The following is a 72,089-nucleotide window of genomic DNA, read 5'->3' on the forward strand; positions in this document are numbered from 1 at the left end:
GGTTAGAATCACAGATCCCTCTTTATTTCTAAAATAGGTGCACATCATTTTTTTTCCAGTGAGCATAAGGCACCCTGGAATCTAAAAAGCTTGCATCAGAATTTTAGTGCACCATCCAACTATAAGATCTTCTGCATGAGCACAGCTGTTAGAATGGCTACTCTCAAAAAGTGGAAGAGTAACTAGTACTCCAATTATATGAATATGGAAGAAAGAAACACTGTGCTAGACTATAAAATTAGTGAAGACATTTTAAAAAATGGAAGTTGAGAGTTCTCTCAGTTATTTCTTTGAGAAACTAAGCTCTATACATCTATATTGCTCTTGAAGAGAAAAAGCCCCAAGAACTGGTCTGGATTTATGAGAGACATTAGATGTGCCAGCTGTGGGATCCTCATATTACATAGTTCTCAAACACAGTTCCAGAAGAATACCAGAGTAGGGAATGAGAATGCTCTCATATACATTCTACAAAAGGAAATCTGAGCAAAAGACACTCTGACAGGTTGTCTGCCTTTGGAGACACAAAAGAAGAATAGAAACACATGATTTTGTCAAGATCAATGATTCTTCTTTACTTTTCAATTATGTAAAATGCTCATAAACAACAACAAAAAAATTGCTTTTGATATTTTTCTATGGTAGTGGGGATTTGAAACAGCAGCATGTTAATTCTGGGCTACATACCCAGCCATGTTTTAAAATTTTGAGACAGGTTTTTCTAATTGTCTAGTTCGTCTATGGAAGTTCCTGATATTTACCTTGAAATTGTGATCTTACTGAATTAACCACTTGAGTCTCTGTAATTAATATGCATGTGTCATTGCACCCAGAGAGGAAAAAAATACTTTAAACTCTCATCCAGTTTTTGGTATAACAATTGAAAATACCATGTTCATTTGAAATATAATATGGGTAAAATAACTGATAAAATTGCAAAAATGTAATGATAATACTGGGAAAGGGGAAGTTGTCCTTGAACAGGAAGCTAAATTTTTATGTATAAATACAACTCAAAATACTGGAGCATAAATTTAAAATCACACTCAGCAACTATTTGAAGATAATGAAGAAGAATGAATTCAGGAATAAAGAAAAACTGAGATATCTATCGAGTATCTCACCCCACTCCTGGAGGAAAAAATACATGGAGTTGTGATTGGGATGATCTCCTCACTCCAGAATCCACAACACAATCTGAGAAGATTTGGAAATATTGTCACAAATGTTCTCACATAAAATTTAAGGTAGGGGCTGAAGATATTCTATAGGATACTGTAGGACTTCCAGTGTCTACTGTTAATATATGGTCAAGTTGACTGGCCAGTGGAAATTCATGGCTGACCTTTCTCAAGAGAAGACCCAGGACTGCAGAAACCAAAGATTACACCAGGGATTCTAGCCTACCATAGCCAGTTCCCACCATAGTCAGTGCAGCCAGTTTCAACCAGACTCACCATCCAGTCTCAGGATTTTACTGCACACTCATAATTTACTGTATTTTTAGGAACCACATGTCCTCTCTATAAATCACAAAGTACCTATACAGGAGGAAAAAATCAGATTCACTGAACATAATGAGGAAGCCTAGAAATGGATACCCACTCTGGCAGACTTTACACCAAATGGTCACAACTTGCTTCTCGTTACTGAATATGTGTAGACTGGACAATGTCCTGATTAGACACAACTTATGTCTTCATTTGCTCAATCTGAGCCTAGTAAGTTTTTGAGAGTCAGGAGATAACCTCAAATCCCAAAATAAATGATGTCCAATGGTAGGGTCTTGTCTGTACATTTATTTATTTTTCTTTTGAGGCTCTGGGAATTGAAATCCAGATCCTCAGGCTACAGTGAATTTAAGGCAAGGTATTCTTGTAGAAGTAAAATCCAGCCAACCCAGAAAAGCATTTGCATATAAACTTGCACATGAGGCCTTTTGAATTTGAAGATAATATATGTAAATATATTATTTATTGATGGAAATAAAAGAGTGAAAATCTTGTAAAATTTCAGTTAACTTCTCTTGTATGGAAACAGATTGAACATTAAAATTATATGAGGTGGAAAGATAATCGTTTTTTAGAATTCACATAAAATAGTAAAAATTAATTTTATAGTATAACCCATAATTTCCACTATGTGAAAATTAACATTATGTATTTAAAATATTACTAATAAAGTATATGTATTTTTTGGAACAGCACCCTCAGAACTATGTCAGAACTCCAGAAAATCTCAGTTCACAGAACCACATTTGAGAGTTATACTTGTCCTGAGTTCAGTAAGATGAAGGACATGATCACTTCTTTTATGCTACAGGTGAAAGATACATTTTTTTTTACCAATATTTCTCCTGAGATATAAAAACTAGAGAGAAACTTCCCTGAGTGAGGGAAGGAGATTTAACCAGAAAGTGTATGGTGTGTGTGTGTATGTTTTTTTCCAGATCCAAAGATTTGAGTATATTATTTAAATTAATTTATGGTATATTCCTAATTTTATGCCATGGCCTTAGGCCCAGTGGCCTCTCTATAACATTTTCTTTTTTTTCCTAGGATGAAATCCCCTTAAGAAAGTGAGCTTAAAATAAAGATGAATTGTGTTGATATTATAATGTCATACACCTGTAATCCCAAGTAGGGGATTTGAAATTTTGCTTCCTTAAGAATAGTACTAAAGCACAAGAAATAGAAAAAAGAGTCACTAGATGGGATGAATTCAAACTGAAAAGATTCTTCTCAGCAAAGGAAACACTCAGTGAGGCAAAAAGTGATACCAGAGAATAGGAGCAAATTTTTACCACATGCACATCAAATAGAAACCTAATTTCTGGGATATATAAAGAAGTTAAAAAAAATTAATAACAAAAAACAAATTTCCCAATCATTAAATAAAATGGGCTAAGGAACTGAAGAGAGACACTTCTTAGAAGATAAACAATCAATCAATCAATAAAAAAATGTTCAACATCTCTAGCAATTAAAGAATTGCAAATCAAAACTACTCCAAAATGTAATCTTACTCTAATCAGAATTGCAATTATTAAAAATACAAGCAAAAATATATGTTGCTGAGAATATGAGGAGAAAGGTCCACTGTTACACTGTTGGTAGGACTCTAAATTGGTGACACCAATCTGGAAAAGAATAAGGAGATTCCTTAGAAAACTTGGAAAGAAACCAAAATTTACCCAGCTATTCCACTCCTCAGTGTAGACCAACAAGAGCTAAAAACGGCATAATACAGAGGCATATCCACATCAATGTTCATAGTAAAACAATTCACAATTGGTAAACTGTAGAACCAATCTATATGCTCTTCCCTAGATGAATGGATAAAAAATTATGGTCTATTTACACAGTGGAATATTACAGAGCATTAAAAGAGTATAAAATTATGGAATTGGGAAGTAAATGGATGGAGTTGGAGAATATCATGTTAAGGCAAGTAATCCAATCCTCCTAAACCAAAGACAATAATGTTTTCTCTGCTAAGTGGATGCTGATCCACAATGAGGAAAGTGGGAGGTAGCATGTAAGAAATGAAGAAACTTTGATAAAACAAAGGGGAGGGAGGTGTTGGTAGATGGTATAGAGGTAGGTAAGATGGTGGAATGAGATGAAAATCTTGTTGTACACAAAGTAGAGTTACATGAGTTTTGTAACTAGTTTCTGAACAACAAGAGAAATAAAATCTTGTGCTCCATTTGTCTGCTACAAAGTGAAATGCATTCTGCTCTATTAGCAAGTTAGAACAAATTAATAAATTAATTGATTTTTAAAATTCAGGAAAAAGACTTGCATTTACCTAGATCTATATATAAACATATATGCATATATGTTTATATTATTAAATGGGTTTTAGTTAATGGGGTAGTCATCTTCATTTTTTTCTCAGAAGATTTTTCACTGATATACAGAAATGCCTTTGATTTATGGGTGTTGATTTTCTATCCTGCTACTTTGCTAAATTTATTTAGTGGATCTAGAAGTTTTCTGGTGGAGTTTTTTGAGTCTTCTAGGTATATAATCATATCTGGCATTTGAAGGTAAATGGATAGCATTGGAGAAGATAATGCTAAGTGATGTTATCCAATTCCAAAAAAAAAAAAGCCAAATATAAGGAGGCTGACTCATAATGGGGTAGGGAGTGGGAGCATGAGAGAATTAGATGGATTCTCAAGAAAGAAGAGGGGTGGGAGGATAACAAAGGGCGCAGGTGATTAGCAAGAATGGTGGAATGTGATATAGACCATCATCAAAAGTACATGCATGAAGAAACAAATTTGTATCACCATACTTTATATACAACGAGAGATATGAAAAATTTTGTTCTATACATGAAATAAGAATTGTAATGCTTCTGTTGTCATTGTTTAAAAAAATAGATAGAAATATGAAAAAAATTGTTCATAAATTATATACATTAAATATGTTATATATATATATATGTGTGTGTGTGTGTATATATATATATATATACACACACATATATATATATATGATTGGTTATGGTTCCTTTTCAGGACCAAGAACAGTTCTGGTTCAGTTTCTAAGGAAGGGAAACAAGAGCAAGAATTATTCTCAACTGTCCTTTATAAATTATCAAATAAATTATCTGTGTCATTTTCTAAACATAGCTGGGCATGGGAAATATAGGTTTGGAGGAGAGAACATTTTTATTAGAGAAACACAGTGTAAAAGAAAGAAAAAAACCCCAGTTATTTGTACCACATTGAACCAAAAGAGAAACGGAACCTGGAATTCAGAAAAGATTCAAATTTTTATACTTGGGAATGTGGATGACATGGATGCCTAAAGTGAAAAGGTTATTACAAGCTTTTGAAAGAAAATTCATGTGAGTGGCAGATAATGGTTAACCAAATAGAATCTGCACAGTGTATTCCAGGGGCTTTGTCAGCTGTGCACTACAGAACATACAGGTATTCATAGCCTCATGAAGAGCATTATTCATCTGTGCCCTCTAAAATTATTCCCATTGTACAGATGAAAAAACATGGGTATCTGGATACTAAATGGCAATTCAGCAGCCCACAGAAAACTACCCAGAGACAGAACTGTATAAAATTTCTTCAAAGACCATCAATGTATTGCTAGCTCCTGACACAGGGATGTCAGTCTGGGAAAATATTATTTTCTCTCCATTTTGGAGAGAGTGCATTGAGAATACATTTCAGGGGAAACATAAAGACTTTTTTTTCATGTTAAGAAACTCTTCAGAAATAGAGCTTACAAGACAGATTTCTTAGAAGGGTAAATGCCTGGAGATTAAAAAAAAAAAATAGTGGCCCTGAGTGACTCAGGAAGGAAATAAATCTAAAAGGCTTATTCTAAGATTGCCCAAATTTTATTCCATATTATTTTATATTAAATCCCAAAATCCAGACAATAGAATTCATAATTCACTGCCAAAAATATTACAGAAAAAAATTTTTTAAGGAGTGGATGTTTAGTAAGTATGCCATTTAACAATTTTAATACCGTATGATTTTAAAGAAATTTATTCATTTTCCTGCAGCCATAGTGTAGAGAAATTTCTTATTTATTTTTCCTGTAGTAATTAACAAAGATAAGCCCTAGAATCCACTTTAAATAACCTACCCTTACAATCATACAAGAGACCTAAAATAAATGATGAGTAAAGAAAAAAGTCAATTTTAAAAAATAATTTAAATCTTTTTCTTTCTTTTTTTTTTTTTGAAATCAATCTCTAGATGCATTTTTGGATCCTTTACTCATCTTTAAAGCCAAAAATATATAAAAGACAGAAGTCTGAACTTCAAATTTATACATGTGATATGATTATTAACTATAAAAATTCAAAATATTTAGAAATTTAAGACATACAAAATAAAAACCCATTGTGGGAAAAATTAAGTAATATTGATGAACATTTAAAACAAATTAATAATCATTAACTCAAAAGGAGTTTAAATTAGTATCTATTTGTGGAAACTATTTTGCTATTGAATATACATGATACTCTCCATCACACAGACTTACTGAAATTAGAGCATATGTGATCATGATAACATGTAAGTATGCAATGGTACTCATCCTAACACTTGAAGCCCAAGGGCATGGCTCAATACAAATACATCTTGGAAGAGATAAATAATAATCTGTAGGAAAAATGGTCACTGGGGCCAGTCACATTTCATAATATATCCAGTTTAAAAAAGAGGATAAAACATTATGTATAAATTTTACATAGGTGCCTTATGCAAGTGGTATTTCATATGTGTTCATTTTTAGAAACGAAATATGTAAAATTTATGAGAAAATAAAAGTCACAAAAAGCACATAAAAGACTGAATTATACATCCCATGTAAATAATAAAACTCATCATTACAAAGGTGATCATTTTCCCCAAAATTAACTGACAATATATCTCACCAAAACTGCTATGTACAAATATGAATATATCACAGTGAAGTCTACTTTTATGTGTATTCTATAAAGCAATAATTTTAAAAAGTATAAATAAATATATGAGAGAAGAAACTTGAAGAATAGGGAAACGGGAACTACTGGATACTAAAGGGGAGCAAATTGTATTTCATGTTTTATGGTTATGTCAAAATAAACCTGACTATTAAATACAACAATAATGTAATAATAAAAAAATCATCAAGCTTTACTTTAAATGAAGTAGGAAACCAAAGAATAAATTTTTCAAATTCATCTACAAAGTTATATGTAACTTTAGCCAAAAACCTTTTCAATTATAAGAGCAAAAAAAGAACTTATCATGGCCTACTATTCATATATATTGTGAAAATATAATATTATAATAATAAAGAATCACAACGTAAATAAGATTTTGATATGAATACATATGTATGTAAAAACACTATGCTTTATTGCAATAGCAAATTATAGATAAATCAAACCATAACAAAAATAATCTCAGCACCTTAGCTAGGACCTTTCTCAAAATAAATTTAAACTTGTTAGGGATGTTTACTGGTGAAGAGTCCTTGCTTCCCCAATGCTGAAGTATAACACCAGAGAAGTGCGCCAAGGAAAGTTTAGAGTGGAAAATAGAAGCTTTATTAAAAGACAGTAGAAAAGACTTCTCCCCAGAAGAAAAAGGGGACCAAAGAGGTAGAATCCATGAAATGGATTTTTTTTAAACTAAGGTCTTTTTAGCTTTTTTATAGCAAAGTTCTTCTTTCAGCTATCCTGCATTCCTGTCACATTGCTGTCCTTTGTTCTGATTTCTTGCAGTGTTGGAATATAGGTGGAAAGCCCCAAAGTGTGGAGGACAGGTGGGCTGAAGGAGTAATCTGGGCAGGAATGGCTTTTGGATTAGCATCTCAATGTTTGCTGTGAGCTGCTTCATTAAAATTTCTTTGGGATAGGCTCAGGGCCTTGGGGACATTTTCAATTCCCCTTATCCTGGACTCCATCCTCAATATGGTGTTTATTAGACCCAATTTTCCTAAGTACACTAACTATCTGTAAATCTGGCTCCACTACCAAGTACTACTAAGTAGTACAGTATCCCTGAGTTCACCTAACTTTAACAAAATAATAATAACGAAGAAAGTAAAAATAAAAGAATGTCAAAATGAAAATTAGCTAGGTAAAAAGCAATTTAGGTACCCAAAAATGACAGCTCCTTTCCTGCAGGAAAATGGACCTTGGAGATTTGATTTTGATAATTATTCCACCTGTCAATCTCCAGCATCTGGTAAGACTATGGGCTGTAGGAACACACCTGCCACATAGTATTTTATGCAGATGCTGAGGATGCCCTTTGAGCATAAGGAAGACAGCAAAGAGTCTCTGCCACTGACATTTTCACCACCTGGTTGGCCAGTAGGACTGAGGACATAGTGGCCAAGTAGAGGAGTTAAGCCTGCAGATTCCAGAGACTGCCCAGAGTGCCAATGTGCTAGCTCCTGTTTTCAACACAGCCAGTCTTGTGGTTCCAATAGTCTTCCTCCCCCAGCCTGCTGGGCCAGTGCACACTGACCATTTTCTGGTTCTCAGGAGTAGGGCTACTTGGGATCCTCAGTTCCTGCACAGCAGAACAACCTGTGACTCTGAAGTGTAAGACTACAGATGGCAAAAATGAAGGACTCAGGAGATAAGAAGTGAAAGCCCACCCTCCTCCTCCCTGATGACACATGATTGGACAGTTCCCACAAAATGCTTTTGATTGGAAGGGGCTTCAGATCATGAACATTGAATCTGAGAGAAGTGAGCCCTTTTTTTGAGTGACAGGGAATATTATCCAATCCAGGCATGAATAAGGGCTAGAATCTCAGGTCGTTGAGTGCTGTTTTTTGTTTGGTTTTGTTTTGTTTAAAACTGAGAAATGTACCCCAGAGTCTCAGGCTGCTATTGTTTTAAAGCAAGGTTGTTTTCCCATTAGTGGGAACTAACCCAACCAACAGAACATTTTCATTTAAACTTACATATAAAGTCATTTCAGTTTATGGATTATATATGCATGTATATTATTCAGGAATTAATATAAAATAATGACAATAATTATCGAATTTTATTTATTTATTTTTTATCTCTGTTCTTTTTAGGTTACAGATTGAACTTTGAACTGGGAAGAAAACCCCTAAAATAAAAACACCCAACAAAAACAACACATAAGGGGCTGGGATTGTGGCTCAGCAGTAAAGTGCTCACCTTCCATGTGCAAGATTCTGGTATCAATCCTCAGTACCACATCAAAATAAATAAGTGAAATAAAGGTATTGTGTTCAGCTACATCTAAAAAAAATACATAAAAAACATAAAGTACAAGGTGAGAAACCTGCCTCTACCTCAGAGCAAAGACTGTCCAAGGAAGGGGGCATGACTCTAGTCCTTGGAAAGACACATAGAGCACTCCTAGGCTCATACCCAACCTGCTGAGTTGTTTATCTACAAATAACAGGAGAGATCTGCTGTGCCTGGTGTCCCTGACTCAGTCAGGCTAGGTGGGGATCCATAGCAAACCCCTAGCAGCCTCCAATCAGCATGAGACAGGAAAAATTCCTGGGATTACAAATGAAACTTCCAGTAGTTTATGGTGGTTGATAAAATTTTGGGAAACCATATAGTTCAGCGTATAATCTCCTCATGGCCTAAGCCAATCTGTTCAAATGAATCCCCATCTTGTACTAACCAATCATGCTTACCCAATTTGTTTCCACCAGTGAATGTGCTAATCATGTTTTAGAGTTGTTTATGATTTTCCCAAGTTGTGTGATGATTTGCTAAGAGATGCTATGATGTATAAGGGGTTCCTGCCTTCCCCAAAGAGTTATTAAACTGCTGCAAACCCCGGCTCAGGGCTTCTAAGCCACCAGTTTCTGTGTGTGTGGAGGACTGAGCTAGCTTGCAATAAACAACTCTTTGGTGCTTACATCGATATTGGTCTCTAGTGGTCTTTTGGGGCTCCCGCATTTGAGCATAACAGTCTCGCCAGAAACCCATGGAAAAAGAATTCAGCATTCCAGTTCTCTAGGACTGTAGTTTTATAGCACAAAAAGTTACAAAAGGGGGGTGACTTGAGAACTTACACGAATAACAGGATTTTCACAAGCATAATACAAAGACAAGTAGTAGGTTAATGGTCTAAATGGTTTAGCACTTAGGGAGTAAATTTAGATCACATCATCAGAATTTATGATGCACCACTAAAGTTTCAGAGTGTGTTTTTATTTGGTCAGGGAAACCCAGAATTTATGAGTCATCACTAAAGTTTCAGGGAGGGTTGTTGTCTCATCAGGGAAAACCAGACATGGGTGAGTTCAAGGCACTGGTAGGCATTTCAAGCAAGTTTAAAAATCACAGTAATTTATAATGAAGCAGAAATTAACTTTCCATGCCTTTGTGATGAGATGGCTCCCAATCTTAAAAGGAAATTAGGCTGGATTTTTCACTTACTATAGCAAAATCTTTTAAAGTATATGTTTCACACTTTAACAGGTATAAGAATTAAATTATTAACATTAATTACTACTAATTTTTAAAAGACTGAGTAAAATAGGAAATTAGATATTTCTTATTAAATGCATAAAAATTTTGATTAATATATTCATTATATAAAAATGGAAAATTTTGACAATGATAAAAAGACATTTAATATAAGGGATTCAATATTATAAATCCCTCATGTTCAGTGGGTCAGTCCTTCAATGATTTTTTTTTCATTTTTTTAGGTCATTTTGAATTACATTTCTGCAAATGTTTGTTAAGTATACAAATTTAAGATTTTGGATTTTGTAAAGTAGAAAAATGGCAGATTTGAGCTCCTTTCAAGATTTTAAAACTTATAAGCAATGTGGGGCATTTTAGCACTTTTTTTATATTTGCACACAGTCCAATTCTAGAGAAGAATGAGTTGGAGATATAGTCTACTTTCCTGAGCAAAAGAGAAATTGCCTTAAAATATTTCTAAAGCTTTTAACTTTTCTAACTTTTCAGGATTTTTGGTGATTTAAAAAAATATATTTATTTTAAAAAATGAATTTTTTTTAAATTAATTATTATTTAATTATATTTATCTTTCCTGCATTGTTTTTCACTTTCATTGATTTTTTAGAAGAACTAACAGAACAGAATTCCAAAAGTGTTCCATGTTAATTTAAAGGTATGTTTCTAATAATCAAAATAGAAAGCAGAAGCAAAACATCATCTAATTTGGTGGTTCTGCCTCAAACTAAAGTGTTATTTATGTATTTCTGCTATTATTCACCAGGCTCCTGAGGTTGCAGAAATCACCAACCTACACAGATAAAAGTCTTGTTAGTTTTATTCTCACAACCAATTCAAGCTAAAATACACTAGTATCACGGTAGTTTCAGACCAAAGTGTGTTTTTAAATAATAAAAATATGTATACATAAATATATAAATAAATATAAAATAAAATATAATATTAGATAGGTTTTTTTCCCTGGATAATCATTTTGTACATATTTCGCTTTAGACACAGTTCTGGGAACAAAGTATCACAAATAAGACATAAATCCTACATTGCTACACACAGTAATTAAGGCACATACTAAGAGTTTGGTATAAAACTTGGCATAGAGACATAAATAACTAGAGAACATCATAGAGAATTATACCTAAGTTCTAAGTAGCAAATTCATAGTGTTTAAGTACATGAAGAGACAAGTGATCATAGCAAATTTTATAACTCAGTTGCTTCTAATATACAGAGATAGAGATATTTATTAAGAGATGGTTTATGCAGATTTTTGGTTTAAAAAGGGAAAGATCAAATAATGGAGGTGATTTAAACATGAGCAATAATATTTTTCTGCATTCAATATCTTTTTTTGCAGATATATGAATTATAATTAATTCCAACCAGTAAAATGCTGAAATAATGTAAAGATTATTCACTAGGAGTAAAACTACTTAAAAAGAGAACCAAAACTTCCATTCCTGTTTAAATATTTATTCCTGATAAAAAGACTTCTTCTTTTGAACCATTTCTGTAGATATGAGTTTTTTGTAATAAATATTTTGGTGATTTTTTGCATATTACTTAATTTATTTACTCTTCACATTTTCTCTTTTGTCTTATTTTACTACCTATATTTTGAAAGAAAAAAATTTCTAACTCCTAAACTCACTTGATATTTGAGATATCTTTTAATTTTTAAGCTTATATCATTTCTATAATGAATACTGTGCTTTCAGTAAAGAATGACTATTTTTATGCACCTGGCTCATTTACAGGAGTTTTGTTTTGTTCTTTGGTTTTATTTACAGGGACGTTAAAAAAAAAAAAGTTAATGTTAAACCAAAACACAGAAGACCACCAACTCAAATTTTAAATCAAATTAAATCAAGATTGTATTGTGTACACAAAAGCTGACCAGGACTGTCTCTTACAAGATTCCATGCTAGAGATCATCCCCCTGATCTTCAGAAAAACGTTTTTACAGCAAAAAGTTACAATGGAGGTGGGTGTCTAAGGTACTTACAGCTAACAAGATTTTGACAATCATAATACAAAGGCAAATAGCAGGTTAAGGATCTTTGTGGCTAACATTTCAAGGTGAAAAATAAATTCAGCTCCAGACATTAAAATTTATAAGTTGCCACTGAGATTTAGAGAGAATTGTTATTTGGTCAGCAGGAGCCAAAATTTATGAGGCACCAGTAAGGATTTAGAGAGGGTTGTTATCTGGTAGGGGATAGCCAAGCATAGGTGAATTCAAAACACAGGTAGAAATTACAAGCAAGTTTAAAACATCAAAATATTGTCAGGCCAAAGAGAAATTTTAGTTTTCTTACACAAAACAGAAATAACTTTTTCACCTCTAAAATCTCTAAGAGAAGATTTTATTTATTTTTGTATTTTCTCATATCTAATGGCTTCTGGCATTCCTTTGTTTGTGACCATAAATGCTTCTCTTCTGTGTTTATGGGGCTTCCAAAACAAAAATATATATATATATATAGAGAGAGAGAGAGAGAGAGAGACAAGTCCTTCTCATAGGGAAGATTTTTCACACATAGCAAGTAACTACCCTTTAACCCACAGTGACTGACAACCATATTATAGGATATGAAAGATGGTCCAATATGCTTGTTCATCCAACCATTGTTTGCAAAGATTGACAAAAGTCAATTTATTGCACAGAATGAGTGAGGTGAGTCTCTGCTCTGCAGCCCAGAACAGAATGTAAAAGAGCCCCCAAAGTGACAGGGCTTTACATGACATAGCTGTCAAAATCCTAAAAACAAAAGAAAACATAAAAGAAACATAAAAGAAAACATAAATTCAGAAAGAACCATACCCACATAATCTCATTTGATAGGATCAAATTCATAAGAGTAACAGAGGACAGAGGTAAATCTAAAGGGATTTAAATATATTTTCTTTTTCTAAGTTCCTATTAATGTCTCTCAGGGTTATAGAATTCTGGATCTCCTCAGTTACTACTTTATCATTACCTTCAACCTACAATGCATGAGGCACACTGAATTTACCCTCATACTCATGTACTTATCACTTATTTTTTTCTATAGAAATGCATATGTATATTAATATATTTTTCCCACATTTCCAAGATTCTACCTTGAAAATTTCTGTGATATCACTTCCCTGAAATGCATTTTTATTATTTCATGTCAGTTCATCTAAGTATTCTATATCATGTGTTGGAAAAGTTGAGACAACTCCAAGGCCCTTCTTATTTGACTATTTATAAACTATAATTAAACATCAACCTCAGTACCTCCAAAGAACTTAAGTCTCATTCACCTTTCTCATTCATAGTGCTTTATTTTTTAAGTGGGTAGCAGAAATTTTATTTTGAAGAAGAGTAAGTCATTTAAAGCCAAGTGTTCTTTAAGTGTACTTTAGAGGATCCCAAAAACCTAAGGTTGTGGTTCTTAAACAACCTTACCACTGAAAGATCTAGATTACACTCCAGGTTGGACACTGATACTATGCTTCCATGGGAAATAGTTTCTTGGTTGTGAATATTGTCTTTCCCTTTCCCCTATAATCTTGCAAATGTGTGGATTGTGTAAAGTTTTAGAATCACCTTTTTCAACACAGTTAGCATGGACCCATTTGATAATAGAAGAAATCTATATTCTGAAAAAAAAAGACCCTTCACCAAGGCCTAAAGAAGTGATAAAATAATCTCTGGCAAAAATAACAGTCATCCATTAGATTATTTTTTTAAAAAATACTAAGAATAAGTTTAGTTAGTAATACATTACCATACTAAGAAAAGTGATATAAATGCGATTTTAATTTTTAAAGTTGTTTCTGATTACTACAAAGAGTATAAAAAGCTGGGTACATGGGCTGGAGTTGTGTCTCACTTGTAGACTAATTTGCTAGAATGTGCAAAGCACTGAGTTTGATTCTCAGTAATACATATAAAGATTTTTTGTTGTTTTTGTTTTTAAATACATGACAGTGGAATGCATCGCAATTCTTATTACACATATAGAACAATCTTTCATACCTCTGTTTGTATATTAATTATGTTCACATCAATTCCTGTCTTCATATATGTGCTTTATTTTTTGAGAGAGTGAGAGAGAGTAAGAGAGAGAGAGAGAGAGAGAGAGAGAGAGAGAGAGAGAGAAATTTATTATTTTTATTTTTTAGTGTTCTGCGGACACAACATTTTTGTTTGTATGTGGTGCTGAGGATAGATCGGCCGCACGCATGCCAGGCAAGTGCACTACTACTTGAGCCACATCCCCAGCCCCATATATGTACTTTAGATAATAATGTCTATCACATTCCACAATCCTTGCTAATCTTTACACAACACTCCTACACTGGCTACTTGACATAAACTTGCCTCAGGGATTTAAAGCATTAATCAAATAGATTTTATTCAGCCTATGTAGTGCTGTTGGAATGGCTATTATGAAAATCTAGGGGGAGGGGGGATAGTAGAGTATAGGAAAGGCAGCAGAATACAACAGACACTAGTATGGCAATATGTAAATCAATGGATGTGCAACTGATGTGATTCTGCAATCTGTATATGGGGTAAAAATGGGAGTTCATATCCCACTTGAATCAAAGTGTGAAATATGATATATCAAGAACTATGTAATGTTTTGAACAACCAACAATAAAAATTAATTAAAAAAAAGAAAACAAAAAGTAAAAAAAAAAAAAAAAGAAAATCTAAAATTGTCATGTGTGGTGGCGGTGGCATGTGCCTGAAATTCTAGAAGCTATGGAAAATGACACAGAAGAATTGTTAGTACAAAGACAGCCTCAGTAACATAACAAAGCTACAATCAACTTAATGAGAGCCTGTCTCAAAATATAACATAAAAAAGAATGTGGATGTATCTCAGTGGTATGCAACTCTGGGTTCAATACCCAGCATCAAACCATACAAAACCAAGCAAATATCTCATAATTAATAGGGATTTAGGGGTACACAAATATGTAAAAATATTGGTGACAATATAAATTTAATAAATATATTTTTATAAAAGTGTTAAGGTTCTTTAAAAGCCCAAAATAAAAATGCCACATAATCCACTAGTAATAATTTGGAGTAGCAGTGCAAAATCATACATGCCTGTACCCCTAGTGGCTTAGGAGAATAAGAGGTAGAAAACTAGAGATTTATTCTCAAGTTAAAGACCAGCCTCAATAACTTGGCAAGGTCCTAAGAAACTCAGTAAAACACTCCCTCAAAAATAAATAAATAAATAAAAGTGTTGGAGACTGGGTATGTAGCAAACTGGTAAAGTGCCCTGGGGTTAATCTCCAGTATTTAAATAAATAAATGAATGAATGAATGACTGACTGAATGAATAAATAAATAAATAAATAATTGTCGGTAAAAAAAATGCCATACAATCCAGTAATAATAACTTTGGGTATATATGTAAAAAATTTGGAAGCCTTTGCTAAATATATTGCCACACATCTATTTTTTATTGTACATTTATTCATGGTATCTAATAAAAGGAAACAAATAAAGTACCTTTTAGATAGAAATTATATCAGAAAATGCCTTCCAGCTGCAAAGCATCCAATTAGTCCTTTCAGAAGCTACACACTTAAAATTCAAACTGTTCCCTACAAGACAAGACTCAGAGAGTGGTGTTTTCTAAATACTCCAAAAATTTGGAATCTCTTGGAACCTTGTTTTAGATATTCTAAAACTCAGAACTAGGTAATATGGGAGGTCAGAATGAGAACACAAGACATAGTAAATTCTTTAAAGGGGAATCTTAACTCAGACACTGACATAACCAAAATCAGAGTTGTAGATAAAAAATAGATTCTGTTTCACTGATTTCTGGGTTATGGATTCAAATCAAATATATATTAGAAAAAAAATTAAGGGTACTGGTTAAAATCTACATAAAACAGGTATTAAAAATGTACCAGGGGCTGGGTGTGTTTGTGCAAGCCTGAAATCCCAGTTGCTGAAGAGGCTGAGGAAGAATTATCAAAATTTCAAAGCCAGCCTTAGCAGAAGCTGTAAAGGTAAAATTTTTAAGCTGATTCTAAGCCGCGGAGCCAGAGTTAAAGTGTAAAGGACGGGGACACTGTGAAGTTTCTAAAACTACAAGGCTTGGGTTGTAAAGTAAGAGACCATTGATATGTAAGAGACCATTGATATGTTAAATACCTCGGCTACCCCGAAGCCTTTGATCTCTGTAGCTGTTAGGACAATAGAGGAGCTGCCCCAGTAAACATTCTCACTGACTCCTCTGGTGGTCTGATAAAACTTGGGACTTTGAGTAGCCTGGCACTAGGCACCACGGGCCCAGAACCAATCAGTTTAAATATCCCCCCCCACTTAAGAGTAACCAATCACCACCCCCCCCTCCAATCTGTTCCCGCCAGTAAATGTGCTAATCTTGACTCAGAGTTGTTGTTCAATTTTCCCACGTCTCTTGTTGATTTGTTCTGATGTATGCAAAGCCCCCCCCCCCCCCCCGCCCCCCGCAAAAGGTGTACTTAAGCTCAGCTTAACCTCTGCTCTGGGCCCTGGGCTGCTCTTCCTTTTTGTGCGAGCCAGCCTGGGGACTCAGCGCGCTGAACCGGATCCTAATAAATTCCCTCTTGCACATTGCATAAAGTTAGTCTCTTGGTGGTCTCTTCCTCCGACGCTTCGCTGGACCCTTACAAAGCGAGGTGCTAAGAAACACAGTGAGATTCTGTCTCTAAATAAAGTAAAAAAAAAAATCCTGGTGATTTGTCTTAGTAGTCAAGTGTTCATGAGTTCAATCTCCAATATCCCCCATAAAAAATGTACCAGGTGGCTGGGGCTGGGGCTCAGTGGAGCTCACTTGTCTAGCACATGTGAGGCACTGGAATATAAAGTCTATCAACAACTTTATATATACTGTACCAAGATATTGACAATGACTTTGATCTAAATTGCGTGTACTTTAGCCCTTAAGATTTAAGTTGGTTGGGGCTGGGGATGTGGCTCAAGCGGTGGCGGGCTCACCTGGCATGCAGGCAAGCCTGGCATTTGTGCAGCCTGGGTTTGATTTACAGCACCACATACAAAGATGTTGTGTCCGCCAAAAACTGAAAAATAAATATTAAATTTTTAAAAAATCTCTCTCTCTCCCTCTCTCTCTCACACACACACACACTCTCTGTTAAAAAAAAAAAAGATTGAAGATGGCTAGGCATGGTGGTGCATTCCTGTAATATCAGCTATTTTCAAGACTGAGACATAATGATCATGAATTCAAAACCAGTCTCATCAATGGTGAGGCACTAAGCAACTAAGTGAAACCCTGTCTCTAAGTAAAATACAAAATAGGGGTAGGAATGTGGCTCAGTGGTAGAGTGTCCCTGACTTCAATCCCTGGTCTCCCCCCAAAAAAAATGTTGCTGAGTAAATAGCTCAGTTTGTAGAGTGCTTGCCTTCTAAGCATGAGGCCCTGGGGTCAGTCCCTAGTACAGAGAGAGAGAGAGAGAGAGAGAGAGAGAGAGAGAGAGAGATTGAAATTGCATATAATTTAAATTCAAGTTAGTCCCACTTTTATTTTTTCCTGCCACACCAGAATAAAAAGAGTTTCGTGAAATATTTGGAGTGTTTATGTGGGATATTTATTTTTTTTTTCATTTACCTATTTTTATGTGTTGCTTAGGATCAAACCCAGGGCCTTGCGCGTGCTAGGTGAGTACTGTATCACTGAGTCACAACCCCAGATTGTCTTACCATAAATAAATAAAAAAACAAATTATTAAATAAATAAACCCTCAATTGATGACCCATTACAGTTTTTAAAAAACCTTAATTGGGATTTTTTAATGTCACCTAATTTTATTCTGCTTTTCTTCTCATGTGAAAAATCTCAGAATGATAAATTAAAATCTTTTAAAAATGCCCTCCAGTCATGAAGAAAAACATTATAAATGATGCATACATTTGAAATAAAACATGGAAAAATGATTAATAATGCTGAAAGTGGAGTTTTGAGATTAACCAAAATTTCTCAGTTTGCAAATTGAATCTGGGTGCTTGTCTCATAAATTTTGAAGAAAAAAAATCTATTTAAGCAAAAAGAAATAGAATGCCCACCATGTGGTATGAGGAATGATACCAGGAAAAAAAAACCTCATTTTTGTGTGCCATCTTAGAAGTTTACTGATAGTTTTGGGCAGAACAGGAAGCATAATGCATTTAGAATAGGTTTTGGAAAAGGCATCCTGACTACCATATGGGGTCATTTTCATTCTTTCTATGACCCATTCTTTTTTCTTCAAATTCAATCAGGAATCACCCCTGGGACAAAGGACTTTGTTGAAGGTGTTCCCACAAGTGGGCTTCAAGGTCTTTTACATTTGAAATAGGCCTTAATGGTGCTCATTAACATCTTTTGGTTAGCCACCAGGTGTGTTTGAGTGAGGTCCATTATCCACTTTACATGGCCATTATACTATCTTTCTATTTTATACTTATTTTCTGTGAACAGAGAACCCTAGTTTTGGATATGTGAACATAGAGCTAAAAAACTAGGGGTTTATTCTAAGACCTATGGAGAGCAAAACTGAAGTTCTGGATTTCAGATTTTTGTTTTGGATTTGAGATACTGCTTTTGATACATTTAAAAATCTCAGGACTCATGAAGAGAATGAGTTAAAAGCCAACATCACCACACTTGTGAGGCCCTAAGAAATTCAAAGGGACCCTGTCTCTAAATAAAAATATTAAAAAGGGGTGGGAATGTGAATCTGTGGATGAACACCTCTGGGGTGAATTTCTGGTACCAAAAAAGAAAACAACATATAAATAATAATAATAGTAATAATAATAATAATAATAATAATAATAATAATAATAAACAAACCAACCAACCAACCCTCATGAGTAACAAGCCCTAAAACCTAAAAATAACAGCCTCTCTCATGCATGAATACAATAAATGGATTTGTAGTTCTCTCCTGGTAATTATCTCAGTCTTCACTATGCAATCTGGAGACATGCTGGACTCATGGCACATGGAAGCCCACAAAGGAGACTGAAAGAAGCTGAAAACACCATACAATTATGGAAAAAAATGCCCAGGTTTTCAACTGCTGATCTAAGCCTCACTAGATTAGTCAGAGGGGGGTGAAGGCTAAGCTACCACAGAGAGACCCTTTGGCCACAAGACTCTGGAGAGGACCATGAGAGGAGTCCTTAGCCATGACTGCCATGACTGTCCTTAGCCATGACTTGCCACTCCTGTCAGCTTTAAGCCACTTTCCTACCCAGTCTCAAAATAACAAGGCACACTTACCATTTCCTGGCTCTCAGGGTTCTCAGCATTCTCCCTGTGGTTTGTTTTCAGATTCTGCATAGCACAGACACCTGGGCTCCAGATTCAGGAGAGAAGCCTACAAAAAGATTTTAAAAATGGCGGGTTCCAGACACCTAGGGAACAGAAGATTGTGTAAGCCCTCCCCCTTATCACTGACTGTGTGAGGATTGGACAGTTCTCACCTAAGTGACTGATTGGTCAAGGCTTCAGGCACTGCCTCCAACCTGAGCCAAGGTTGCAAAGAATCAAAGTCTGAATGACAGGCTGCTCCATTTTCTTTGTTAACCAACTACAGACCAGGGCTGAGAATATAGCTTGGTCAGTAAAGTGCTTGTTTTGCTGATATAAGGCCATAGATTTAATCCCCTGCACTACATGCACACACTCCCCCCCCCCCCAAAAAAAAAAAAGATTAAGTAAAGGACTTTGGGGACTAGGGTTATGGATCAGTAGTAGAGAACTTCCCTAGCATGCATGAGGTACTGGGTTGAATACGAAGCACCGCATTAAAAAGCCACCCATGAGGGGAATGTGGCTCAAGCGGTAGCACACTCGCCTGGCATGCAGGCGGCCCAGGTTAGATCTTCAGCACCACATACAAACAAAGAAGTTGTTTCTGCCAAAAACTAAAAATAAATATTAAAAAAAGCCAACAAACAAATTACTAATGATACTGTGTCCATCTACAACAGAAAAATATTCAAGAAAAAAAAAAGTCTTTGTATTGGACTTGTGCACCCTCACTACAGAACTCATAAACACTTTTTATAAATAATATATACATATATGTGTTCAGACAATGTATGAAATTCTCCTGTGATGTCTTTTCGAGTAACTTATATTACAGGTATGCTTCACAACCTTAAATCCTCCCCACCTCACTTATTATTATTATTATTATTATTATTATTATTATTATTATTATTATTAGAGGCCTGTTAATTGCATTAAATGGGTATGGGGTTATTTTAAGGCAAAGTTTTCTTCCAATAACAGGACCTAGCCCAGAGAGAAATGTATTGACACTAATAACTGTTTATAAGGTTAAAGCAATTTGTGAATAAATATTTATATGTATTTTTATGAAAATGATATCACAATTACTTTAATATATTTTTTAATTTTTCTATTCCTTGTCTCATAAAAAAACAGTTTGAACTTTAAACTGTTTAGCAATGTTCTTATATCCCTTCCCCCAAAAAAGTGACTCACAAGTATAATTCAAATTATTGAGACTCATAAATTTTTGATCTTTTATTTTAACTAGTGAAGTCTAAAGATTTTCTTTTTATTTTCACATTTAAATGAAGCACACTTTTATAGCTTTCTTTTTGTTTAACTGACTTTTAATATTCTTCAATTTTTACCCCCATTCTGATCACTTTGGACTATTGATGTTTTCATGGAGGGGATATCAAAGTGGTCATGCACAAGGTAGGAAATGGATATAGTAGATATAAGACTGGTGATTGCTGAACATGTAGATTTTGCTATACAAAATAAGTCTTGGTGGATGATATGGGGGTAGGGAGAAAAAGAGCAATGAAAAAAGAAGAAAAACTTGAACAGTAGAGGGGTTCACATGCTACAAGTCTACAATGATAGCATGAATATAGAGGGTAGTGTTCTTGGAAGTAGCAATAAAATTCGAGGGAAAGAAAAAGGTAATTTTTTGCACAGTTCCCAAGTGAGAGAGCCAGGTGAATGGGTTCTGTGTTCAACTCTTCCCACTTAGGAGTGGAATTTATAGTTCATAGGGTATGTCTCAGTAAGTAGTAAAACACCATTTCTATGTACCTTTACACTTTTTCATGGCTACAAGCTGACTTTGACAATTCCAGTCACATTACAACTTTGCACTTTTTAGCTATTCATTAATTAATTAATTCATTACATTATTTATTTGTTTTTTATTAATTTACTTATTCTTTAGTTGTCATTATTTTTACATTACTGGTGATTACATAATTGCATAAATATTCTGAATGTTGACTTTTGGTTAAATATTGTTTTATGTGTTTATTCCAACATTTACTTTTCATTGAAATGTTTTTCCTTTGTCAAGCCTGATTTATATTAGACCTTAATTTTCATTTAAGAAGACTAGATAAAATCACATTATTTCAAATAACTCAAGGATTTATCATCTTTGCAGAATCCTAATCACCTGCTAAAGTTGACCCCGTCTGGGTCAACTAAAAGCTGTGTCAAAACTCCTTTTTTTCCTTACATACACTTTAATAAAGGATTTCTCTCTCACTTTTATATTTTGGAGAGTAGACTAACTTCCCAAGCAGTAGTTAATAACCTAGATGAGTTTTCCAACTAGCTCACTATTACTTTTAAATTATTTACATCCTTGACACTAACAGTGTCACTGATTACTTTTTTTTGATTTTTGCAAGATTTCTCTCTCTCTCTCTCTCTCTCTCTCTCTCTCTCTCTCTCTCATATGACAAATTGAAATCAGATATGCTTTTTTACTAAGAAACACTCTCAGCCTTTAATAAAATATTCTATAAAGAAAAAGGGTTTTGCTGATTTTCTTAGAGCCTCACTAAGTTGCTGAAGCTGGCTGACTTTAATCTAATGTTATAGAAGTTTGCAATACATATATATATATATATATATATATATATATATATATATATATATATATATATATATATATAGAGAGAGAGAGAGAGAGAGAGAGAGAGGGTAGTGTTCATTTGACTCTTTCTCTTGGGGACTGTGCCAGAGTTACCTTCTTCTTTCACTTCTACCTTATTTATGCCTCCAAAGAAAGTACCCTTTACCCTCATACTATCATTGATCCACCATTAGACTTTTTAAATCTGAACTCTTGAGCTGGTCATTCTTTCCCTCTTTCCTTCACAGCACTTTTTTCTCTACCTGTACCTCTTCCACCAATACTTTTTCATGAATACTCACTACTACATACTCAGTATCCACCAATGTCACATCCTGATCAATTCCTGTTCTGCTTTTTCCATGAATCACTTTGAGATCCCCTTCACCCAGATATCAATAGTTCAGGGTAAGGTCAGGTAAGGGTGTTATATATGCAGATTTTTAAATGTCATTTACATGACAATAAGCCTATTAAAATTGGGATGTATTTTGTCTTAGGTTAAAAAAGAAAATCTACAAATTGTACTGTTATACTGAATTGTTTAAAATTTATTAATCTCAATAATTTCAAAAAAATTCTTTAAAAAGGAGAATAAAGAAAAGAACATAATACACATAAATTGACAAATTTGAAGACACACCAAGTGTACATACAAAAAGAGTCATATATCAGTGCTTTCAAAAGACAAATTAATTTGAAATAATGTAGTTAATGTGAGATGTAGTTATCATTTATTAATTATATATAATGGTAGTATACATGTATATGTACAAAATGCATCTCATATAATTATGAGTATACATTGCAAAAAATGAACTCTACAGTATTTTTTTTTTAAATTTTGCTGAAGACACTATAAATACCTACATCTAGGTTTATGGATTAACAGATGTTCAGGATACATTTTGTACTTCATAAAGTTCACAACTCACCAACAGACTTTTTTTTTCAATTTTTAAAAGGAATAGTATTTATTTTCAGTTAGAACATAATGCCATCATTTATCTTTAATTTTTAAATACTTTTAAATTATATATGAAAACAGAATGCATTACAATTCTTATTACACATATAGAGCACAATTATTCATTTCTCTGGTTTTATAGAAATTATATTTACATGAATTCACTTCTTTATACATATACATTATATAACAATATACATCATGTTCCACCATCACTTTTAACCCCATGATCCCTCCCCTCACCTCCCAACCCCCAAAAGTTCATTTTGATACACAATGATGTATGCTATAAAGTTATAAAGAGTATATACCTTATAATAATATAAACAGATAAAGTTTTGTAACTAATACATAGCATAATAATAATAATAATAATAATAATAATAAACTTGCCATTTAGACATTAATAAATTATACATCTAGCACTTTTGACATCTTTTCCAAAAAAATTGACATCTTTTCCAAAAGAAGGGGGAGTTATTTGTGGGGGAAAATGGTATTCTACGCTTTCTTAATATCAAGAAATCTTATTTTCAGAAGTAATATATATTTCAATATAAAAATAAAATAGAACCAGGTTCCATGGCACACACGTCTAATCCCAATGGATTGTGAGGCTAAGTCAAGATAATCCTGAGTTCAAAGCCAGCCTCAGAAACATAGCAAGGCCCTAAGCAACTATGTGTGACCCAGTCTCTGTGTGCCCCTGATTTAAATTTCCAGTAAGAAACAACAACAACAAAAAGAATACAATGAGAAATTGCTGTTATTTCATGATGAAAACTGTATAGATATATAATACTCCTCACCAAGCAGCTTAGACCTTTAGAAATTATAGTATATGTGTGTACAATGACAGTGTACAAGTATGTGATAGCATAAGACTAGAGCTATACTTGTCAATACTGTAGAAATCTGTGGCCAAGGAGGAAAGACAAAGTGATTCAGAAAAATAAAAATAATAAAGTTTGTGAAAAAAATGGTTTCTGGAATCCAGAAAAAATTTTGGTTTAATTAGAGTACAAAATACCACATAAGTATTATACTGAAGTTACATCTGTTAAATACATCACATGTATAATGGATTTCAAGGAAAATATGTGGAACTTATCACAAACTAAATAAAAATTTACAAAAGCACATAAAATAGCATGTGTGTAAATAAAACTAATCATTACAAAGACAACTCTTTTAACTCAATTTAATATATAATATTTTACTATAAAAATTTTAGCACGTTTTTCTTTAAATACAAGAAGAGAGCTGGACCTGTTGGTGCACAATTGTAATCCCAGTACCTTGGGAGGTGTATTGTGAGCTCAAAGCCAGCAACAGCAAAAGTGAGGCCCTAAGCAACTCAGTGAGATGCCGTGTCTAAATGTCATACAAAATATGTTTGGGGATGTGGCTCAATTCCCCTGAGTTTAATTCCAAGTACCAAATAAAAGAAAAGAAAAGAAGGGACAAAAAAATTATTTTAGAAATAAAATACATGTAAAATACTCCAAAACCTTTAATAAAAAAACAAATAATATAGTTATTGTTATGAGACACATTTAATGTATATTATGAAACCATATTGCAATAATACAGACCAATATACCATAATATAAATCAATTCTGAAACCATATGTAGATCAATAGTATTGTTAAGAGCAATAGAAAGGCATATGTAAAACTGACCATATGAAAAATAACATTAGAAATGAATGAATGAATCATTCCAACCTAAAGTTAGAATCGGGACATAGAGGCAAAGTTCACTGTGAGCGTGTGTGTGTGCAGAATGTGCAAGATAGTCAGTTCCAAACTTAGCAACACTATGAAAAGCAAATATTAACAGGGAATGATGTTGAAAATAAAGCAGAATATTAAATGAGACACTCTCCCTCCATCTATAGATAAATTTAAGGAAAAAACTACTGTGAGTATCTCTTTGGCAAAATCATGAATGAGTAGAGAGATTTAGATACACTGGATATTAGTCCGGTCTTAAGGAATGTACCATATTTGGGAAAAAATTCCCAATTACCATCATCACCTCTAGTGAACAGAAATGTGAGAGAGGGGCTGAGGATGTAGCACAGTTTTTAGAGTGCTTTCCTTTTATGCACAAGGCCCTGGGTTCAATCTCTAGCACCACAAAAAAAGAAGGAAATATGAAAGAAATGATACAAAAAAATGGTGATATCTAGGAGCCATAAAATTTTTCACAAGTTTTACATCAGCTGTGACCATGACACAAAAATACCCAAATATCAAAGCTGTCAATTTATCTCAAAAAAAATCTGCTAGCATATTTTCCCAATTGCTGTTGCTGACAGATGAAGTTCACTCTAGCTTGTATTATAGGTGAAATAGGGAGGAATCCAGTAAACTACTCTTAGCTTGACTGAGATTTTAGCACTTGCTGAATCCTGCCCCAACCCTGATACACTAGTAATAAGGCCAGAACTACCAATTCCTCCTAGAAAAAGGTTTTGTGTGTGTGTGTGTGTGTGTGTTTATGTGTGTATTGAATGTTTCACATTTAACATATTTTGTTTATGTTATATGTCCCTGATACACTAGTAATAATGCCAGAACTACCAATTGCTCCTAGAAAGTTTTTTTTTTTTTTTGTGTATGTCTGTGTGTGGATGTGTGTGTCGATGTGTGTACTGAATATCTCAACTTTAACATGTTTTATTTACCTTACTATGTCATGAGTTCCAAACTCTAGAACAAAAGGTGATTGAGCTTATGTAAATCTCTGTAGATTTCAAACAAATGAATTTACATTCTTCTCCCAGCACTTTTATGAACTATGATACCAAACAGCAGTTCAGAAAGGAGCTTAAAAAACAATGATCCCTGTTTATTCCAACAAATCTTTACAGAATATTCCTACATTGGCTACTTTATATAAACTTTCCGCAGGGATAAAATGCATCAGTCAAAGAGATTTTCTGTAGCCTGGGCAGTGTTGTTGAAAAGGTTATTATAATAATCTGAAAGAGCTAGGTGTAGTGGCAAATATACTAGAGGCTGGAGAGGCAAGTCAGGATGATTGTAATTTGAAAGACAGCCTTAACAGCATAGAAAGGGTATAAGCAACTTATTGAGAGGTTAGTGATATATCACCTGTCTCAAAAAAAGAGAAAAAAAAGGACTGGAGACATAACTCAGTGGTAAGCACCCGCAGAGTTCAATTCCTAGCACCAAACCACACCAAACTAAACAAATATCTGAAAGATAGTAGGGACTCCAAAGTATAGGTGTATATGCATAGATAAAAATTTTGGTTACAATATAAAGTTAATAAAGATACTTTTGAAAAAAAATTTCATGGTTCTTTTTTTAAAAAAAGAGAGAGCAAGAGAGAGAGGGAAAGAGAGAGAGAGAGAGAGAGAGAGAGAGAGAGAGAGAGAGAGAGAGAGAGAATTTTAATATTTATTTATACATTTTAGTTTTTGGCAGACACAACATCTTTATTTGTACATGGTGCTAAGGATAAAACCCAGTGCCACACGAATGCCAGGCAAGGGCACTACCACTTGAGCCACATTCCCAGCCCCTATCATGGTTCTTAAGAGCTCAAAATATAAATGCCATATAATCCACTAATAATAATTTTTTGAAGCAGAGTATCATTGTGAATATCTGTACTCTCAGTGGCTTGGGAAGATGAAACAGGAGGAACTTAAATGCAAGACCAGCGTCAGAAACTTGGCAATGGCTTAAGTGACTCAGTGATATCCTGTCTTATTAAAAAAAATAGGGATTTACCACAGCAGTATAGTGCCTAAATAAGTAAAAATAAATAACAATAACAATTCTTGGTTTAAAAATGCCCTATAACCTAGTAAGTATAATTCTGGATAAATATCTAAAGAAATTGGAACACTTTTGTTAAAGATATTACTTCACTTCCATTTTTATTGTAGGTTTATTCACAGTATCCAATAAAAGGAATCAAATGAAGTGCCATTTAGATGCAAGGTATTGATGAAAAGGTTTCTTCCACCTGCAGATCATCCATCTACTTACCTTAAAGGCTGCATACTTATAATTCAAACTGCTCCCTAAAAGGCAAGACTCAGATATGGATTCTTCTGAGTACTCCAAGAAATTTTGGTACCTCTGGACAAATTCTGTAAGACTTTTCCAAAACTAAGGAATAGGTAAATTTTGGAGTTTGGAATGTGGACAACATAAAGTAAATTCCTCAAGGGGGAATCTTAATTCAGACACTGTGATAAGGTGTCTGGTCAGGGGAAGAAAGAGGAAGTAAAATCATGGTTTGAGATAAAACTAGACTTTGCTTCACTGATTTCTAGGTTATTGATTTAATCCAAACAAATATTGGAAAGGGTTAAACCTATTAATTAAAATTTATGTAAAACATGTATTTAAAAAGTACCAGGAAAGAGCTGAAGGGGTGGCTCAGTGGTACAGTGCCTGCCTACCATATATGAGGCCCTGAGATTAATTCTCAGTGCCCCATATAAAAAAATTAAATATAAATAAAAAATTTTTAAAAATACCAGGTAAGGATTTAGGGTTGTTGCTCAGTAGTAGAATGCTTGGCTACTATGCATGAGGAAGTCTGTTTGATACTGGACCCACATTAATAACAAAAACAGCAACAACAACAATAATAATAATAATAATAATAATAATAATAATAATAATAAAGATATTTTGTTCATCCACAACTAAGAAAAAAATTATTTTAAAGAAGTACAACAGTGCTATGGCCTGTAACCTTCTAATTATCTGTGTTCTAATTAATCCCTTTCAATTGAACTTTCTTGTTATTTAAATTAAAGTCCAGTTCCACTTTTATTTCCTGCCATACCAGGACAAAGGAGTTTACTTGAATATTAGGAATGCTTCTAAATGTCACTTTAATAAAGTTGTTTTACATATTTAAAAACTCAGTTGAAAGCAAACTTGGTGGCACAGGCCATAGCCCCTGTGGCACAGAAGAATTATACATGGGTATCATGAGTTCAAAGCTACCATCAGCAAAAGCAAGGCACTAAGCAACTAAGTGAGACCCTCTCTCTAAATAAATACAAAAAAGGACTGGGGATGTATCTCAGTGCCCCTGAGTTAAATACCTGGTGCAAAAAAAAAGAAGAAAAAAATTCAATTGAGGACAAATACATTAAAGAAATAACAACAACAACAAAAAAAACACCTTAATTTTGGACAAATTAACTACACTATTGTGAGGATGGCCTTAGGCCTGGCCTAAAAAAACTCCATTTTAAAAAATTCAGTTTGAAACATGCAGCCTCACCAGACATGCCTAAAGAAGCTCTGCAGTATTGCCCTCAGACATAAACAAATCACTTCCCCTCACCTTGAAAAACAGAGTGAGGCCTCTGGCAGGTTGTCCTCACCTAATAAGAGGGAAGGGTGAGAAGACCAAGGTGCAGACCACCAGACCAGATGTTTCTAGCCCTAGAGTAAATGATGTTATGGAAAAATTTGGTGGTAACTAACAAGGATTGAAAAAAGGGTAAAAAAGCTGCAAAATTTAATATAAATAGTAGAGCAAATGAAGAGATGTTCAGCCAGCTCAATAAAAAATGCACTTGAGCTGAGGAGGCTTATGAGGATTTGGAATGACATCTCATCACTTCTCATCATTTGCATTATCCTCACCACTCTTAAACTCTATAGCCACACCTTAGTGAGGGGGAAAATGTAAAAGATTATGTGATGTGTTGGGTGCAGAGCAGGCTGAAATGTGTTGTCTGCAGGGCAGGCTGAACAGATGTTGGCTGCAAGATAGCCCACACACTCAAACCCCCCTCTATCTGGTCCTTTATACCTGTTTGCTCAAGTCTGAACATTCAATCCCGCTCAAGGCTGAGCACTTTACCCACTTGGGCCAACAAGACAGCTTGCAGACCCAGAGGCCCCATTAGATGTGGGCTATAAAAACTCCCTCCTGCCAGGCCCCCCTCTCTCTTGTTCTCTCCCTCTCTCTTGCTCTCTTTCTCTTACTCTTTATCTTTCTTGTGCAGGCTCTCTGTCTCTCTCTTGCTCTTGCTCTCTCCCTCTTCATCTCTCCTCTCTCTCTCTCTCTCTCTCTCTCTCTCTCCCTCTCTCTCTCTCTTTGTTGCAATGTTGCAATAAAGATCTTTTGGTTTCTTCGTGTGTTGTGGTCATTTTCCTTTCATGATGATCTTCTCATGTGATGAAAACTTAATTTCAGTGGGGAGAAACCCAATGGGGAAAATAAAACCAAGAGGCAAGATCTCCCACACACCCAAAATATATACTTTTATGAATAAAAATTTTATCAAAATTACTTTAAAATTTCATTTAACTTTTGTGCGTCTGGTCTTATGAGAAAGAAAATTTTATTTTAAACTTGTAAGCAATGTCCTAAGGCATTAATATTTTCCCAGAGGGAAAAACAATATAATGCATTAGTATAATTTAAAAATTTCTAGTATTCATAATAAAAATTAAGAAGGACAGCTTAAATCAATTTAATAACTTAAACCACTATATCCAAAATATTGTTATTTTTGAAAATATAAATTGATTAATAAATAAATGTATTTTTCAAGCTTCATCTTAAAATTCACTCTTGACCTCTCAGGGATATCTATGTTCACCACAGCTATATTCCATGTTTTAGATCTATAAATACCCTGACCTCAGCAAGGTGAAAAAAAATGGACAACTAAGTTCTGTGTCATTGGTTATGGAATAAACATACCAAACAACATTCTCTCAGGGCCAAAGAACAGGAGAGACTCTGCACTTTGAGAGAGAAGCCATCTACAACTCAGAAGTATACAAAAGGCGAAAATGTTTCTCACAGGATTATGGGCACAGATCCATTTTCATTTTAGATATCATACTTTAACCAAAAGAGATTGGTATCACTGGAGAGAAGACTCTAGGTCATCAGATCATCAGTAACCCAGAAACTAGAGTCTCAACATTTAAAAAAATTATTTTGAAGTTTTTATCTTTAGTCTAATGCAGGGTTGTGATTTCAATTTTCTTCTTTAGTATCGGGTACTCTGAGAATATCATCAAACATTAAAAGCACAGAAGTCTACACATATTTCCATATAATTCAATAAAGCCTATCAAGAGATTAAAGTTTAAATTTAAATTAATAAAAATTTAACCAGTACCTATAAGGAACAATATGTTTTTCACATAACTTCTGTTCCACATGTGATTGAATCCTGGCATTCATCCTATTAATGAATTAGATATCTATCACTGAATAAGAAGAAACCATATAAAAATTATTGTCTCAAGTGTGGGCTTATCATCAATTAAGCCTGGGTTTATATGGGATCTTTTTACTGCATTAAGTAATAGTTGGTAAGGTTACTGAACTTCAGAGGGAGATATGGTTGCCAAAATGCACCATTCTTCTCAGAATCAAATAAATTAAGGTGGGCTCATACTCATGGAGGTGACAGTGTTATGAAAGTAAAAACAAAGTATTCAAAGTGTTTCCTGACTAATACACTTTCATAGTCACAGATTTACATAAGTCACACACAAAAAATAAGAGCTCAGATCCAAAATTTAGGAAATATACTCTGCACTTTGGCTACAAGAGGAATAAAAACACATTGCAAACTTTATTTGTACAGATAGGGCTAAAGAATTGCTAATATGTTGACACTCTTAATGATAGAAACAAAGTCAATTTTTACCAGCTTGATCTTAAACACCTACCAAAAACAGTTAAGCTAAAACACAGTCATTCCTGGGAGTAATGAAGGACAGGAACAGCTAGAAAAGAGGAGACAGCAACTCCTCTTTTTGGGACATTTAGTGTTGGGACAACCTTATTTAAACTAATAAAAAGGAGAGGGTAGATTGAACTAGGGATGACAAGCCAAGGTCAATTACAGGCTGCCTCAGTCTACCCACAGGTTGTACTATGACCCTTCCATGGATCCCTTCAGTTGCCAGTAATAACAAGTAAAATATTAACAATATTGAAATTCTTGTATTAATTGGGGGGAGATTTATGTGCCATCTCATACTGTTAGCATATATACTAGTCTATGTATACTCACTATAATTTTAAATTTATGTTGACTTAATGTGTAGTGTGAAAAAATAAGCACTGACTTTCAGACAGTTTTCTTATTCTCCTGAAGCACCCCTTACTACTTTGTCTTACATAATTAGAAGCAAGGGGTGGAGTTTTCTCTAATAACTTTTAAATATTGTGTCTTAAAGTAATGGTCATTTAAAGTGAGTTTGATTAAACCATTTTAAGATCAAAATTCTTGAGACAAGGATGAATCTTGATGATACAGATCCATCCCATCCAAGCATTGTGTGAAGCCTAGATCCTGGCCCCCAAACACTAAATGCCCCCAAACACTAAATTGTTGTCCCTCAATATCTTTGATCACTAAAAATTTTCCTTAAGAACTGTTCTGCCTCTTTGAGAATACTATTAAGAACATATCCATTATCTACTTTATGTTAACAAGAAAGGGATGACAAACAACTTCTTTTTGGGAAAATTAATTTTTCTGATGTGTCTGACATTAAAAAGGCCATGATCTTGGTTAGTGACACCTTTGTCAATTATTCTAGAATCTTGGAAGGCAAGGTTGTGTTTATCTGTGTTTAATGGGAATTCACAGTAGAAATGTTGACATCTAGCACATGTGAAGCACTGGGTTTCAATCCTCAGCACCACATAAAATTAAATAAATTAAATAAAGGTATTGTGTCCATCTACATCTAAATTTTTTTTTAAAAAATTTTGACTTAAACAAAAGGTTTTGGGGATTGATGGAGATTTGGGAAAAGGGTATCTGCCCCCATCCCATTGACACCTGATACAATTGTCTGTGGTTCTAAGATACCATCTTTATCTCCCTCTCTAGCTTAACCTCCACATCTATCAAGCGGTTTATATATCCATCCATCTAAAGCAATACATCAATGCTATGCTTCAGGCAAAGTGCAGAAGCTTGAATTAACTACCTGGGGAAGGAAATTTTCCAATTTTGGAGGGAGATTCCCCTGGATTTCAATCCTGGCTTTATCCCTTAAGGGCTGTGTGACTTTGGATTAGGGACATAATCAGCCTTCCTGAGACTTAGTTTTATTACATGTAAAATGGAATTTATAATAGCACGTGGACATCAGCTTAGTTGTGTAGGGAGAACTGTCTCTAGGGCATCAGGTGGGGCACTGGGAAAAAAGTGTGGGGAGGAAGAGGTTATCCTTCTCCAGCCCAAGGGATGCTGCCTATCAATTTACCCACTTCAGACCCAGGAGAGGTTTCTGTGAAACACGGGGACTTCTGTTGGATTTTTGAGAAAGGCTTGGCATCTCACAAGTAGTCAGTGTCCTCTTGGGCCACTGTGGGGAGCCTGTGCCGGGAGGCGCACAGGGCGCAGGGAGTGCACCAGGCATGGCCTACAAGTGCAGGGCGGGACTGTGGCTCTGGCCCCGCCCCACGCTCACAGGCCACGCCTCTACCCCTCCCCTCAGGTCATGCCCTGTCTGGTCTCCAGCTCGCAGTTCTGGGAGGTCGCTGGTGGTGCCTTTGGCAGTAGGGAACCCTGTGAGCGGAAAGGTGGGGGGCATGGAACCCCTTGGTGGACACAATTGGCAAAGGCTCCCATTTCCTCAGGACCAGCCTGCATCTCAGGCACAGCGAGGAGGACCCACGCACTGAGCGCTCTGAGGCTGAACCAGATCAACCAGCCCACAAGGATGGGGAAGTAGCGAGCTGTAGTCCTGGGGCTCTCTTTCACTTAAAAACAGTTAAACTGTAAAAACTGGTTTTCAACATTTTCCTGCCTCCTTTTGCAAAGGAAGGAGCGCCCTTGCTTCCTCCCAGCTGATCAGTTTGGCCCCTGAGTCCTGAAAGTTTCTGACCACCCGCCCCCCTCCACCTTACTCCTTCCCGGAGAAGAGAGATCTAGAATGTGCCATAAGGCAGTGTATCTAGTGAATCCACTGTGTCCCTTGGCTTGCCCCCTCCCCCACTGGAAGTCCCACCAGGCATGAGACCTGTTTGCTTTGCCCAGCTGCATTCCCCAGCACCTGGCCCAGGGCCTGCCCTAGGAGAGGTCAGTAAACATTCCTTAGGTGAAGAACACAAACTTTATATTTACAGAGAGTAAGAGGTGATTTTTTTTAAATCACTGTTCTATGTCCTTTACCTATTGACTCCTATGCTTCTCACAGCTGTCCTACAAGGTGGGTACAAGCATGTCCTCATTTTCACAGATAAGAAAACTGAGTCACAGAAAAATGAACTTAACTTACTGGGAGGCAGAGAAGCTGAGAAAGGAATGACATCTGCTCTCATTCAGCAAACCCAGGATGCCAGGGCTCCTTCTTAGACCCCTCTTCCGACATTTTTTTGGTACTTGATGTTGGACTTGAGAATGTTGGCTTCAAAGATCAGCTCTACCATTTGTTGATACTGTGACCTTCTGCAACTCTAACCCAGACATCAGTTTCTCCATGGGCCCTGGAGAGCGGTGCCTGATCTTTCCTTCTCTGCCCACAAGCCCTTTAGGAATCCTTTCCTTGGCTGGATGGCAGCTTCTCCCAGGGGCAGGAGAAGTTTTGGGTTGCAATCAGAGACTTCCTGAATCCTCCCCTCACTCCTCCTGTGGCTTTGGCTCTGGGCAGGGGCTCCAGGGCCTCTCACAGTTGGTGTTGGAGGCCAGAGCTGCCTTTGTCAGCCCCAGGAGGCCAGCCAGCTTTTGCCCAGGCCTAGGAGATGGTTTTATTTTTCCTGTGTGTTGCAGCTGGAACCGTTTATAATAGGAAAAAAAGAGAATGATCAGGCCAAACAGCTGGAAAATAAAGAGACTTAAAAACAAAAGGGCTAGGCCTGTTCTTCTCCTGTGGAGGCTTTGATTGAGCAGAAAATTTTAGTTCCTTTCTGAAAGGCATTTGGGCTTTTTAAATCCCCTGCAGGAGCTCCCTCTAGCCCCTGGGATGCCAGGCCCTGGCATGTCCCAATATACATGACCAGGATGGGGCCAGGCCACTCAGAGAAGGGAGCAGCAGGCCCTAGGAAATGTGCACCTGACTGGGTCCATTGGGGCCTTTGACCCCACCCACTCTGCTCCTCTCCCAGTGGGGCCCAAGACCCATAACCTTTCTTTAGTGGCCTCTTGCCTGAATTTCCTCTGCTCCCTCTGGCTTTAAATGCTGGCTGGGTGCCACTTGGGCCAGAGGGTGGGAATGGACTGCTTCTTCATTCAGAGAACCAGAGAGATTTTGCAAACAGGGAGACTGAGGCAGAGAGAGCTTTCCCCAGGCCATTCAGGAAACCTAAACATATGGACTTGTCATTTTCCTGTAAATATGAAAAACAGCTACCATTTCTTAAGCACATATAATATGGAAGGATGTAGTTGATAAATCCAGGAATTTACCTGGCAGAGGAAAGCCAGCGATCTGTCTCTCAAAAATATTGCATGGCTAGCTCTCTTCTAGTTTTATTTAGTTCCAGTTCTTGCAAATGAGCCTCTTCTTTGTGTGGCCACCCCTCACCAGGGTCTCAGCTACATCTTATACTGATGAAGGAGCACTATCAAAATATATCTAATAGCTGGGCATGGTGGTGCACACCTGCCCAACTACTCGGGAGGCTTAGGCAGGAGGATTGCAAGTTCAAGTCCAATTTCAGCAACTTAGTTGAGAACCTGTTTCAAAAGAAAAAAAGGGCTGAAGATGTGGCTCAGTGATCGAGTGCACCTTGGTACCACAAAATTAAAAGGGCTGGAGATGTAGCTCACTGGTAAAGCACTCTAATTACCAGTACTACAAAAAAAATAGCAGCAAGCACCTACTAGGTGCAAAGTGTCGTTTGCTAGACTAGACATGTTCCAGCTTTACCCCCTCTTTTCTCTCCACACAGCAATGAGCCCCGTCACTATGGTGCTACCCTTTCAGGGCACCCCGACTATGACCTACTTCCTCCAATGAGAAAACTAGGCCCTAACTCCTATAGTGTCCACTACCTCCTGTTGGTTTGTTCAAATATGTAGATTGATTCACTGATAAAGACAGAGTCCTCATGATCCAATCACTCCACTAAGCCCTGCCTCTGAACATTGCTGCTCTGGGGACCAAGCCTTCAAGATAGGAGCCTCTGCAAAAGCTGGTAAACAGCACGGCCGGGATTCGAATTCAGCCCTGCCTGGTTCTTTACATTATATGAGCCTCTGTGCTATGTGGCAGCCCTCTCTGTCCAGTGCCCACCTCTGACCTCTAGGCATTGTCCTGAAAATTACTCCAGTCACCCCTCATTCACTGGTCAGGGAGTAGGCACCATGATGACATGTAGGTATATATCAAAATCTAGGCCTCTGTTTTGAAAGAGCTTTTGGTTTACTTGGGCAGGCCAAGCTTTCTACCCCTGGTCCCTTGTCCAATAGAGAGCCTTTATGTGACAGTGGTTGAGTGCACTGTATATGGATCCCTCGTCTATATGCCAGCCAGGATGCTGGTCTTTCTCTTGATGACATCATTGCATTCCGAGCATCTGTAGTGCACAGGGGATGCAAAGGGAGCAGTAGAACCAGAGTGGATGACAGAATTTCCCTCATTTCTGCTGGTGGGTATTGGTTCCCCAAAAGCATTCCATGTGTTCAGCTGAGTTAGAGACCACACATGCTGACACCTCCCTAGTATTTCTTGTGGGCCTCCGCACCTAGGAGATTCTTTCTATGACAGTAGGACTGGAGGTGCAGAAAAGGGCTATGTACACAGGAAAAAAAAAAGTACCCATGCCGGGTGTAGAGGTACACACCAGTAATCCCAGCTACATGGGAGGCTGAGGCAGGAGGACTGCATTTTGAGGCCAGTCTGGGAAATTTAGGGAGATGCTACTTCAAAATAAAAGGAAACAAACAAACATTTTAATTTTTCTCAAAAAGATCTGAGCCAGTTTGGTGCTTCTTGGTTGATTCAGATAACAGTGTCATAAGAGAGGTTAGAGTCAGGTGTGGTCTCCTGCTGCCCTACAACCTCTCTGGCAGGTGATAGTGAAGGCAAATGTTAGACCAAATTTGCTACACGAATAAGAGGCATCACACAGACATTCAGCAGCAAAGTGGGGTCTTTTTTTGTTTTTGGGGTGTGTGTGTGTGTGTTGGGAATTGAACTCAGGGGCTCTCAACCACTGGGCCCATCCCCAGCCCTATTTTGTATTTTATTTACAGACAGAGTCTCACTGAGTTGTGTAGTGCCTTGCCTATGCTGAGGCTGGCTTTTTGAACTCACAATCCTCCTGCCTCAACCTCCTGAGCTGCTGGGATTATAGGCATATGATTCTGGGCATGACAAAAGTGGAGTTATTTAAAAGATAAAACAGGCCCTATAAAGTAGGTTCAACAGCTCAATGAAGTTCCAGCTCCATGTTTCTGGCTATCTGCCCACTCCCCAGGGTGAGGAGCCCATCACATTCCTAAGCAGGCTTTGGTGTCCTCAGAATTTCTACTCATAGCTGGACATAGGATGGCCTGAGGGCGGAGATGTGTGTGTACTGGGTGGGTAGTTACCCCAGCCCCACTGGCATGCAAGGTAGAGAGCATTCTAGACTCTGTTTGTTAAACCATAACACAAAGGCCTTGGACGTCACCAATGAGAGCCCATTTTTAAGTCTACCACATTTTTGTTCTTTGTTTTCTAATGTGATAATTAAATTTATTGGTGGCTGAATGATCTACTCAAGACCAAAGGATGTGTGACTAGTCCTGGAATGTGTTCTGTTGGCAAAAGTATAAATGGCAGCCATACCCCAGAGAAAAAAACCCCAACATGGTGCCTAAGGACCTCTTCTTCCTACCTTCTTCTTTTCTGCAGTGGTGCGAAAAGTTCCCTCCAGTGTGAACTCTCCCGCCAGTGCCAATTTCAAATCTCACTGGCGGGGTACCTTAGCCCCAATGAAAACTAATTTCTGGGCTCCGGAGCTGATATCTAGAAGAACTTGTCAATAAACGGGTTTCCTGACATTTTTCTAAGCCCTACCATCTCCCCCTTAGTTCTATATAAGCACCAGCTTTTTGCAATAAAATTGGAATTCTCCCGGCGAAGTGTCTTTGCGTGGGGAATTCATTCATTCTGGTGCCCCATGTGAGGATACGGGTGAGCTCTTGCCAACAAGAGCACCGTCTGCCGCTCCACCCAGACACTCCACCCTGGTCCTTGGTGGGTGTTGATGGATCAGTTGGGAGACCTGGGGCAGGCTCCTCACCTGTCAGAAGCAGAAACACAATCAGCTGTGAAATAAAAACTTGAATTCTAATTATGAAGTTGTACATATGGAGTTGCCAGGGTGTGTTGTGTTGGTGACTGATGGTGGATGGAGAAGTCCTGTGTCTGGGGGAAGTTTTTCAAGGCTGGAATGCCATACAGTGTGCACTTACAGGAACATTAGCTTGTCAAAGTCATCTTCCATTTTTTTGGGGGGGTTACCAATAATTGAACCCCAAGAATTTAACCTAGGAGCTCTCAAATATTGAGCCCCATCCTCAGCCCTTTTTGCATTTTATTTAGAGACAGGGTCTCACTTGGTTGCTTAGGGCTTCGCTTTTGCTGAGGCTGGCCTCCAACTCGTGATCCTAGTGCCTTAGCCTCCCAAGCCACTGGGATGACAGGCCTGCGCCAGAGCACCAGCATGATAGATGTTTCTTTAGTGCTGTTTCTCTCAGTGTTATTTGGTACTTTTTGTCTTCCAGTGTTGCTCTTAAGAAGTCTGATTTCCAGGGTTGGAACCTTTCTTTCTGAATGTTTTGGAGGTACTTTTGTATAGGGCGCCTTTCCCTGATTTCCCATTCTTGATGTCCACAGGGCTTTCTGAGTCTCACTTTTTGGTTTTATTCGTATGGACAGTTGCCAGCTCTGAACGCCTGAGCTGTGGGCTGTTCCTGTTCTCTGTGTGCTGTTTCTCGAAGTCCAGCTAGGTGAGATTAGCTCTGCAGTGATTTTCAACCTGGGCCAGTTTTGCCCCCCAGGAGATATTTGCCAGCATCTAGAGAGTCATCTCTTGTGGTTTCAAAATGTGGTGGGGGAACTCGTGGCATCTAGTGTTAGAGGCCAACGATGCTGCCAAGCAACCTGCACTGCAAGGCTTTCCCCAAAAAACAGAGAAAAGACTGAAAAATCTTTTTTTTTTTTGGCTAGCAGGGAAAAAACCCAGGGGCACTTAACCCTGGAGCCCCGTCCTCAGCCCTTTTTGTATTTCATTAAGAGATAGGGTTTTACTGAGTTGCTCAGGGCCTTGCTAAGTTGCTGAGGCTGGCCTCCAACTAGCCATTCTTCCACCTCAACCTCCCAAGCTGCTGGGATGACAGGCATGCACCCCCACACCCAGGTCTCAGTTTCTTAATCCATCAAATACAAGTTAATGGGCTGGGATTGTGACTCAGAGGTAGAGCAATCACCTAGGATGGGTGGGACCTGGTTCAATCCTCAGAACCACATAAAGATAAAGGCATTGTGTTTTGTCCAGCTACACCTAAATCAGTTATATCAGTTCAGTCACCTATATCAGTTCAATATTTATTGCTAAGGAGAGGGGTGCTTAACTTTATAATGGCTTGATTTTTGAGCATTTTTAAAAAGTTTTTCTCCTAATATATGGCTGGAACAAAATTAAACTTGTTTTGAAGAAAAAAATACATAAAATTAATGCAACCCTGTTCAAAAGTAAACACCATAAATGTCTGAGTTGCATCTTGGTGGGTATTGATTGATCAGCTGGGACCCCTGATAATATTAAAATATTTAAAAAATACAAGTTATTTTTCAAGATTACAGGGTATGGAAAGATCAGTGAGATCTATAGAGCTCAATAGAAAAGGGTAGGTATATGTGCCTTTCTTCCATGAGTTTTTTTTTTTTAATAATATCATATTTTTTTAGTTGTTGTTGGACACAATACCTTTGTTTTATTTATTTACTATTATGTGGCACTGAGGATGAAACTCAGCACCTCACACATGCTAGGTGAGTGTTCCACCACTGAGCCCCAGCCCCAGCCCAGCCCCTTCCATGAGCTTTTAATTGGAGAAACCTGAACAGACATGGAGCCATTCTTAAACAAGTATTGATTCTATTTGAATGAAAGGGTAATGATCTCCCCTTCAGTATTAGATGCAGGGAGGCAGGGATGCTGTTTAGTGGGACAGGGTCACTGTTTTGACACTGGTAACTGAGAATGGGGAGTTGGGGGCTTTGAAAGAACAGGGAAGAGACATTCTGGTTAGAAGGTGGACATGAAAACCAGGCACAGTGGCTCACACCTGTAAGCCCAGCAACTCAGGGGCTGAACCAGGAGGATCTCAAGGTGGAGTCCAGACTCAGAAGCTCAGTGAGACCCTGTCTTTAAATAAAAAATGCTGGGACTGGAGCATAGTGGTGGAGCAGCTGCCTTGCACATACAAGGCTCTGGGTTCCATTCCCAGAACCAGCAAAATAAAACAGGTGGGAAGAGCTTCCTGTGGCCTCTCCTGGGCCTTGTGGTGTTGAAATCACATCCCTCTGTGTTCTGTTCTAGACATTTGCCCTTTGTTATTAGAACACATGCTTTGGGCTTGCCAACTCAGGTGCCTAAGCATTTGGGAAATGAGGCTAACAAACTGACTGGCTAAGCCCCAAAATGTGGTGCCCTGTCACTAAAAGAGGGCCACTGGGTCCAGACCTGGTTTCTCAAAAGAAGCCAAAGAGTTGGTTTTCTACACGAAAGTCCCTAGGGTTCAAAAAATGGCAAGAGCCGGGCACAGTGGCACATGCCTTTAATCCCATTGGTTGGCTCGGGTGGCAAAGGCAGAAGGATAGCGAGTTCGAGGAGAGCCTCAGCAAATTAAGGCCCTCAGTGACACAGGGAGACCATGTCTCTAATTAAATTACCCAATAGGGCTGGGGATGGGGCTCATGGTTCAATACTCCTACAAAAAAGCCAAGTTTAAAGGCACATCTAAGACTACGTGGTCACAACCAAACCATCCTGTGGGCAGCTCATTGGCTCCTTGTAATCTAAAAAGTATTTTAGTTTGCTAGATGAGTCCATCCAGCATTAGCACTATTGTGTGCTCCAGACCACACTGGAAAACAGGGAGAATATCAGAACTAGAACCAGCCTCTGCCCCACAGGCTAGTGGATTTTGCCCTACAGTGTTCACTGATCGTCCCCCAGGTTGGCTGCTCAGAGGTGTCAACAAAAGGGCATTGAAAAGAAAAGCTAAGAGGAGTCTTCCCTGGGCCATCTTTGAAGCAGCAGCTCCAGTTGGCTTTGTCCCAGCAGCTTGGGAGGCTGAGGCAGGAGGATGAAAATTTGGAGGCCAGTCTCAGAAACTTAGTGAGGCCCTCAGAAACTCAGGAGGCTCTGTGTGACCTGCACACTTAGGGTATGACCTCATTCTCATTTCAGAGATGAGGGAGGATGAAATGGCAGTCAGAGGCCATGGCATTTTCCAGTCCTGGGCCCATGTGAGAGCATTTGATTTCCATAACTTCGTGTTTGATGAGATGTCTGTTGCACCTGGTTCTCTTTAGCATCTGCCAACAGAAGATAGGTTACTGAGCATCAATTTATATTTGACCACAGGACATGGTCAGGGGGGGCTTGCCAACCATCTCACTGCTTCCAGATTTGGCCTCATGTATTATGCACTATTTGCTGGCCTTTTAACATCAAATAAAGGTCATGTAATAAATCCTTCCTGATTTATTCATGGTGTTTTTTTTTTTGAACCCAGGAATTGAACCCAGGAGTGCTTAACCACTGAGCCCCATCCCCAACTCTTTTATATTTTATCTAGAGACAGGGTCTCACTGAGTTGCTCAGGGCCTTGCTAAGTGGCTGAGAATGGCCTCCACCTTGCCATCCTCCTGCCTTAGCCTCATGAGTCTTAGTGATCACAAGTGTGCAACACCATCTTCAGCCTCTTGAATAATTTTTTTATAGATGGCTTTGAATTATGTTTTCATGACTATAAAATGAAAACCTTTCTTTTCTTGCCTCTGTAGACAGCCCTGGCCCTGGCAATTGCTCAGGAGCTTGGAAATAAGGTCCCTTTCTGTCCCATGGTGGGGAGCAAAGTTTACTCCATGAAGATCAAGAAGACAGAGGTACTGATTGAGAACTTTCGCAGGGCTATCGGTGAGTGTCACGTTAGAGTGACAGATGGCTGCTGCTTCTCCAGTGCTTTGAATTCTTTCATCTTAAAAATGCTTCTGTGATGTGTTAATTGGACTGCTCATGTTCTTTTGGTGCTGTTGACAAGACAGGCAAGAGCAACCAGCCATCCCAGCAGCTTGGAAGGATAAAATAGGAGGATCACAAGTTGGAGGCCAGCCTCAGCAACTTAGTGAGGCCCAGAGAAACTCAGTGAGACTCTGTCTCTAACTAATATATAAAAAGGGCTGGGGACAGAGCTTGGTGGTTGAGGGCCCCTGGGTTCCATCCCTGGTACCTAAATAAATAATAAATAAATAAAAAGACTAAGAAATCTACTTGGGAATCTTTTGATTTAATGGTGAAGGAAAGAAAATGCAGTAGGAGGGCACAGCGTTTGGAAGTAGGGAGATGTCATGGGACCCTGTTTCACCCCCCACAGCCATCTGATTTCCTGGTGGCTGGCACTGTGTCTTCCTGCGGTGACTCTCTGAGGGACTGGCTCTGCCTCTTGATCTTCCCCAGCAGGTCAATATAAGCATTCAACTATGGGTCTCTCTCTCTCTCTCTCTCTCTCTCTCTCTTTCTCAACCATGGCCACTGAGCCACCCCCAGCCCCTCTGTGACACTAATGCTGAAATGAAGAGTTCTTATTCTGAACTGTGTTCAGAAGCTAAGCTTTGTGTCTCACTGAACTTAGACTTTTTATTTTTATTTTTTGGTATCATGGACTGAACCCAGGGGCACTTCACCCCTGAGTTCCATCCCTAGCCCTTTTTATATTTTATGTAGAGACAGGATCTTGCTCAGTTGCCAAGGCTGGCTTCCAAATCTCGATCCTCCTGCCTCAGCATCCTGAGGTACTGGGATTATACATGTGCAAAACCACACCTGGGTTTTACGTTTAAAATTTTTCTCTCTATTGTTTTTTCTTCATTTCTCATTTTCCTTTCCCTTTTTATTTCCTATTTTTCAGGGTCTCACTATGTTTCCCAGGCAGTCCTGAAACTCCTGGGTTCAAACCATCCTCTTGCCTCAGTATGCTGAGTAACTATGGCTACAGATGTGTGCTGTGGTGTCTGGCTTACTTTTTCTTAATTAAACATGTGCCAGTGATTTTATTTAACTCATTAATTAAACATATGAACCATATTCCAACAGCTCAGGAGGCTGAGGCAGGAGGATAGGAAGTTGGAGGCCAGCCTCAGCAACTTAGCCAGACCATGAGCAACTCAGTAAAACCTTGTTTTTAAATAAAATATAAACGGGGCTGGGGATGGGGCTCAGGGGTTGAGGGACCCTTAATTCCTTTCCTGGTACCAAAAAGAACCCCCCTAAAAATGTGACCAGTAAGATATCACAATCTTTCAAATACCTGACTATTAATATTTTTAAGAACTCAAATTTTAAAAACACCATTTTTTTTGGCTAGGGCAGGGGCTCAGTGGTAGAGACCCACCTAGCATGTGTGAGGCTCTGGATTCCACCCTCAGAACCACATAAAAGTAAAATTTTTAAAAAATGAAGGAATTGTGTCCATCTACAACTTAAAAAATTTTTTAAAAACCCCATTTTTGTGAGACAAAAATCTTTTATAACTAGTCTTCACACAGTTGCTTCTGTTTCAATGGCTCAGCAGGAACTGAAATGCTTTAAAATTTGAAAAAGTAGAGGTCACCAGTCACATTTGATGAGAGTCACCCCTGGGGTGGGGGGGTGGGGGACACAGCAGGGGCTTTTGATGGCAGCAGGTGAGGAGAAATTTCTAGATTCTGCCACAGAATGAAAGGGCAAGCCGTGGCCTCCCCTCAGACAGGAGCCTTCTGTCCCTGCACCTTTGACTTCCTGCAAAGCTGCAGAGGGAGGGAGAGAGGGTCATCTGTCACCATCTGTGTCACTCCCTTGATGTGATAAAGGTTTCTGTCAGGGACTTAGAAACCCGAGCCAGTAGAAGAAACCCATATCCTTTGTGCTGTCGTGGCCAGAGACAGTGCCTGCAGCCCCTCTCCTGGCCACCAGATGGGCCCATGGTCCACTGGGCCTTCCCCTGTCTACTTGTCACCACTGAGAAACTTCTAGACAAAAATGAGTGGCTGAGAGATGGGGATAACTTTCATTTCCTCCTGGAAAAATTTCATATCACTGTCCCCTGACAGTGAGTATGGGCAGGCATTACATTTGGAGGAATTTCCTCTTTGCAGAATAGAAAAGGTTCTATTAAAAAAAATCAAAGAAGGCTTAAAAGCCCAGAATTTTCCAAGCTTGACAGAATTTCTGATACCTTCATGTTGTCTGGGAAATTTCTTTTCTTTTTTTTGTACCAGCGATTAAACCCAGGGGCCCTCGACCCCTGAGCCCCATCCCCAGCCCTATTTTACATTTTATTTAGAGACAGCATCTCTTTGAGTTGCTCAGGGCCTCAGTGTTGTGGAAACTGGGCTCTAACCCATGATCCTCCAGCCTCAGCCTCCAGAGCTGCTGGGACTCGAGGTGTGTGCAGTTGCTCTGGTCTTTGCTTGGGAAGTTTGTCTTGGGGTTTAGGAGCTGGGAATGTGGTTCATCAAACACAGAATGTGGCTTCTCTTTTTGGTGTTTTCCAAAAGGCCAATTTATAGGCTCTCAGGTGGATCCCAGGCAGAGGAGAGCTGGCCCTTAGCTTTCAGTCTTGAGTGTCCTTGTCCTGGTTGGGTTTCTGGAGAAGAGAAGGCAAGGGATGGTGTGATAAGATAATGCCCCCCCCTTGAACAGTGGGAAGGGGCCTGAGTGTCTGATCCTGTGGCCATGTGTCTCAGCCTTTGGGACATTTCTATATCAGCTCACACAGAGCCCGATGGCCACCTGCCAGCAGAAGTCCTCTGTGGCCTTCCCATCTTCCCATTTGTCAGGAGAGCAGCGAGCCTCTTTTTTTTTTTTTTTTTTTTTTTTGAGGAGGTGCACCACGGATTGAACCCAGGGCACCTAACCACAGAGTCACTTCCAAGCCACTTGAATTTATTTGGAGACAGGGTCTCACTGAGTTGATCAGGGACTCACTGGGTCCCTGTAGTGTTGCTCTCCACCCATGATGGTGTCTCCGGATTGTACTGTAAGGTGACTTGTCAGTTCTTGTACTGTGGCAGTTTGAAGTAAGAAGGCTGTTGGTGGGGAGGAGATTGATGTGGAGAGAATGATGTTCCTGCTTCTCACCGTGTCCCCATTGGCCATCCCTCCCAGGGCTTCAGATAAAGGAGGCCAAGGAGGTCTATCGGGGGAGGTGACTGAGCTCATGCCATGTGAGACCGAGCACCCCATGGGTGGCTACGTCAAGACCATAAGCCATGTGATCATAGGGCTCAAGACAGCCAAGGGCACCAAGCATCTCAAGGGGAGTTTGTCCTGAACCCTGCCCTCGGCACTGCGGCACCAGGAAGGTGGTGTGACTTCTGTGTCCCTCTTTCCTTGGCCTCTGCACTGTTGATGTCATATGGGACACTCAGGATAACACTGTGTAGTATAAAGGGACACCTTGTAGAGGGCTTGGACATAGGTCCCTTTATGAGGTAGTTCTTTCTTTTCTCATTGCTTCTGGGAGTCGTGTCGTTAGGTCAAGAAATTGCTTCTGCCATCTCATCCCCCACATGATGATCATTGGCCAGCCAGGCACAGTGGAGCATTCCTGTCATCCCAGTGGCTCAAAATGCTGAGGCAGTAGGATCACAAGGTTGAGACCAGCCTCATCAACTTAGTCAAGGCCCTGAGCAGCTCAGGGAGAGTCTGTCTCTAAATAAAATAAAAAATGGGGATGGGTATAGGGCTCAGGTGTAAGTCACCCCTGGGTTCAATTCCCAATAGTGCACCCTCACCTCCCCAAAAAGTCAAAGTGGACATAATTTTGTTTTCTTTTTCTTTCTTTTTCATAATGTTTTTACTCATCCACTGTTGTTATGATTGACTCACACTAGCCCTGTCTCTGTCCCCTACTGCATAGCCAGGTCACCTGCTGAGGGCTTGGGGAGGTATTTTACCTGTGGTTCCTCTCAGCTGTGTGCCCGTGTGTGCAGGTGCCATAAATCTCATTTACCCTGTTTTCCAGATCAAGGCCTCAGGCTCAGAAAGAGGCTCTGCAGTCATCCTGTGTCCAGTGCTGGCTGAGGGGCAGGGTGACTGTGGGTCCTCTGGTGCTGGGTGACCCCTACGAGTCCTCTGAGCTCTCTGAGACTTAGTTTCTCTTCTCTAGACCACTCTCCATCCACCATAGAATCTTTCCATCTTTCCCCCTTTTATAATTTGATGGTTCTTTGATTCCATGACGTGGTTTCTTGGTCACTGCTTTATGGAGATCATGAAAATGTCATTTCTTCCAAGGGCTATTTTTCTCTTTCCTAATGGGACCTTCATCTCAGGAGCTTGGCTCTGCAAACCTCTCTCTCTTTTTTTAATCCCTCACCACATCCTGACCACCCTGGATTAATGAGGTTCTGAGAAGGTGGCCCCTTCTCAGTAATGACACCTTGAGCCAGTTCATCTGGAAAATCAACCATATAAAAGTGCCTGAGAGGAAAAGAGAAAAATTGTCCTCTTCCCTGTAGGAGAGAGGACACAGGAACACAGTGAAAATTTGAGCCATCCATCAGTCTGCTTTGTCCAGCTTCTTGAAGAAAAGAGTCTAACGGAGAAGCAGAAAATTGTCTTCCCAAACAAAGGTGGTACTCACCTCTGATCCCAGCAGTTCGGGAGGCTGAGGTAGGCTGATCATGAGTTCATAGCCAGCCTCAGCCAAAGTGAAGCCCTAAGCAACTCAGTAAGACCCTGACTCTAAATAAAATGCCAAACAGGGCTGGGGATGGGGCTTGATGGTGGAGGACCCCTGAGTCCAATCCCTGGTACCCCCAGCCCCCCACAAACCCAAGTCCTTCTGGGCAGTTTTCCCACATGTATAAGATATTCAGACAGAAGGACCTCAGGTGCATTGTGTGGAGTTTTGAAGTGTGTGAGTTTGAGGGAGGCTTACGAATCTTGGACTGGGGACTCCCCAGCCCTGGTCCTGTTTGCAAAGTGCCCCAAGGAGGCTAGAGGGGCTGGGCCCTGGCAAGCTCCTGGCAGCTCTGTTGGGGTACAGTTGTGAACACGATCCACCTATTTTAAGTGTGTGTGGCCCACAGGATTTGGATGCATGACATAGTTTACACTCCCCATCTTAATTCTAGAACATTGTCGTGACCTTCCAAGGGACCTCATTTCCATGAATGGCCACCTGCTGTCCCTCCCCCTGGCCTTTGGCCACCACATACCGACTTTGTTTTTGGATTGGCCTTTTGGCGGGCCCCTCCTGCTGAGGGAGCCCTGCACTGGATGTTAGTCCGTGTCGTGTCCCCCGCCACCCCCCTTTGACTCTAGACTCTGTCTGGGACAGAGTTCATGTGTATTTCCACAGGGTGGCCATCTGTAGCAGCTGCTCTGGAAGCTCAGCCTCAGGACCTGTCTGCCATCCGGGTCCTGCAGAGGCTGCGGTCCTTGCCCAGTGCACACCCCTAGGGAAGAGCAAGGCCCAATCGAGCACCATCACCCCAAGATGTGTGTGCACAGCCTGGGTATGAAAGGTGCTAGAATTTGCTTTCTTCTGGTCCTGGGGTTCAAACACAGAGGTGTGGCCATAGTGAACCTGTGCTCTGCCACTGAGCTGGGCCCCAGCCCTAGGGACTAGCTATGTGGTCTAGACTGGCCTCCACCTTGGTGATCCTCCTTCCTGAGCTTCCTGACACAGAAAGTTTGGGAGTATTCCAACTTATATTTCCCTTCTGAGCTGGACTTCTCTGTGGGTGCTTTTGGGTGCTGTCACATAGAGGAGGAGACCGAGGCCCAGAGAGCCAGAATCACGGGCCATGTCAAATGCAGCCTCAGGTGGCTAAGCAGGAAGCTCTGGTGTCCCTAACCCAAAGACTGGAGCTGCAGTGGTAATCCTGGGGGGTGTTGTGGGGCGTGGCCATGGACACATGTCCCCTCTAAAGGCAGGTGGGTCCCTGTGATGACAATGCTCCTACCACTTTGCAACCATAGAAGGCAAGGCAAGGAAGAGTAATGGTGACGTTCTCTTGTCTCCTGAAGGCAGACACGACAACCCTCAGGTTCACTTCCTGATGTGCTAAGCCCCCAGTCCAGGCTCTTGTGCCCTGCCACAAACCTTTATACCCATCCACTCCTGGGGTGGTTGACTACCTCAGTTGTCTATCTGTCTGTCTGTCTCTCTTTTATGTTTAGTCCTGTGAATTGAATCCGTAGTGTTTAAGCAGGGAGCCAGAAGACTTCCCTTTTTATTTTGCTTTGTATTGTTTTGAGAGAGGCAGGCCTCCAACTTGGTGATCTTCCTACCTCAGCCTCCTGAGTCCCTGGGATGACAGGTGTGCAACCCTGTGCCTGGCCCCTCAGTTCTCTTACAGAAAGGTGCCTTCCCTCGTGGTCAGAAGGTATTGGAATATGCATCATGGTTGTCTGAGTCCCCTTTTGTCTTGTTTGGTTTCGTTTTAGCTGAACCCCAGCATTTTTGAAAGTCTGCAGAAGAAGCGAGTTGAGGCCAGGGACATCATCTACATGGAGGCCAACAGCGGGCCCTGAAGGTATGCTCCCAGGGGACAGTGCCACGCCTGAGGGTCTGCCAGAGGGAGACCTGGGTGACCAGGGAGTCACACTGCTCAGCGGAGTTGGGTGGGGGAAGTTCAGCAGCTGTCCCTTTACCTAAGTCACCTTGGCTTTTCTCTGTCTTCCTGTCCTGGTGACTTCAGCAAGCAGAGTGTTCAAGACTCAAACCCTGTGGGGGACAAGGACCAGACAGCCTTTGTCCCTTCCCGCTGCCCCAGGTGGCGTCTTCCATCTTCCTTTATCTCCCTGGTGTCCCTCCCTGAGTCCTGAGCCTGGGGACTAAATCATGTGCCTCCTCCTCTATCTGCTGCTGCATCCCACAGTGGCTGCACCTCCCTGGTTCATGGATGAGCCTAAGGCCTCATTTCACCCATAAATCACCACCTAAAAGAGCCCAGGCTTTAGGCTCCAGTGAGTCCCCTGCATGCTCCTTTATCAGGAGTGAAAAGAAAGAGGAAAGAATCTTCCAGAAAGTCTCAGGTGTTGGCCAGGCGGGTCTGGGAGCCCAGTGTGGCACCAGGCCATGAGGCGCAGGTGGAGGGAGCAATTGGGGTCCTTGGTGGGCAGCGGAGACCTTTCTGTCACTGAGTTCTATGTGGTCCTGGTGCCCCCGGTCTGCTGGCAGAGGCAGGCAGGTGCGACTCCTTGGCCACAGAGTTCATTGTGGAGACCGAGGAGGACATGCCCTGCCCAAGGGTGCTGTGCACAAGAAGAAGGAGGTCATCTAGGATGGGACTTTGCATGACCTGGACGTGCCCACACCAGGCACCAGGGACAGGCCTTGTGGTCCAGAACATTCCCAAGGCCCTGGGAACCAGTTGTCAGGGCTGTGCTGTCCTCCTGGATGTCCTCTGGGATGCTCAGCAATGAGCATGACATGAGCTTCGTCCCCTGTCCCAATGTCTAGATGCTGCCACAGCTGATCTCTGGGCTTGGTCTTCTCCTGGTCGCTTGGCAGCCTGCTGGGGGCTGCTCTCCACCTCGGGCTGGGGGTTGCCAGCAGGAGCCTTCACAGGGCTTCAAACAGCCTCACAGAGCCCCTGACCTCTGCAGAGTTCAAGCCCCAAGTCCTCCAGCTCCCAGCTGGCCCTACACTGGGCCCCTTCTGGACAGAGAGTCAGATTTGCTCTTCATCCTGAAGGGGGTCTCCTCCTCCCCACAGGAATGGGCTTTCTTTTGGGAATCTGTTTTTGTTTGTTTGTTTGTTTGTTTTTTGTCCCATGGAACTTTGCCCAGGAGAGGCTAGAGACTCTTGGGATTGGAGTTTCTTCCTACCTGGTCGGAAGGTTTTTTTTTTTTTTGTATTGAAGCTTAAACCCCAGTGTGTTTACCCATGGAGCCACATCTGCAGCCCTTTTTATATTTTATTTAGAGACAGGGTCTTGCTGAGTTGCTCAGGATCTCACTAAGTTTCTGAGGCTGGCCTCCAACTTGCGGTCCTTCTGACTCAGCCTCCCAAATTGCCAGGATTTTTAAGACACGTGCAAACATGCACGACTCTGCTTGATTCTTGCAGGTCAGTGGAAACCTCGAGGGGATCCCTCTGAGTTCAGGAACCCCTCATCCTTCCCAGGGGAGCTGTGCTGGGCCTTTCCACCTCAGGCTTCCAAGTTTAGTAACATGAGGGACCCGCAGGAGGCAGGAAGATGGGCTTTGGTAGCTGTCTTAGAAAGTCCTCTCTCCTACAGGGGAGATAAGACATCCTGTGCATGATGGGCCAGTTGATGAAGCCAAAGAAGACAGAGATCACAGGGAAGATGCATGGTGAAGCCTGAGCCTGGAGCCGAGTTGAGGCCCTGCCTCTGATGTGCTCCCAGCTCTAAGAGCTCCCCCACTGCGTGGCTCTGAGTCTTAACTCCCTTTAGAAGCTGTGGCCAAACTGTGTGTTCTGGTCCCACTGAGGTCAGCATCTGCTTCCTTTGAGGTCCCAGAAAAGTGCCGACTTTGACACCAGGCAGTGGGTCTCCCTTGCTCCTTTGTGGACTTATTTTTATTAATTTTTTAATTTTTTTGATGCCAGTGATTGAACTCAGGGGTTCTCGACCACTGAGCCCCGTCCCAGAATTTTTATTTTTTATTTAGAGACAGGGCCTGGCTGAGTTTCTTAGACCCTTGCTAGGTAGCTGAGGCTGGCCTCCAAATTATGATCCTCCTGCCTTAGCCTCCCCGGCTCCTGGGATGACAGGCATGTGCCACTGCACCCGACTCTTCCCCAATTTTATATCCTTCTCAGGCCCATTACCACTTTATTCCCTGAAAACGTAAGTTCAACATGAATCCACTGTTGCCTTGAAGCCTTGCAGCAGCCTAAGCATCCTCCATGAGTGGTCAAGAGCAGATCCATCTCTGAACTCAGTTTTGACAGCCCCGCATCATGGCTCTGGGAGAGGACAGGCCTCAGATCCCAGTTCTTTGGAAACAGCTCCATTCTGATGACAGGGGGTGCTGGTTTGGAAGGTGAGGGCTGGGACCTGAGGCAGGTCTGCCATTCTGCAGGAGCTGGTGGTTCTGGGGGGCTGAGGCTGGGCCTTCTCTGACCCTTCTTGCTCGGGTTTCCTGGTGGAGAGGATTCTTGATGCACTTGATGGAAAGTTCATTAACCTGAGAATTGTCACGCAAGGCCCCAAAAAGGGCTCCTTGACTGAGTGTAGCAGAGGAGAATCTGCATATGAAAATGCATCTCCCTGGGGCTCCCAAGTGGGGTGTCTCCGCATAAGGCTCAGGACTCAATGGGGTGGCTCCAGGACACTGCACCCCACACAGCTCCACAAAAGGCTTTTTGTGGCATTTTGGTGCAATGATGCCTGTTTTCTTTTTTTAGATGAGGGTATAGGGATTCAACTCAAGGGCTCTTGACCCCAGAGCCCTGTCCCCAGCCTTATTCTGTATTTTATTCAGAGACAGGGTCTCAACTGAGTTGCTCAGGGCCTTACTAAGTTGCTGAGGCTGGCCTCCAATTTGCGATCCTCCTGCCTCAACCTCCCAGGTTGCTGGGGTTATATGCATGTGCCATCACACCTGGCATGATTCTTGTTTTCAAATGATGACACCAAACCTGGAATGGGTCTAGTACCCAACCTGGGGTCAGAAAGGCAGTAGGAGAACCAGGCTGCAGGGTTGGGTCTGGAAAGAATTGAGGTGTGGAGAAGAGAGCAAATGACATTTCCCCCACTGGCTGCCACCTTGTCCAAGGCGAGATCAACAAGTACATCGACCAGGGCATGTCAGAGCTTGTCCCCAGTATGCTATTCATGTTCGAGGTATACATGCTGGACATCGAAGGCTTCTCGTCCTTGCACTGAGCTCTGGAATCATCCATCACCCCCATCAAAATTTTTGCCTCCGACCGAGGCCACTGTGTTATCAGGTAGGTGCTGCCAGCTGTCCCTGCTCCCGGGGTCTGTCCCCACCTATGACATCACAAGTCTGGATGGGATGAAGGGAGTGCATATTGCCCCTGGGCGACTGAAGGCTGCAGCTGCCCTGTCCCTGATGGGCAGGTTCTCCGCAGTCTTCTGAGGCTCCACAATCCTGTGGGGAGCAAAAGCATGAGGAGGTGGGGCCCCTCTGGTGACTTGAGCATCAGCTCCCACACACTGGCTCCCAGAGGCCAGCAGAGCCCATTAATCTTTAATGAGGACACTGAATGACATTGAACCTTGTCCCTTGGCATAGGTGGAAACACAGGTTTGTCTCTAAATTTGTTCTTCTTAGCTCCCCATGACAGCAGCATGCATCCTGCCATGTCACCTAAACAGGGTGTGATTTTCATTCCTGTGGCTGGCCCTGCTGTTGTGTGTCCCTGGTTGTGTTTCTATGTGAACATAGGAAAGTGAGGTCCATTCATTCCTTTGTCTCTCCCAGTCCCTCCCCTCCCTTCCCTTTGTCTCATTCAATGAAACTCTTTTCTCTTCTCCCGTATTGTGAGTCAGCCTCTGCATGTCAGAGAGGACACTCAGCCTTTGGTTTTTGGAATTGGCTTACTTACTGAGCACGATCCTCTCCAACTCCATCCATTGACCTTCAAATGCCATCATTTCATTCTTCTTTATGTCTCAGTAATATTCCACTGTGTATAGGGACCACAGTTTCTTTATCCGTCCATCTGCTGAGGAGCACCTAGGCTGGTTCTGTAGCTTGGCTACTGTGAGTGGAACTGCTCTAAACACTGAGAATGCAGGTCTCTCCAGGAACAAAACCAGTAAGGAGAGTAAGACCTTCCTGGAGACACAGTGGGGCCTCTGGCAACTGCCTGGCTTCAGGCTGCCATTGAGTATAGCTGCTCAAGGCCGTGGGGACAGGGGTTCAGAATGGCTTCAACACATCTTTAGCACAGTGGCCCTGCTATCTGTGCCACAGCTTGGGGACATTCCTTCCTGGGCCTCTGCGCTGGAGGCCTCCTCGCCTTCCCTCAGGCCCAGTGGCTGCAGTGGGCAGGTGGCGCCCTCGGGGTTTTCTGTCTTCCTTGTTTAACAGGAGCTGGGCCTGGGCCTGCTCAGCACAGGTAGCAGGAGGGCCCCTTCCACCACAGTAGCCGAGGGCCATGGGGGTGAATCCCTGAGGATGCATGCTGGGGTAGGAATTAGAAAAGAACCCTGTGGTCTAAGTGTCTCAGGATGGCTAGAGCCAGAAGTGAACCCCCATTTGCCCAGACTGGCTACTGAGTGTCAGACAGTGGGAAATTCAGTGGCTCTTGATGGAGAAGCCCCGTCTCAGGACCTAGTGGATCATAGCACAAGGCCACCCACGGGTCCCTGCCACTGGATGCTCCCTTGCCCTTGGGATTTGAGCGAGTGACCCAGGCTCATGGGCAGCATTGTGTGGTCTCCCCAAGTCCCCTGACAGTGAATGGACAAGATTAGGGTGAAAGTGCCTCCCGCAGCCTTGGGGGCAGTTGGTGTCAGCCCAGCCAGCTGCTGGGGGAGCTCAGGACACTGTGGTTGGCATTGGGGGCCGGGGGCTCTACAGCCACCACATGACACTGTAGGAGTTCTCTCACTGGGTCCCTTCACTGGGTCCCCTCGCTGGGTCCCCTCACTGAGTCCCACCTGGCTGGCTGAGGGCTCCACATGGATACATGGCACCCCCTGCTGGGAGCCCTGCTCACAGCACCCCCTGGGTCCCTGGCCTGGCCAGCAGGTGTCTTCAGAGGTTGCTGCTCTGTCCACCCTGAGCCCCAGAGAAAGTTCCATGGCAAAGTGGCTCTGACCTGAGAACCTGCCTGTGGGGATGGGGCCACGTGGTCTCCAGAACAAGACTCTGGTGCCTAGTCCCAGGGATGTGGTGGAGCAGAACTGAGGGATGTGACTGCTGCCCCCCAAGCCCAGGAGCAGGGGCTGTGACCTGGTGTCCAGGGAGCATGTAGCCCAGAGGCAGGCTGGGCTGTGACCAAGGCTGGACTGGGCCAGGAGCCAGAGCTCTGGGCAAGATGGGGTTTGGGCATGGGCTGAAGAGTATCTGGGACATGGGAACACTATGGGCAACTCTTGACCTGCTGCCCACAGGCTGCTCCCAAGGGGACCTTCCAGCTCAATGCCCCACAGACCCATGTCTGACCCCCGGGCTTATGAGTCACAGGGCGAGTAGGGACAGTGTTGGCTGAGAGTTTCTTCTCCTGAATTCCATGTGGGCCTTTGGGGGCAGTGCAACATCTTAATGGACTGTCCTGACTTGGGGACCTGCCCAGGCCAGAGCCAGCAAGTGTCCACCCCAGATGCACCTGACTTCAAGGCCCACCCCCACCCAATGCATTTAGAGACAGAGTCTCGCTGAGCTGCTTATTTACCACCTTGCTTTTGGTGAGGCTGGCGTCCAGCTACAACCCTCCTGCCTCAGCCTCCCAAGCTGCTGAGATGATGGGCATGGGCCTCTGCAGCATCCAGTCTTTTTAAAAAGTCTTAGGTGGTGAGTCTGGATGGTGGCCTTGGCCTTCTCATTTCCTTCTGTGTGGGGCTAAGGAGGGAGCCCAGTACCTCCTGTGCCAGACCAGCTACAGGCCATAGGCTTCAGGCCATAGGCAGTGGTGTGGCCTGGTCCCAGTGGGAGCCTGTGGCCTGATCCCAGGTGGGGCTTTTACAGCCCTCTGGAGATGCAGCTCCTACACCCTGGAAAGCTCCAGTATTGCTGAGTGTGTCCACAAAACTGCAAAACTGCCACCAGACTAGGTTTTAGAATGCTGCCACCCCCATCCCCGTCAGCTGTCCACAGCCCCTCTGCTGCTGCGTCCTGTCCATCACTCTGACCTCAGGCAGCAGAAGGCTGCTTTCTGTCCCTTAGCTTTCTGTGGCTGTGTGTGGGGTGTGACTGACAGGCTTCACCCCTGTCCTCCAGGCCCTCGAATCCCCCGTGGCTGAGGAACACCCACTGCATGGGGACTTCACCAGCTCATGGATCTGTGCAAGCTCTTCGGAGGGTTTGGCTGTGGGAGTGATGCTGCTGGAGACCTGTGGGGACTTCAGTTTCTTTCTTTTGGATCTGTGTGAAGGGGTGGAGCTGCTGGGTCACACAGAAACTGTGACCTTCCAAGGAACTGCCAGTAGGATGTCTTTATTGCCACACTCCTATCAGGAATGTCTGAGGGTCTTGGTTTTTCTACTTGCCACTTGACATCTGTTAGTGTCCAACACAGATGTCCTGGTAGGTGTGCAGTGGCCTTTCACTTGATTTGCATTTGCCAAGGGCCAGCGAGACTATATATTTTTTGTTTTACTGACTATTTGTATATCTTTATAGAAATATCTGTTTGTATCCTTAGCCCTTTTTTATTATGTTATCTTTTTATTATTGAATTGTAAGATCTCTTTATATATTGTGGATACTAGACCTTTTCCACATTTGTAATTTGTGAGTTTTTTTTTTTCTTTGAGTAGTCTTTTCAGTGTTTGAACAGGGTATTTGACATAAATGAGCTTTGAATGTGCTGGAGGTGTATGTGGCTCAGTGGTAGAGTACTTGCTCAGCATGCCCAAGGCCCTGGGTTCCACATACAGCATCACATACACATACAAAAAACAAAGAATTGCAGTTTATCTGCTTTTTCTTTTGTGTTTTTTGCCTCATATTTAAGATATCATTGTCCAGCCAGAAGCAGTGGCATACACCTATAATTCCAGAGGCTGAGGAGGCTGAGGAGGCTGAGGAGGCTGAGAAGGCTGAGGAGGCTGAGGCAGAAGGATCATGAGTTGGAGGCCAGCTTCAGCTAAGCCCTAAGCAACCCAGCAAGATCCAGTCTCTAACCAAAAATTAAAAAGGGCTGCATCTGGGGGTCCATGGTGGAACCACCCAGCACCAAACAAAATTAACAAAATAGGGGTTCTCTGGGGCAACCTGAGGGTCAGTTGATTACCTGTCCCTGGCTCTGCTTTCCTTCAGTTACCCCCTATCTCTCTGTTGTTGTCAGTGCCCCTTCCCAGTTCCCAGTGTCTTGCCTCAGACAAGCATAGGTGATGGGACTCCTCTTGGCCTTCACAGGGGCACTGAGGACATCCCCTCTCCACACCAGATCCCCCTGCACCTGCTGGACCGTGGGATGATCCTCTGCACAATGCTCTTTTCCCCCCACAGGAGATGAAGCAGGTGCACCCCTGCCGCCATCCCCTCCTGCCTTCACTTTCGGCCCCTCACCACCCTGGGCAGCTCCTGTTACCCAGAGGCTCTGTCCCCTCATCTGCAGGGTGGGTTGGTTACGGGGACATTGTCCAGTGTCCCAGAGCCTCTGTTCCCCTGGGTCTTGCCTGTTCTCACCTTTAACCCCCTTTGGCCAAGTTTGAGGGAGAGAATAAAAATCAGGGACCTGACAACAACCAGGGATGGAACCAGGGCCTTAGACTCAGAGCCTGTCTCCAGCCCTGTTCTGCCTTTGAATCAGAGACAGGGTCTCACAGAGCTACACAGGGCGTCACTTTTGCTGAGGCTGACTTGAACTCACGATCCTCCTGCCCCGGCCTCCCAAGTGCTGGGATGATAGGCCTGTTCTCTAAGCCCAGCTGAAGGGCTTTTCTGGGGCACCTTGCAGCAGTGGTGGTGTGCATAGGGAATTGCTGAGAGCCACAGCTGAGTCAGAATGGCCCCTGGCATTTTGCCAATAGTATTGGTTGAGAGGCAAGCCATTAAGATGATGCTGGAATGATTCAATTGTATATTAGACCTTTACTGTCTGCTTAGACCACCTACTTTGGAGTTATTGTGGGAATTCCTGGAGAGTTTGCATTGATTGGAAAAGTGCTGGAGGAGGGATTTCTGGTTGGTAGTTCCTGGAGGAGCCGTGTGGCTGGTGTTCAGGAGAGTTCCCTGAGAGCATGTGGAGTGTGCTGGTAGAGTTCAGAAATAAAGTTTGTTCGTGCTCTAGTGGCTCATAATTTGTGCCCAGCAAGACTGCAGCATTTGGTGGCCCATACGGGAAATGCCTGAAGCTTGGAGGTAAGTGAAATTGCTCGCCCCTGAGGGAAGGCGAGAGAATGGGTGACCATTTCAAAAAACCATGTGTTCTTGTTTTGATTTGTTTTGTTTTTGTTTCAAGCTGCCTATCCCTAGAACTTTCTCAGGCAAACTTGAAAATAAGGTTGGCTTAAGGTTTGAAGTTGTTTGCCCCTGAGGAAGAGATAGAAATAGACCACAAATGCACATGTCAAAAAAATAGGAAAATTGATACAATGATTTTATTGTTCCATTTTTGTTTCATTCTGTTTCAGTTTTGTTTTTTATTATAGTAGATCAGAAATTAGCAAAAAACAAACTGAAAGAGTGTTAAGTAAATTGTTAGAGGTTCAGACTATGGTAGAAATCATGTTAGATCAAGCAAAAGAGAAGGTCTCTTGAGCTAGTCAGACAGAGGAAGAAAATTTAAAGGAAGAAAGCTTAGAGGAGAAACAGCTATCAAGGGGAAGCTACAACAGGAGGCTGCTACTAACTCCGTTCTATCACCAGAGGTCGTAATTCTACCAACAGCTCCATCTCTGGAGACAACTGAGTGGTCCTCAACCCCTGTAGTTGATAGATGGGATCCTGAGACAAGACCTCAAAGATTAGCATGCCCTGTACTTGAGCAGTCAGGAGGGCAGCGAATTCACTATGCTTTAGATTTCAAAACAGTGAAGCAGTTAAAGGAGGCTATAACAACCTATGGTCCCCAAGCACACTTCACTGTAAGCATGGTCTAATCCATTACCAACTTGAACTTGATGCCAGCAGATTCGGCTAGTATGCGTAAAGCTGTGCTGAATGGAGGGCAATATTTGTTAAGGAAGGTAGCCAATGAGGAGTTTTGCATGGAGACGGCTAGGCGATATGCAGCAGCCCGTTATCCTCAGAGAAATCTACATATGTTGTTAGGAAAAAGACCTTATGAGGATCAGAAGCAACAAATTAGATATGATCCTGCTACATACTCACAAATTGCTGCAGATGCAGTTAGGTCATGGAAGACTTTACAAGGACATGGAGATTTACAGGTGAATTATCTAAGATAATACAACGAGCTAATGAACCTTACGCTGAATTTGTAGATAGGCTTATTCAAACAGCTACCAGAGTTTTGGGGAATACAGAACAAGCAATGCCATTAATAAAACAACTGGCTTATAAGCAAGCAAATTATTGGTGCAGAGAGGTCATTAGATCATGGAAACATGAAGATATAAACACATATATTAAATTTTGTAGAGACATTAATGAAAAAGGGCAAGTCTTGGCAGCTGCAGTACAACAGGCTTTAGATGTCAGGCCCAAAAACATGCTACAATTGTGAACAAACAGGACATTTTAAAAGGAGTTGCCCCATAGGAGGTGGCTATAATGAAGCTAGGTATCAAAGGAGTAGAATACCGGGTATTTGCCCACGATAACATAGAGGGAGACATTGGGCTAATGAATGCCATTCTCAAACCACCATAGAGGGTACTCCATTATCAAAAAATGGAAAAGGGCCAGGTGTTTACCAATGATATTGTGGAGATAAGCATCAGGCTCCATTGGCAAAAAAATGGACAGGGAGGCCCAATGCTCCAGGGTCCACGACCACAAATATACGGGGCACTGGAGGAACCCAGAAACACCATGGAGGAACCCAGCAACACCATCAGGGTAGTGCCCAGGACACATTATCCATTAAATCCCTCATCAGACAAACCAGAGGGAGTGCAGGGTTGGACATTTGCGCCTCCGTCAGAGCAGTACTAACTCCAGAGATGGGAGTTCAAATCATTCGCACAGGAGTAAAAGGACCTCTTCCCCAAGGAACAGTAGGCTTATTATTGGGATGCAGTTCTTCTACACTAAAAGGACTTATGGTAAGTCCTGGGGTAATTGATCCCGATAATGAAGGTGAAATAAAAATTACAGCTAGTTCTCCAAGAGGTATATCAGTAATTTCACCAGGAGATAGAATAGCACAGTTATTAATACTACCCAGCCTGCATGATAAATTTTCCAGTAGTACTGTAGAAAGTGGTTCCAGGGGATTAGGCTCCACATGTGTAGTTTGGGCTATGCTGTCTTTTAATTTAGATTCTTGCCTAATGCTAAAACTAAATATTAAAGGACATGAATTTAATGGGCTACTGGACACAGGTGCTGACCTTAGCATCATATCTCATCAAGAATGGCCAAAACATTGGCCATTACAACAAGCCACTCAAACGCTTCAAGATCTAGGAGTGGCGACTAATCCCCATAGAACTGCAATGGTATTAGATTGGAAGGATCCTGAAGGATGTGAAGGAATTATACAGCCATATGTATTGGATCATCTTCCTATAAAGTTATGGGGACAAGGTGTCCTAGATCAGTTTGACATTAACAAATAACATCAATCCTAATGCGCCCACTATTAGGGGTAGACAAGGTTTCAGAAAAAAAAAAAAAGTTTAGGAGAACAATAACAAGGTATAACAGCACCAATTTAAATAGATCAAGGAATAAATAGACATGGATTGGGTTTTCAGAAGGGGCCACTGAGACAATCAAAATTACTTGGAAATCAGAAAGACCAGTATGGGTTCCTCAGTGGCCCCTGACTAAAGAAAAGATACAAGAAGCCCATGACCTGGTCAAACAACAATTAGCAGAGGCACATATACAACCTCCTTATCTCCCCATAATACTCCCATTTTTGTCATCAAAAGGAAATCTGGTAAATGGAGATTATTGCAAGATGTAAGAGCCATTAATAATGAGATGGTTATTATGGGACCTGCTCAATCAGGGATTCCTCAATTGTCTGCTTTGCCAAAAACCTGGTATGTTTTAGCTATAGATATTAAAGATTGTTTTTTTTTTTTTCAATTCCAATTCATCCTGAGGATAGTGCATGTTTTGCATTTACTATCCCTGAACTAAATCATGAAGTTCCTGATCAGAGATATGAATGGAAAGTACTCCCTCAAGGTTTGGCTAACAGCCTAACTATGTGTCAAATTTATGTTAACAAAGCAATCCAGCCACTTAGAAATCAAAATCCTGAACTACAAATATTTCACTATATGGATGATGTATTAGTAGCACACAAAGCTAAAAACACATTGCTAGAATGTTATGCCACACTTACAAACTTATTAAAAAATTATAATCTAGAGATAGCAATAGATAAAGTACAATTAAATTATCCAGTTAATTATTTAGGATTTCTATTATCCTCAACCATGGTTCGTCCACCTAAAATTGAAGTACGAGTAGATCAACTCAAATCACTTAACGACTTTCAAAAGTTAATAGGAGATATAAATTGAATAAGGCCTTATCTAGGCATACCAACAGGAGAGTTGGGACCTTTATTTGATATCCTAAAAGGTCCATCAGATCCAAATTTGCCCCGAATGTTAACGGTTGAAGCAAGAAAGGCATTAAAAATTATTGAAACATATATGGAAAATATGCATTTGGATAGAATTGATATGTTTGCCTTTATTATTTATTGTAATACCAATAAAAATATTTCTACAGGAGTATTTTGGCAAGAAGGTCCATTATTGTGGATACATTTATCTTATTCTCCTAACACTATTCTTACTAGGTATCCTGAGGCTGTAGGACAATTAATACTCAAAGGAATAAAAGCAGCAAAGGGAGTGTTTGGAATTTCTTCCTATTAAATTATTACTCCATATACTATGGATCAAATTGATGAGTTAGCTAATAGTTAAATACTTGGGCAATAATCATGTGTAAATCTAATGTTTCATTTTATAACCACTTACCATCTAATCCTTTATTGTCTTTTTGGTCTTCACATCCTGTAGTCTTTCCAAAAATGACAAGAAAAACCCCTATCATGAATGCTCCAAATATATTCACTGATGGGTCAAATAGTGGTACAGCAGCAGTAGTTACCCCTGATCAAACTTTTACATTTTTATTACCCAAACAATCAGCTCAAAAGGTAGAGCTTAATGCAGTAGTACAAGCTTTTGACATGTTTAAAGATTCTGTACTTAGTTTATTTTCTGCTTTGAACTGCTTTAAGAACTTGCCTGGACTATGTATCACTTTTATGCATTGTAAACTATCTGTTGGTGCAGCGAATTGTGGTAGTGCTGGAAAATCTTTGCAGATGGTGTCATCGGTGGTACAATTTTTCAAAAAAAGAGCTGTCATTTGGCTTGGTGTCATGGCATTTTGCATCCTCCTCATTTCTGCTAGTGATGGTCTAAAATTTGGGAGCCAAGAAAGGTGAGGCAAAGAACCTCACCCCCCACTGGCACCAAGGCCAAATATTGGGGCCAAGAGAGGTGAGGCAAAAAATCTCACCCCTTCACACACACTGGTGCAAAGGCCTATCTACAAGTATGGCTCTATGCTGGACCGGTAGTCAGTGACGGGTAATATCCAATTGCAGTGGTACCAACATAAGACAGGAGGCTGACACCTTGAGGTCAGCTCATTCGATGATGGTTAAAGACCATATGTAGTATTGGACAACCTAATAGGCATGGTCCCTAAGCCACATTGCTTGTTGTTTTATTAAACATAAGGGGGAGATGCTGAGAGCTACAGCTGAGTCAGAATGGCCCCTGGCATTTTGCTAATAGTACTGGTTGAGAGGCGAGCCATTAAGATGATGCTGGGTTGATTAAATTGTATATTAGATCCTTACTGTATGCCTAGGCCTGCTACTTTGGAGTTCTCATGGGGATTCCTGGAGAGTTTGCATTGGTTGGGGAAGTGCTGAAGGAGGGATGCCTGGAGGAGCCGCGTGGGTGTCATTCGGGAGAGTTCCCAGGGAGCGTGTGTGGAGTGTGCTGGTAGAGTCAGAAATAAAGTTTGTTCCTGCTCGAGTGGTTCGTGATTTGTGCCCAGTCAGATTGTGGCAGGGGGTCGCTTTCTGGAGTGCCTGCTGGCCTGGTCACCTGGACCCCACTCTGCTGGTCTCACATGGCGTCTTCTGTGTGCAGGCCCCAGCATGCCCAACCTCCCTGGATCCCTGGCTCTGTCCCTCTGGACAGCCGGTGGGTGGGCTTGGACACGGCTGTTCCAGCACCTCTCATGAAAGCTACAGGGAAGACTGGGTGACTTTGGTCCCTGTGCCTCCACCCCTGGAGTGTTTTGATGGCTTTAATTGAAGTCAGGGATCCTTGAGACCTTGTTTATGGAGCTGCTAGAGTGACAAATCTTCATTACATATGAGGCATCGGGCCCCAGTGATCTTGGCCACAAAAGAGGCCACTTCCTGACTCAGCCCTTATAACCCAGTGCCCACAGGACCCGTGAGTGGTGTCAAAGTTACAGATGACATAGCCCCGCTGATGCCATGCAGGCTGCCAGATCCTGGGGACACATTCTGATTTATTGGACCATCACATTCACCTCTGAAATAATAAAGGCTCCTTTTGGTCCCAGGCTGCAGAGGGAGGCTGGAGCCTTTGGGGCCAGGGTGCAGAGACAGAGGGGGACACCAGGTACTCTTTAGTCAGTGAGCAGGACACTGGCTATGCATCTGGCCTGGGTCCCCTGGAGGGTGTAACCAGCCCCATGCTCCCCAGTCCAACAACATGAGACGCTGCACAGGGTCATTTTAATTCACTGTATAAATGGGATATTTGGGCTCTATCACTTTTTTTTTTTTGGTACCAAAGATTGAACCCAGGGTCACTTAAGTCCTGAGCCAACTCCCCAGCCGTTTTTCTATTTTATTTAGACAGCATCTCATTGAGTTGCTTATGGCCTAGCTATGTTGCAGAGGCTGGCCTCCACCTTGCAATCTTCCTGCCTCAGCCTCCTGAGCTGACATTACAAGCAAGCGCCACTGTGCCTGGGGCCCAGTCCCTGTGGATCATGTTTTTTCCTCCTCTGAAGGATCATTAAGATCCAAGCCCAGATGAGGATATCAACATCAGTGAGGAGGACTCAACCACCTTGGGAAGATCAGCAACACCAAGACTATTCTGAGATGAGGCAGTGGCCTCCTGGGCTAAGGTGGAGGCTGCCCAAGGCTCAGGCTGTTTCTGGGCTTCCAGGTGTGATAAGTCCTGGGACACTGTGGCCTAGATTGCTGAGGTGGCTTGTAAAAGTTAGATTGACAAGAGAGGTCCCCCTTGTCCAGCAGTTGACACTCCCGTGGTGGGAGGTCACTAATCTTGCCATTGTCTATGGATTTAGAGGATTCATCTCTGCAGAACATAATTCAAAACTATGTATCCAAATCAAGGGCCCAACACACTTGTGTGCTTCAGATCTTACCTAGTTTTCTATTTTCATACTTACATTTCACCTTACATTCGTATAAATATCCCAGGTGCCCAATACCCGTATTCATCCAGCAGAATGACCCCTAAACCAAATCGAGCATGATATGACCCTTAACCATACTCTGTTCCCTCAATGTAATTTCACATAACAGTAGGTCCTGAGTTGATCTTGCCATACAAGTATGTAGGGAATCCTCCAGCTGCTGAGAAGCTCAAAGGTAGATGCAGAAATGATCCCTGGAGCAAATGTAGGCAGCTAGGTAGGACCTGTGAGGTCTAAAGTCATCTTCCATGGCCAACAACCCAGTCAGGATGAAGGGATGAGGCTGAATCAGCCTCTCTCTTCTCAATGCAGGGAAGATGGACACAATCAGGCCTGTGTGGATTGCTGATCCCGGGCTGCTAGGGTATATAGACCTTTATGTCTTGTGAAAATGTCACAGGAAGGTGGGGCAGCCTCCATCTCATGGGATGCTTGGAAACAACTGTTAGGACAAAGTGGTTGCCAAGGCAGTGACCTCATCCACTTCCCTGAAGGAAGTGACCTCACCTCACTTCCTTGGTGATGGAACTCTCTGATCTTGGGATGCAGGAGTTGAGGCATCCAGAGGCAGTTCCACTCCCAGTGGGCTCACTTTTTTGTCTGTATCAAGGCCAGAGTCATTCTTTGTTGGTACCTAGTGATGTGTTGATAGCCAAATGCCTTGAATGGTCTCAACAAGGGCCTTTCCTGAGAAAGAAGTGTTGGCTCATTGCTGCCTCCTGACAACTACACAGACATGGCCAAAGAGACCAGAGCTGAGACAGGACAGGCCACTGCTGGGGAACATATTTTCACCCACCAGTCAGAGGACAGAGTGGATAGATGCAGACCAAATACAGGGGTGGTTTGTGTGTCTCAGTGGGTGTGTGTTTCAATTTGTCGTTTTGTCTCATGTTCTGAGAACATGAAGGAAAAATGTTTTTTGTTGTTGTTGTTCTTGTTGTTGTTGGTTTGAAATGGACTGTTAACTAGTGAGTCTTTTTATGTCAGTGGATCTCACTGGGTTTGTGGTTAAAGAGAGTTGAGAGAAGAATGCAGCCGTGAATGTGTCCTGTCTAGTGGGAATCTTTGCAGGACTCCTCATGGCCAATTTATGAATGGACTGTTGCTTGCCTTGCAGATGGGCAACACCTACCAAGATCCTAAGTTCCTGTATTCTTCCTGAAATTTGGTCACTCTCTGAAGGGGTTTGTGGTTTTGTGTCCAAGATGTGTACCACATTCAAGCTCTGTGACATGACCATGGACTGGATTGCTAAAGGGCATGCCAAGCATCTCAGAAAACTCAAAAATTAGAATGACTGGTAAGGATCTCTCTGGAGAATCCCTGCTTGGATAGATAGTAACCCAAGTTGCATGATCAGAAGCTGTCAGTGCCACAGTGTTCAATTAAACAAAAGTTTTTCTCCAGGCTTCTTTCTTCCCTATTGTTCTGTTCCCCTGAATGTCAGGGAGGTGTTTGCCTTAGGGCACTCCTTTGAGACTCCTCAAGAAAACAGTTTCAAATGGAAATGAAGAGGCCTAATCTGTGCCTTTGAAGTAAAGTGCTTTGTAAAAGCTGTGTCTGAATCAGACTCTTGGCCTTGTGTGTGGCTGTGAATTACATTCTCAGCACCCCAGAAAACTCAAGAAAAATCTCATGTGTCCATCCAAATCTAAAAGGATGAAACAAAAGTGTAATATTGGATGAAGTCTCTTGCCTTCTTCTGGTCAGGATCCTGACCCCTATGAAGTCAGAACAGGGATCCTCTGGGTCAAATGAGTTGTTGCAAGCCCTCTTGTAACTAGCACACAGGTGTTTGGGTTTTTTCATGAGTCTAGTACACATAAAGAATCTATCCCTGGCAGACAGGAGGCCTCTAATTTGAGAAGCAGAGTAGTATTAACTACAGGCCCATTTTATCTATCCTGTTTCTCAGGAAGGGTGTCCAGGCCACCATGATATTTGGCATATGATGGGCATGAGAGCTTACTTTGCACACCATCTTAGACTGCTCACCCTTTAGAAACCCCCAGCCAGAATGTTATAATGAGTGTCTGTATGGAAGAAGATGAGGGCGATGTGGGAGTGTTTTTGTTAGAATAGTGGTCTTTTGTTTGGTGGTTGGAAAAGATGACTGGCTTCACCTCAGCCTGAATTCTGGTGTGATGCCATTAGAGACTGAGTTCTGGAACTGATCTCAGAGAACTATTGCCATGAATTGTGTTGGGATTTTAGAAGGCCAGGCATTAGAGGAGCCTTTGGGAACTGAGATCTAGGCCGAGGGTGGCTTTCTCCACAGTACTGGGAATCTCAGCCAGGATTTCACATGATTTTGCTGTTAAAGCCTTTTCAGCTATACTTGAGAGCCAAAACTCACAGGAACCTCATATTTTAGACCCCAATGGGCCTGGATTCCTGTGACCTTTTGCCACTCCTTGGGAACCTTGCCTGCATGCGCTCTCCAGAGCTTTTACTGAAAGAAGATTCCCCAACACTTAATGTCTCCTGAATTAATCAAAACCCACAGTGTCAATTTCTTCATTCTTGAAAAATGGCTAGGCCAATACCATGAAGTTTTTGAGAATCCCATGACCCGAAATCCCTGGAGAACCTTTAGATCTCTGGTTGCTCATCATGACTGAACCAGCGAGTGCCATTTTTGACTGAGTGGAATTCATGACCATGGTGAAGAACAGAGATGCCAGTGAGTAGGAGCCAGCAGGGAACTGGGCCCGGAGCAATGGAGTGCAGGTGTGTGATCCAACATCTTTGGTGGGCCCCTGTGGTTTTGTAATTGACTTCCAAATGACATGTGACTGACAAGGTGCAGCCAGGATACCCGAAAATATAAAGGCATGTTGTTGTGGGGAGAGGATTTGGGGCGATGCTCAGAAACAAGTTGCTATGCTCAAGTGGGAAAGATATATGGGGTAGCAGCCCAGTTTGTGTTTTTTCCTTGAGACCCTGACTCACCCCACGTGACAGAGCTCCCTCCAGCACTGTGTCCTGGTTGACCTTTTTGTATTTCAAAAACAAACACCAATTTTCCAGGGAAGCTGCAAGAAATGCCATTAAAACTGGGCGGTGAGCCAAAGGCTTCACAATCCACCCAGGGAGACATTCATAACCGAACGGCCACATTTACCTGCAAAGAGAGGATTCAGCTCTGCTGCCTCCTGTTCCTATTGGACAATAGGAACCCATGTCCTCCTGTTCACATAGACTCAGACCAAGCTTTCATGGTCTCACTACAAAGGAAGCTAAAGCACAAAGCTATATTTCTAATGCACAAATGTCAAAGGCAGATAGTCAAGAAGTCATTAGGTCAGCAAAGTTCCATGTTTGTGGAATGTTTACCCTGTTCTCTACTTTTGGGATCTCTTCTGCCACAACCAAGTTTGTGAGCTCCTCAGAATTTCCAATTCCAGATATGTATTAACAGATTTTTTTCCTCTTCTCCTCTCATTGTGTTTTCTTTGGGGTGATAGTAATGTTCAGGGATTGTGGTGGATGACAGTAGAAGGTTTTTATGTGCCACATGTTCGCATATATATTAGACTCATTTTCCGTTTTGCCATTTGAAGTATTGAATCTCTGTCACTAACCCATAACCTTCTAGGCTCTGACTACTTATCTTAAAATCGATAAAAATAATTCTAAGGAATAGAAGTAGAGACATTTGATAGGAGGCAGGGTGTATACTTGGACTTGCCTTTTGCTTCATCAGAGATACATATTATAAAACTTGTGACACATTTTTCTCATTTTACTTCTCCATGAATTTTCAAAATTAACAAATATGTAACTTCTTGACTCCCTGTCTCTGTTGCCTGGGTCACAATGTATATTTTTATATACATATATATAATCCTACTGCCATCACAGGTATATTCTTGAGAGTACTCTCACTTTGGAAAATATGAATTTCATGAAAAGATCACTGCCCGCCAATACACTGAGGTAACTTAAAATTCAAGCTGTGGTGAGCTTTATACTTCAACAAGTTTAGACATAAAACAATGAAACAATGTATAGGAAAATGAATACTTTGGGTACATATGTGAAGGATATATATATCCCCTTATGAATTTTGATTGGCATAGGTACTATTACATTTAAAAGTAATATATATAGTATGAATTTGCAAACATGAAATATATGTGTATGTACTTATACTACCTTGATTCTTTCATGTCCATCTGTGTGGATTTATAATCAACATTTCCCAAGAGATTTTTCAGAAATATTCATTTTCTTGACATACATATTCATTTCTGAAACTCAAAATGAACTTCAGTGAATACTGAGTACTAACACTAATATTTCTACAGTAAGTGACCCAGTTTCACATCAATGAAAGTATATTCATATGGGACATGATGTGTATTTTGAATTAAATTTTCATGCAAAATTGTTATATTCCTATTTCGTCAGTATATATACATCATAGGATGTATCATTTCATCCATAATTCACAAATTGATATGCATGTGATTCACTTTTATTCACTCCCTGTATCAGATCCCATGTATTTCTCCATGTTGGTTTCCTTGCTTTTTTATGAGATTTCTTTTATATCACATAACTTTTGAATTCCATCATCATTTTCAAAGCAAAACTCAAACACAGTTTTTTACAATAAATAACCCTAATATTACCACTACATGTATAACTACTTGGATTGAATGTTTGTATGTGAATACCAGATTTCATGTATTTTTTCAAATATCAATTCAATCCATTATTTAAAATAGTAACCTGTTATATTTTTTATTCACCACATGGTCTATTCATGCATCATCTTTATTTACATAAAGCCAGGGTACACCTATTTTTATCCCCAAACTCTAAAGGATAGGGTTTCAAAACATGCTCCCAGAAATGGTGGAAGAAATACGCATGTCACCTGCTCCATGTATTCCTTTCATCACATCATCTTTTGGACACAAAATGCAAAACTCACACTTATCTTATTCTTCTACCAAAGCCTCATTTTAATGAGAGCATTGATTACTAAAATCATCTACGTCTGCATTGCCTATTGTTTTCAAATTTCAATCCTATGGAGAGTATACATTTGTTTCTTTGGAGGATAGTGTGTTCAACCCCCCCCCTGTTGAAAATATCCCTGATCTTATTACTCATTTTGTACTTTGCCTGATCTTCTAACATCCCTATTGATATCTATTTCCCCAAGTGCCTTGTTGTGACTGACTCTTCACGTGTGCTGATATTCCCATTTACACTTTAATAGAAATTTATTGGATTGCAAAAAGGGCCTTTGGTCCAAATCCTAAACTCACACTTATTCCTTACCCAACACTGGAATCCTGCCTACTATCTCTATTCACTGCAAGTTCTCTTTGAAATTAAGTAGTCCCAGGTACAAGATCTTAGGCCATTGTCTATGGATTTAGAGGATTCATCTCTGCAGAAATAATTCAAAACGATGTATCCAAATCAAGGGCCCAAGAAACTTGTGTGCTTCAGATCTTACTTAGTTTTCTATTTTCATACTGACATTTCACCTTACATTCGTATAAATATCCCAGGTGCCCAATACCCGTATTCATCCAGCAGAATGACTCCTAACCCAAATCGAACATGATACGACCCTTAACCATACTCTGTTCCCTCAATCTATTTTCACATAACAGCAGGTCCTGAGTTGATCTTGCCATACAGGTATGTAGGGAATACTCCAGCTGCTGAGAAGCTCAAAGGTAGATGCAGAAATGATCCCTGGAGCAAATGTAGGCAGCTAGGTAGGACCTGTGAGGTCTAAAGTCATCTTCCATGGCCAACAACCCAGTCAGGATAAAGGGATGAGGCTTATTCAGCCTCTCTCTTCTTAATGCAGGAAAGATGGACACAATGAGGTCTGTGTGGATTGCTGATCCCGGGCTCCTATGGTATGTAGACCTTTATGACTTCTGAAAATATCACAGGAAGGTGGGGCAGCCTCCATCTCATGGGACCCTTGGAAACAACCGTTAGGACAAAGTGGTTGCTAAGGCAGTGACCTCATTTACTTCCCTGAAGGAAGTGACCTCACCTCACTTCCTTTTTGATGGAAATTCCTGAACTTGAGATCTAGAAAGTGAGGCATCCTGAGGCAGTTCCACTCCCAGTGGGCTCACTTGTTTGTCTGTACCAAGGCCAAAATCATTCTTTGTTGGTACCTAGTGATGTGTGGATAGCCAAATGCCTTGAATGGTCTCAACAAGGGCCTTTCCTGAGAAAGAAGTGTTGGCTCATTGCTGCCTCCTGACAACTACACAGACATGGCCAAAGAGACCAGAGCTGAGACAGGACAGGCCACTGCTGGGGAACATATTTTCACCCACCAGTCAGAGGACAGAGTGGATAGATGCAGACCAAATACAGGGGTGGTTTGTGTGTCTCAGTGGGTGTGTGTTTCAATTTGTCGTTTTGTCTCATGTTCTGAGAACATGAAGGAAAAACGTTTTTTGTTGTTGTTGTTCTTGTTGTTGTTGGTTTGAAATGGACTTTTAACTAGTGAGTCTTTTTATGTCAGTGGATCTCACTAGGTTTGTGGTTAAAGAGAGTTGGGAGAAGAATGCAGCCGTGAATGTGTCCTGTCTAGTGGAAATCTTTGCAGGACTCTTCATGGCCAATTTATGAATGGACTGCTGCTTGCCTTGCAGATGGGCAACACCTACCAAGATCCTAAGTTCCTGTATTCTTCCTGAATTTTGGCCACTCTCTGAAGGCGTTCGTGGTTTTGTGTCCAAGATGTGTACCACATTGAAGCTCTGTGACATGGCCATGGACTGGATTGCTGAAGAACATGCCAAGCATCTCAGAAAACTCAAAAATTAGGATGACTGGTAAGGATCTCTCTGGAGAATCCCTGCTTGGATAGATAGTAACCCAAGTTGCATGATTAGGAGCTATCAGTGCCACAGTGTTCAATTAAACAAAAGTTTTTCTCCAGGCTTCTTTCTTCCCTATTGTTCTGCTCCCCTGAATGTCAGGGAGGTGTTTGCCTTAGGGCACTCCTTTGGGACTCCTCAAGAAAACAGTTTCAAATGGAAATGAAGAGGCCTAATCTGTGCCTTTTAAGTAAAGTGCTTTGTAAAAGCTGTGTCTGAATCATACTCTTGGCCCTGTGTGTGGCTGTGAATTACATTCTCAGCACCCCAGGAAACTCAAGAAAAATCCCATGTGTCCATCCCAATCTAAAAGGATGAAAAAGAAGTGTACTATGGGATGAAGTCTCTTGCCTTCCTCTGGTCAGGCTACTGACCCCTATGAAGTCAGAACAGGGATCCTCTGGGTCAAATGAGTTGTTGAAAGCCCTCCAGTAACTAGCACACAGGTGTTTGGGTTTTTTCATGAGTCCAGTACACATAAAGAATCTACCCCTGGCAGGCAGGAGGCCTTAATTTGACAAGCAGAGCAGTATTAACTACAGGCCCATTATATCTATCCAGTTTCTCAGGAAGGGTGTCCAGGCCACCATGACATTTGGCATATGATGGGTATGAGACCTTATTTTGCACACCATCTTAGACTGCTCACCCTATAGAAACCCCATCCAGATTGTTATGATGAGTGTCTGTATGGAAGAAGATGAGGGCCATGTGGGAGTGTTTTTGTTAGAATAGTGGTCTATTGTTTGGTGGTTGGAAAAGATGACTGGGTCCACCTCAGCTTGAACTCTGGTATGATGCCAATAGAGACTGAGTTCTGGAACTGATCTCAGAGAACTATTGCCATGAATTGTGTTGGGAATTTAGAAGGCTGGGCATTAGAAGAGCCTTTGGAAAGGAGATCTAGGCCGAGGGTGGCTTTCTCCACAGCACTGGGAATCGCAGCCAGGATTTCACATAATTTTGCTGTGAAAGCCTTTTCAGCTACAGTTGAGAGCCAAAACTCACAGGAACCTCATATTTTAGACCCCAATGGGCCTGGATTCCTGTGACCTTTCGCCACTCCTTGGGAACCTTGCCTGCATGCGATCTCGAGAGCTTTTACTGAAAGGAGATTCCTGAACACTTAATGGCTCCTTAATGAATCAAAACCCTCAGTGACAACTTCTTCATTCTTGAAATATGGCTAGGCCAATACCATGAAGTTTTTGAGAGTCCCATGACCAGAAATCCCTGGAGAACCTTTAGATCTCCTGTTGCTCATCATGACTGAACCAGCGAGTGCCATTTTTGACTGAGTGGAATTTATGACCATGGTGAAGAACAGAGATGCCAGTGAGTAGAGGCCAGCAGGGAACTGGGCCTGGAGCAATGGAGTGCAGGTGTGTGATCCAACATCTGTGGTGGGCCCCTGTGGTTCTGTCATTGGCTTCCAAATGACATGTGACTGACAAGGTGTAGCCAGGAGACCCAAAAATATAAAGGCATGTTGTTGTGGGGAGAGGATTTGGGGCGATGCTCAGAAACAAGTTGCTACCCTCAAGTGGGAATGATATATGGGGTAGCAGCCCAGTTTGTGTTTTTGACTTCAGACCCTGACTCACCCCACGTGACCGAGCTTTCTCCAGCACTGTGTACTGGTTGACCTTGTTGTATTTCAAAAACAAACACCAATTTTTCAGGGAAGCTGTAAGGAATGCCATTAAAACTGGGCAGTGAGCCAAAGGCTTCACAATCCACTCAGGGAGACATTCATATCCCAAAGGCCACAGTTACCTGCATAGAGAGGATTCAGGACTGCTGCCTCCTGTTCCTATTGGAAAATATGAACCCATGTCGTCCTGTTCACATTGACTCAGACCAAGCTTTCATGATCTCACTATAAAGAAAGCTTAAACACCAAGCTATATTTCTAGTGGATGAATGACAGAGGCAGATAGTCAAGAAGTCATTAGGCCAGCAAAGTTCCATGTTTGTGGAATGTTTACCCTGTCCTCTACTTTTGGGATCTCTTCTGCCACACCCAAGTTTATGAGCTCCTCAGAATTTCCAATTCCAGATATGTATTCACAGATTTTTTTCCTCTTCTCCTCTCATTGTGTCTTCTTTGGGGTGACGGTAATGTGCAGGCATTGTGGTGGATGACAGTGGAAGATTTTTATGTGCCACGTGTTCCCATATGTATTAGACTCATTTTTGGTTTTGCCATTTGAGACATTGAATCTCTGACACTAACCCATAACCTTCTAGGCTCTGACTACTTATCCTAACATCAATAAAAATAATTCTAAAGGAATAGAAGTAGAGGCATTTGATAAGACGCATGGTGTATACTTGAGCTTGCCTTTGCTTCATCAAAGATACATATTATAAAACCTGTGACACATTTTTCTCATTTTACTTCTGCATGAATTTTCAAAATCAACAAATATGTAACTTCCTGACTCCCTGTCTCTGTCGCCTTGGTATATATATATATATATATATATATATATATATATATATATATATATATATATATATATATATATAATTCTACTGCCATCCAGGTAAATTCTTGAGAGTACTCTCACTTTGGTAACTACGAATTTCATGAAGAGATCACTGCCCCCCAATACACTGAGGTAACTGAAAATTCAAGCTGTGGTGAGCTTCATACTTGAACAAGGTTAGACATGAAACAATGTAGAGGAAAATGAATATTTTGGGTACATATGTGAAGGATATATATCCCCTTATGAATTTCAATTGGTGTACATACTATTTCATTTTAATGTATTATATATATATATATATATATATATATATATATATATATATAGTATGAATTTGCAAACATTAACTATATGTG

At 41.1% G+C, this 72,089-nt stretch overlaps 1 pseudogene; it reads left to right on the top strand.

The window, feature by feature from the left end:
• The first annotated feature begins 32,368 nt into the window (after positions 1-32,368).
• On the top strand, positions 32,369-55,955 carry LOC143639998 (ruvB-like 1; annotated as a pseudogene).
• Positions 55,956-72,089: the final 16,134 nt, after the last annotated feature.

Source organism: Callospermophilus lateralis, unplaced genomic scaffold (genome assembly GCF_048772815.1).
Source record: "Callospermophilus lateralis isolate mCalLat2 unplaced genomic scaffold, mCalLat2.hap1 Scaffold_105, whole genome shotgun sequence".
Taxonomy (NCBI): Eukaryota; Metazoa; Chordata; class Mammalia; order Rodentia; family Sciuridae; genus Callospermophilus; species Callospermophilus lateralis.